The sequence below is a fragment of the Aegilops tauschii genome, chromosome 7, assembly GCF_002575655.3.
Source record: "Aegilops tauschii subsp. strangulata cultivar AL8/78 chromosome 7, Aet v6.0, whole genome shotgun sequence".
NCBI classification, from domain to species: domain Eukaryota; kingdom Viridiplantae; phylum Streptophyta; class Magnoliopsida; order Poales; family Poaceae; genus Aegilops; species Aegilops tauschii.
The window spans coordinates 227,553,855-227,625,943 of NC_053041.3; positions in this window are offsets into that span (position 1 = coordinate 227,553,855).

Here is a 72,089-nt window from a genome sequence, read left to right on the forward strand (position 1 = left end):
GACTAAATGGAAAAATTCCTATCCTAAGCATCAAATGGCATCTCTTTCTCTATAGGAATTGAGATGCATGTCATCTCACTTCCTAAAATTTTCATATTCCTATCCTATGAACGAAAGGAGGCCTCTGTTGGAGTAACTACTGTAGCTAGCAGTACTGCTGGTACAGTAGTTTTCTTCAAGAAGCGGAATTCAACGAAGTCATGATGGTTCCTTCGTCCGAGCAACTTCAAAGTGGGAAGTGGGCCTGTGATTTGACGGCTCATTAGTCATTGTTACTGCGGCGCGACGACCTGGGTGACTCTCCCTTGGAGTTCTGCGTGCATGGCAAGTGGACCAGGATGGTCGACGTCCCACATGTTGGCGAACGGAAGTATTCTTTCCGATATCGAGGAGCAAGGAAACCGCGTGGTATAGTATCACTGCTGATTGGTTCGCAAAAAAATAGTATCACTGCCGATTTATAATTATTTTTTATTTCTGATGAATGCTAGCGTTTCAACTCTTACGACGAAGGGTGCCAAAGACGGCACGTGCTGGATGTCCCACACGTCAGCGAAAGGAGCGGGACATGAACAGCGTGGTAGAGCCCAGCGTAAAAAAACAGCGTGGTAGAGCGTCTCCACTTCTTCCACTTCTGGGTCGGAGACCACACGTAGTAGTACTTAGTGGTATGAACGATACAAAGTGCGACCTGGAGAGAAAGACACGTCTAGTTGGAAGGTCTCGGGGCATATACGTAAACAAATATAAAAGTTAATATGTGCCTCCAACTAATATAGTAGTAGTAGAGTACTTAGGCACGTACTCCATAACATCACCGTGCATTGCACGTACAACATTTAGTGGTAGTACGTAGTAAGAGACAAATGCCGCCCAAGAGTTCCCTTCTCGGCCTACTTTTGGGTGTTTGGTAGAGTGTATGGAGGGTGCATGAGTCCACACTAGTTTAGCACAAATACACTAGAAGCATGCATGAAGAGAGCATGCATGAAGAGGGGTGTTGAGTTGAGCATGCATGAAGAGGGAACAACTATGCTGAGACGAGAACGCAACCAAACACACCCTATATGCCACGCATGTTCATACCATTTGTGCCTTTCTACTTCACTTACTGCGCTACATTACTCAGGTTCGTACGTCCACTCCTGGGTACATGTCCGTCTCGTAGTTCCAGTCCCACGTGTTCTTCATATAGATGGAACGATCCTTGCATAACACGTGCACCTTGATGCTAGATGTCTCGCGTGTTGGCAAAAGGATGAACAAAGCTCACGTAAAAAAATAGAGTGGAAGAACATAGATTCCGGACGACCGAGAAGGAGCAAGGAACCTCGTGGTGGAGCGTCTGCACTCATAATATTTAATATTATTCAGCAATATAAAATTAACCAATCATCTCCACAGTGGACTGGAAGAGTACGAAACACGGCAGCCCAGTGTAGTTACATCATACTAGTACATGGCTAACCCATGCTATCACCATATTTCTTGGCTTCCGTGCGACACCTATCTCTAGTAATCCAGCAGGCTGTATCGCTTCTCCCTCCTTGTCTCTATCAAAGTGCGGCAGGCTGGCGTTTCTGCCATCTATTGAGGTCGGTTAACTATCACATTAGCGACATGCCAAGAGCATTCTAAAAAAAATTCCTTTCACGTTCAGTTTTCAAAAAGAAAAAAATCCTTTCACGTACGAATTTGCCTGTATGCTTTGAGCAACTTGCATGTCCTATACTGCTCCTGTTTGATACTCTAACTTAGCTAGAGGTTAGACTAACTCATGACTAACCCTGAACTAACTGTAGCCAAAGAGGTGTTTGGGTGGCAGGGTTAGATTGACAATAAATGCACTTCATGGAGAGAGAAAAGTGATTTTTCAGTGGTACCAATGAGAACTATCTCCAGTTAGCACCTCTTGGGTGGGATAGTTTTTTTTGGTGGGTTCGGTGCAACTTGCTCCAATTTAAACCCTCATGCTTGGATACTTTAGGGCTATTTGAGCCCCAACTAGCTCAAACTAACTCTAACCCATGGATCCAAACAGGGCCTATGGCCAGTCTCGACGCGGAGCAGTCGTGTGCACCGGGAAGCGGCGCTCACTCGGCCGTCGTGCCACTTCAAAGCCGGCGCTAGTGAGAGGTCGCCTCCGCTCTGGTCGGGCATTAATGCGGCACTGACGCTCCAGGGCGACGTTGACCGTTTCACGCGGGAAGCGCGCGCTGGCAAGGGAGTATAGGTTTTGAACCGTTTCAGGTGTAGTACTGGTAGTTTGCAAAACTACTCAATTATTGCACTCAGTTTCCTAAGAAATTGTGGTAAAAAACGTTACTCCACAGCCCGCTTCCCTTCTCCTTCCTCTTCCACCGCCCGTGCACATCCGCGGGAAGCGACCGGTCAACCCTTATATAGGAGTGCTAGCACAAAAAGATGCATGCATGACCACTAAAATTTCCATATTAAAGCGCCGCTCCGGCGGGAGTATGGCGTATGTTGTTACCTTCGGCCGGCCCATGGCTACCGGGCGATGGCGACCAGAGAAGAGGCGGCGGGAGGGGAATGAATGCAGCTACTGTTTGGGTCCGCCTTCCGGCTTAAATAAATGCGCAGCATCACGTGTACCCGCGGGTGCACAAATTGTAACATACATGTCTGCTTAAGTGGGCATCACGTAACTGGTGTGTGTGAGAGAGAGATTCTGAGAGACAGAGTGCGTGTGTGCGACTCTACTCTTCGGACATGTACTCAACCTTTTGCATCGGGATATAAGTATAATGGTATTTACTTTAGCTAGTGATTTACGTGGCCATGTTAACGTGGTTGTGTCAAAAAAAATGTCACTTCCTGCTCGTGATTTGCGTTATATAATTACAAGCAAGATTCTCGTGCATTGCACGGAACATCAATATGCATTTTTTTACAGAACACCTATTGTGATTGACCCATGCAGGAGTAATCCCATGTGTAAAAACTAATGATATCTCGAGAATTTTATCGGAAAACTGGTATCTCGAGAATGTCGTCGAAAAAATGAAAGATGAGAGACAAGGCGAGTAGGAGTGGAGCGTGGTGGTGATTGGTGGTCGGAATGGGCGGAGGCATGGGGATGGACGGCGCCAGCAGGCGGCAGCGGCCACCATGCATGCTAGATTGTTCCAGAGACTTATTCCTTTTTTAATTGCTAAGCAATGAGGTTGCGGGAGATAATGATGTGGAGAGAGGTGCGGGTATCTTTTGTAAAATTATCATAGTTTGCTTTCTATCCTCAGATAGATCATACGGTCTGTATTACAAGATGGCCGGCACACCATCACCGCCAACTCATTTTTTTATAAGGGTACAGATGATAAGTTTGCTGACTACTAAAGTAAAGTGGAATTTGTCCATGTTATGCGAGTAAATAAAGGTGATTGTTTATCATACGGGTAAGGTTGGATGAAGGGTGGTAGGAACAAATGCTCCGCCTAGAGCATGTGTGTGTGAGATGGAGTCTTAGTGTGTGTGTGGGGTGTGTGTGAGAGAGAGAGAGAGGAGAGAGAGAGATGGAGTCTTAGTTTGTGTGTGTGTGTGAGAGAGAGATGGAGTCTTAGTGTGTGTGGGGGGGTGTGCGTGCGTGCGTGTGTGTGTTTGCTTGTGTGTGTGAGAGAGAAAGATGGAGTCTTAGTGTGCGTGTGTGTGGGGGGTGCATGCGTGTGTGTGTGTGTGTGTGTGTGTCGCGGGGTCCTCTGTGGAGGATGTAATTTAAGTGTGCATGGCTTCATCATAGAGAGGTGATGTGTATGGCAGAGGCCACCAACGATGGGGTGCGAGAGAGAAAATGCCCGTAGAGAGGGAAGAGAAGGTGTGTGCGCATGAGAGGAGTCGACATCGAGAGAACGTGTTTGTTCGAGAGACACCGAGGAAGACTACTATATATCGATGGTGCATGTAGGTGGGAATTAAACAAAGGGATGGTCTTATTGGTTTCGGGGATATAGGGGAAGAGTGAGAGCCGGGGGTAGCTAGAAGGAGATTGTTAAGTGTGAGTGTGTGTTTTACCCATCCAGGCGGAAGTTATGTGCACAAAAGAGGAGAACGATTCGATGTGGCATTAGGATTGAGGGTAATTGAACGTATGGAGACATAGAGACCTTGAACGTGCATGTGTGAGAGGTATACATGTATACGTGGGATGTGTGTGTGCGCGTGCGCATGATCGAGATAAAAGAAAGAAGACATAGGTCATAAGATCAACGACATGGGAGAGACGGATCGGTATGACAATATGCATGCATGTGAGAATGCAGGGAAGAAGGCCCGACAATTGAGCATGTGTTTTTGCCTTTAAGAGATAGTGGCGTGGGCTGGAGCATGCATCTATGGCGAGCAGAGGGAGTGAGGCGCAATGATTGTGCAAAAGAGACCAACCTATAAATGCATATGTATGGAGATACATATATAGTATGGGTGATAGGAAGCAAGACTCCGTGCGGGAAAGAAATGTTGACGGAGAAACTACAGATAGATACAGAGATGGAGATGCTAGCTAGAGGGACATCCGCTAGTTTGGGTGTTGGAGATGACCGTCGGGTGGTTCAAAGGGTGAAGTTATATATGTGTGTGAGAGGGAACTTGACTGCATGTAGAGAGAAACATATGTAGTGTGCGTGATAGGAATCAAGAGTGAGGGAGAGAAAGAAGGTTGATGGAGAAACAGATAAATAGAAAGATAAAGATGCTAGCTAGTGTGCGTTAGAGATAGGAGTCGAGTGGATCAGAAGGCTGGGTTATGTGTGTGGGTGTGAGAGATAGAGAGAGGGTGCATGTGAGTCACATACAAACATATATCAGAGAGAAATGAGATCCAGAGAGATGGAGTTTTATGTCTGCGAGAGAGAAAGATATTTCACAACGAGAGTGATAGCTAGAGAGACATACGAGGGAACGCAAGATATCTCTAGGGAGAGAGGGTGTGTGTGAGTGACATACAAGAGAACAATGGAGAAATATGAGACCCTGGGAGACAGAGTTTGTGTTTGTGTGTGAGAAAGAGATATTGAAGAGGAAGAGTCGTAGGTTCTCATATCTAAGGAGCGAAAGACATCTCTGTATGAGGGGTGTGCGAGTGGCACACATGGGAATAGTAGAGAGAAATGAGACCCCGGGAGACAAAGTTTTGTGTTTGTGTGAGATAAAGAGATTCCACATGGAGAATCATAGTTAGAGACACATAGCAGGGAGCGAGATATACTTAGAGAGAGATAGAGTGATGAAGGTCGAGGGAGAGAGTACCGTCAGTGTGTTATGAAGATAAAAGATCATTGCCGACATACAGGTAGCACGAGAGATACCTGAGAGACGATGAACGCGTATAGGTCCAGAGAGATAGTCCTATATAAGCATGAGTGATAGCTATATGAGACGAATATCTGGATTAAAGGGGATTCAAATATTTAAACTGGAGATCACGACATCGATAATATCATAACGCAAATTGGTGTATCAAACATGCATATTCATTTGAATTTGGGTACACGTGTAATGTTATATAGTTTATCAATATTGGTGATCCATAGGTTCTTCAATTACAAACAATGCATGGTTTATATGCAATTAATGTCTAAACGGGATTACACTATATGTTGCGTGTGTGAAACACATTATACATGTTTGAGAAGTAAAAAAACCCGCATGAAACACACATTAATTGGAGACAGTTAGCGAGGAATGCATACATTGGATTTCAACATAAAGTGGTTTCAAATATTTGAAAATCCAAATTGATGGATACAACCTTATGAATCTGAGATCATGCCATTTGTAAACCATATTTATGTATAAATGGTGTTGTGCTTTTGAAAGTATATATAAAAAAATGATGTATATAGAATGTAATTCCAATTGAAAATGGATCCCGCCCGGAAAAAAATAGAATACAAACGGGATTCGAATTGAGTTGGCACGGTAAACGTGCACTCTGCAAAATTTCAACGAAGCGGGGAAAGTCGCAGTAACCGCCCGAAACCAAAATCTGCGAGATGGAAATCACTACTGCCTATCCCTGCCACGCAAAGCCTATCTGCTGGATTTCTATAGGTTTCGATTGGGGTAGGTTTGTAATTTCACCCAAACGTGACATAACCGCCTCTCACCCGGATTCATACACGGTGGGCGCCAAAACACAGTGTGTCCTTGGCCGAAATCGACTCCCTCCCCGATTCATATTCATACACGGTGGGCGCCAAAAACAAACTCTCGTCGGCAAATATTCGGTGTATGCGAGATTACCGTCCTATCCCCAACCGACTAATTGTGACGCCCGGATAATTAAGCTACAGTAATCCCACGTTAACGATGCCACGTCACCCCGTTTACTGTTGATAAACTCTCGATAGTTCAGAACCGAAACAAATTCAAAATTTAAATAAAAGCAAATAATAAAAGTTTACAAATATTAAAACTAAAATGTTCGGAGTGAGCCAAATAGTCCATATTAAATATTGGTGAAGAAACCACACTTTTGTAAAGTATTTAACTGCACTATAGTACGTAAAAACAGCAGCAAAACAATTATTTAAATGCTTTTAAATACTAAACAAATGTTAATCTAGTTTATATAACCACCAAACTTTTTGGAGTAGGTGGCCTATGTTATTATGCTAATTTAGGAGTAGGGGTTGTATTTTTGTAAACTGCTTTGCTAACTAAAATAAATAAAACCGAAAAAATAGAAAACAAAACAAAAGTGTAAAAGCACAGGCCACTGTGCACTCGGCCAAGTGCACAGTGCCTGGCCCGAGCCTCGGCCCACTCCAGCTGGTCCGGCCCAACCCCTCCCCGGGTCGTCCCCCCCCCTTGTTCCCCCGACCGGAGTCGCAACAGGGGCGAGCCCCGCCGGACCGCCTCGACGACGACTACCCGGAGAGGATAAGGCCGACCCCTCCCCTCGACGCCTCGGCCTCCTCCCCACCTACCTCCACCAACTCCCCTCTCCATCTCGGCCGCTCTCTCTCTCTCTCTGCCCCCCTCGCCCGAGCGAGATCACCGCCGAAGCCTCGCCGTAGGCGTGGCCCCGACCACCGTTTGTCGAGCCGCCGAGTCCCCGAGCTCCCTCTACGTCGTCCTCGTCGACCCCGCGCTTCAGGACGAGCTGGGGTGCCCTGCAGCGGCCGGGTCAAGCTTTTCCCCAACGTCGGTCGCCGCCGCCCGCCGCGATTCATCCCGCCTCCCCTCTGCGCTCCCGTTCACTCGAGGGCCTCCGTGTGCCCCGCCGTAAGCCTCCGCCCCCTCCTCCTTCCTCTGGTTCCTCCTCATACACCGTAGATGGCTCGCGGTGCCGCCGTCGCCATTGCCGCATGCGGCCTCGTCCACGAGCTCGATGCGCTCACCCCATCCATCTCCGAGCCAAGCCGTGGCCTCCGTCGAGTTGCCGGAGGTCCGTAGAGCCCGCTAGCATCGTTTGTTAGCTAGAAGCAGCCGTAGGGTGGTTTTCGGAGATGCCCGTAGTCCGGCGCCGCCCGCGGTCGTCGTTGAGCTCCACTCCGGCCACCCCCGCTCCTGCGATCACTCTAGATCGACGCGGGACGATCTACTCGTTCGAACGCCACCGAAAACGCGCGGAATGGTGCACTGTGCTGGAAATCCGAGCAACTCCGGCGAACTTCCGCCGCTGGAATGGTCGCCGGCGTGATTCCGGCAACGTCACCGACGTGGCACCCGCGTGGCACCGCCTGGGCCACTGACTGGTGGACCCAGGTCCCCCCTTGACTTGTTGACCGCGGTCAACGTGCTGACTGGGCGGCCCCCAGCCACTGACAGGTGGGCCCCGTCTGTTAATTAGGCTAATTAAACATTTTTATAAATAAAATTAACTTGTTAGATTAAACACTCACTGACATATGGGGCCCACCCCTCTAATTAGACTGTTAGTTTAGTTTAAATTACTGTTAGACTAACAGAGGCTGACATGTGGGTCCCACTGGACCCACCTGTCTGGTTTGACTGGTCAGCCGACTTGTTGACCTGCTGACGTCAGCAGTACCTCATGCTGACGTCATAATTCATTTTTGCTAAATTCAAATAATTCCAGAAATTCAAATAATCTTTGAAAATTCATATCTTTTAAACCGTAACTCGGATGAAAATGTTTTCTACATGAAAGTTGCTCAGAACAACGAGACGAATCCGGGTACGCAGTCCGTTCGTCCACCCCACCTCCCTAACCTATCGAACTCGCAACTTTCCCCCTCCGGTCCGTCTGTCCGAAACGCGAAACAGCGGGAATACTTTCCCAGATGTCCCCCCCTTCACCGGTACCACCTACTGTCGCGTTAGGACACACCTAGCACTGCTCATTGTCATGTCACGCATCGTCATGTTTATGTTTGCATTGTATTTACTGTTTCTGCCCCCTCTTCTCTCCGGTAGACTACGAGACCGACGCTGCCGCTACCCAGTACGACTACGGTGTTGACGACCCCTCCTTCTCGGCTGACCTTCCAGGCAAGCCCCCCCTTGACCACCAGATATCGCCTATTCTTCTCTATACTGCTTGCATTAGAGTAGTGTAGCATGTTACTGCTTTCGGTTAATCCTATACTGATGCATAGCCTGTCATTGTTGCTACAGTTGTTACCCTTACCTGCTATCCTACTGCTTAGTATAGGATGCTAGTGTTCCATCAGTGGCCCTACACTCTTGTCCGTCTGCCATGCTATACTACTGGGCCGTGATCACCTTGGGAGGTGATCACGGGTATATACTATATACACTATATACATGACACATGTGGTGACTAAAGTCGGGTCGGCTCGAGGAGTACCCGCAAGTGATTCTGATGAGGGGGCTGAAAGGACAGGTGGCTCCATCCCGGTAGAGGTGGGCCTGGGTTCCTGACGGCCCCCGACTGTTACTTTATGGCGAAGCGACAGGGCAGGTTGAGACCACCTAGGAGAGAGGTGGGCCTGGCCCTGGTCGGCGTTCGCAGATACTTAACACGCTTAACGAGATCTGGGTATTTGATCTGAGTCTGGCCATTTGGTCTATACGCACTAACCATCTACGCGGGAGTAGTTATGGGTATCCCGACGTCGTGGTATCAGCCGAAGCTCTTTTGACGTCAGCGACTGAGTGGTGCGTGCCGCATTGGACCGTAAGCTCGCGCTTGTATTAAGGGGGCTAGGTCTGCTTCCGGCCGCGTACGCAACGTGCAGGTGTGCATAGGGCGATGGGCCCAGACCCCTGCGCGCATAGGTTTAGACCGGCGTGCTGACCTCTTTGTTGAGCCTAGGTGGGGCTGCGACGTGTTGATCTTACGAGGCCGGGCATGACCCAGAAAAGTGTGTCCGGCCAAATGGGATCGAGCGTGTTGGGTTATGTGGTGCACCCCTGCAGGGAAGTTTATCTATTCGAATAGCCGTGTCCCTCGGTAAAAGGACGACCCGGAGTTGTACCTTGACCTTATGACAACTAGAACTGGATACTTGATAAAACACACCCTTCCAAGTGCCAGATATAACCCGGTGATCGCTCTCTAACAGGGCGACGAGGAGGGGATCGCCGGGTAGGATTATGCGATGCTACTTGGAGGACTTCAATCTACTCTCTTCTACATGCTGCAAGATGGAGATGGCCAGAAGCGTAGTCTTCGACAGCACTAGCTATCCCCCTCTTATTCTGTCATTCTGCAGTTCAGTCCACTGATATGGCCCTTTACACATATACCCATGCATATGTAGTGTAGCTCCTTGCTTGCGAGTACTTTGGATGAGTACTCACGGTTGCTTTTCTCCCTCTTTTCCCCTTTCTATACCTGATTGTCGCAACCAGATGCTGGAGTCCAGGAGCTAGAGATCCCGAGGATGATGCTACATGGAGTTCGGCTTCGAGGAGTAGTTAGGAGGTCCCAGGCAGGAGGCCTTGCCTTTTCGATCGTCGCTACTTTTGTGCTAGCCTTCTTAAGGCAAACTTGTTTAACTTATGTCTGTACTCAGATATTGCTGCTTCCGCTGACTCGTCTATGGTCGAGCACTTGTATTCGAGCCCTCGAGGCCCCTGGCTTGTATTATAATGCTTGTATGACTTATTTATGTTTTAGAGTTGTGTTGTGATATCTTCCCGTGAGTCCCTGATCTTGATCGTACACATTTGCGTGCATGATTAGTGTACGGTCAAATCGGGGGCGTCACAAGTTGGTATCAGAGCCGACTGCCTGTAGGAATCCCCCTTTCCACACTCCTTGGCCGAAGTCGAGTCTAGACATTACAAAACTTTTACTAACATGGCTGTGTGTCTTACGGGCCCACGTCGCCATTGGGTGGTATTAGGATCTTTTACTCCTTGTCTATACTCTGGGACTCTGATCTCTCTTCTATTCGGGTTAAGTGAATTTTACTAAATCTAACATTAGGATCTCGTTATCACTTTCACCCGGAGAGCCCCTTATTACTGATGATCGTCTGCTGCACGTGAAGACCCTGAAGATACTCTCCGCTGATAACCCGAGAACTTGTGTTCATCGCTTTTGCAATTCCCTTTCATCGATAAAGTCCTATGGATAACCGCGTATACTCGCCATTCTTACAATGTTTCCCAGTTGATCTTGTTATTACAAGATACCCCGAAGTTATCTCTGTTGTTCCGAGAATCCTTGAGCTTACTGCCTTGCTGTTCTTTGTCACCTGACTACCCCTACAGATAATTTCTCGCCCTTATCGAGTATCCGCTCATCCCTAGTTGATTCAAGTATTTCACAAAAGTGTTCGAAATACCATTCGATCTACCAAAAATCCTGAGCAGCCTATTGCTCTTGAAATTCTTGCTTGCTTGCATTATGGATAATCCCATAAGTCTCGTAATCTTATAGTCATTCCTTGTCATTATCATTTTGAGTCTGTTGATTCAAAATATTGCGAATGCTCACAATCCTCAATCAGATCCTGGAATTCTTCCTTCTGGCTCAAACGTCATTTTTAACATGAGTGGATCTCGACCTATCAAATTGCCATCGATTGTACCCCTAAGCCTACTCACTTATCCATCCTTGATCAGAGCGTTGCTTCTGACCCCCTGATTTGGAAATCATAATTCTTTTGCATTCGAACTTTGAGTTAGTCATTTGTTTCTATAATCAGATCTCCTTGCCTTCTTCTTCCTCTGGTTGAGTACCGATGCTCACATCAGATCCCTTGTGGACCATCGGTTCCTTTGTTGGATTTTATCCGACAGTGTCCTTCATATTGAATAACCTTGTGAGTTCTTTCCCTGATACATAATGCCTTTAGTAAATTGTATCCTCTCGTTTTGACACCCATGCTCTACTTTCGAGCTTGTATTATTTACTCCGAAGTTTGTGGTATAAGTTCCTAAGATGCCCTGATGGGTTGAACCTATACCTTCCCCCAAAAAAACCATATGAACCCGACGGTTTTCACAAGCCATACCCTTCTGGTATTTTACCAGATAATTTTCTACTAAATAACTTCATCGAACGCGAGAAGTAAATGAAAGGTTATGCATTGGAGAAGTGGGAGTCGACCTTGAACTTTGCGTTCATGCCCATGGACACGATGTAGATCTTATCATTAAAGCTTTTCTTAAATTAATTATTCCATTGGTATAAGTTCATCTTATATCTGGGATCTGGCCTTTTTCAATCGTGGTTCCGACCATGTTCTCCTTTAAATACCATTTCTCGTGCAAGTTTAAGCACTTGTCTTCTGCAGAGCAATACCCTAGTCCAACCTCTACTTTGATCTGTCGTCGAGCATTACCCCCCTGGTATCTCGAGATTATCACGGAACTGCATAACTTATTATGAGTTCTCCATCAAGTGCTACATTCTCATTGATTCCAATTTTCCACGGGCTCTGAGTTATTAATCACGCAAAGACACCGAAACTGAACCGAGTCCACACTACGGTTCAACAACTCTTAGTAATCTACCTTAAGTACGAGTTTGTACCCGATCACGCCATTCCTAGCCTGTTTGGCTATATCATTACCTTGATGATTTTAACTGTGTTACCTGGACCTTCCCAGCGCACAAATTTCGACAGTGAGCTAATCTTGCGTCGATCTCCCTCGTCATATCACTTCTCCTTGAATAGCAAACTTGAATTCGAGATTGTGCCCTACCCGTGGTTCCAATAACCTTTCGCTTTCATCATTCCTTTGACTTGATGTCATCGTCGATCAATTACATCTTCTTGAAAACCTCTCGACAAATTTGTCGTGATCATTGTCAACAATTTGATTTCTTCCAAGTTGTGTGTCGAAATTCAGGATGAGAAATACCATCCTTGCCCCTTGATGAATTGTGTTATCATCGACAACATTCTTGCCTCCCCTCAACGCAAACTTGTTCATATTTTCTGTTGTATCTTGATTTCCCTGCTATCCAACCTATGTTATGTTCTACCGTGGAGTATTACCATCTTCGATGTCAAGAATGTCGTGAGCATTACTCCACCTCTTAAGAATTCTTGGTACAGTGATACCTCTCACCATCACCATTCTTTCTTGGTCCCCGTGTTGTTTCTAAACGAAATACCGACAAATGGTCTGTGACGTGTAAATTCTAAACTTCTAGCAACCCTATTGCTTTGAAGTTATTGGTCTATAGTTTGATTCTACGTCTATGGCTTAATGAATCATCATTCGAACATTGATCGTGCTACCTAGCCCACATTTCGGGTGCACATTTCAACCAATGTTTAACTGTGTATGTTTTCCTCGAGCATACATCATTAAGTCATTCGATCTAGCTATTGTTATCTCCTTGTTCACATAGTTGTGGAAATCCATCTTTTGGAACTCTCAATGGAATGTCGCTGAGTCCATCAGCCACCTCCTATCCCTCTCTTTGGTTTATTGAAGAACTCTGGTTTCGGAACTTGCTTTCATAGTTCATTTCCCGAGAATCTTATAATGTCATCCCATCAATTTGTGTTGCACTTTTCTTCTCAGACATCCTGAGTCTGAGGTATCCTGACACCAATTAGATCTGAATCTCGGTCAGATATGATGGTTGGAACATAATTCCAAGAGTTATAACATTGGCCTATTTATGACCCGGTAAGGTGATGATACCCAGCACACCTGGCGGGAGGACCTATTGTTATAAGTTTTCCCTTTTAGCAAGGTTAGCTATTCTTCCATGAGAAAGTGGTAAGACTTATTCTATAAGTTGTTTCCGATGGATCCTCTGTATCCAAAGTCTGACCTTTGCTTGAAGACCATGCCAATGTTGTCTCGAAGCATGTCTGTGGTACTCCGATTTTCAATAAGAGCATTTGAAGAACAATGCAAAATTTTCTTTGTCCATTATCCAAACACCGTTGTATGGGTGATGTCATGAAATTTCTCTCACCTTACCTAAAGAGTTTTCTACATTATATCCTGTCCTGGATATCATGCTCTGCTTGTCCTTGGGGAGGATACACCCTTGAAATATGTGTTTAAACACATTTTCCTTTCCATTCTTCTGTTTAATCTGATAATCATATTTTCCTTTCCATTGTTTGGTTTAACCTTTCTGGTGATCTATATGATCTAAGCAGTAGTATTCTCCTGCTTATGTAAACACCCCGGTGTACAATTCTGTCAGTAAGACCCTGTTACTATTATCGATGATATTCCGGTAACCACCGATGGGCGAGAACTTTGCCTATTGGTCCGCCTCGTTTCGACGAGCAGGAAAATGGTTCTCTTCGTCCCTCGCCCTTGGTACCGATGTGGTTGCCGACATAAAAGACATGTTATCCTCTGACATGCCTTGCTTACATGATCATGCAAGACGTCTCCGCCCTTCCTACTTTTAACCCACATGGTGGGCCCATAACCCACAGTTCCACAGGATTGAAACCTGACTCTCCTGTACACCCTTTTGTCAAAGTTATTCCTCGTGCTTGACTTTGTATGTAATTCACGGGCCACCTGCCTATTGATCTATTCTGGTATAAGACGCAATACTTATTCCCGATTGCTTTGAGCCCCTTTCACGCCCTGTTTCAGGCATCGAACGATTGCCTGGCCGCTTGAAACTCATTATTGTACCTTCTTACTTTGCTCTCGATGTTTTCCTAAGTTTCGACTCAAGGGATACCTTGGTCCAAAACCCCAGAGCTAATTGCCGAATATCAGCCCTTGCAGACACCTGTCCTTGTAGTTTCCCTCCTATCCTTTCGTAAGTACGATGGAGTCCCCGAGGAAAGGATGCCAGCTTCATCATGTTGACCTGAAGCAGGAAAATGAATACATCAACGTAATGGATCAACCGCTTCGAGAAGAGCAATCAATATCGAGGACGCTTGTTAGAATTTCGCGACCAAATCCCTTTCCCGTCACTTCCCCTCTTAAATCTCGGGACGAGATTTCTTGTAGTGGAGGAGAATTGTGACGCCCGGATAATTAAGCTACAGTAATCCCACGTTAACGATGCCACGTCACCCCGTTTACTATTGATAAACTCTCGATAGTTCAGAACCGAAACAAATTCAAAATTTAAATAAAAGCAAATAATAAAAGTTTACAAATATTAAAACTAAAATGTTCGGAGTGAGCCAAATAGTCCATATTAAATATTGGTGAAGAAACCACACTTTTGTAAAGTATTTAACTGCACTATAGTAAGTAAAAACAGCAGCAAAACAATTATTTAAATGCTTCTAAATACTAAACAAATGTTAATCTAGTTTATATAATCACCAAACTTTTTGGAGTAGGTGGCCTATGTTATTATGCTAATTTAGGAGTAGGGGTTGTATTTTTGTAAACTGTTTTGCTAACTAAAATAAATAAAACAGAAAACAAAAATAGAAAACAAAACAAAAGTGTAAAAGCACAGGCCACTGTGCACTCGACCAAGTGCACAGTGCCTGGCCCGAGCCTCGGCCCACTCCAGCTGGTCCGGCCCAACCCCTCCCCGGGTCGTCTTCCCACCCTGTTCCCCCAACCGGGGTCGCAACAGGGGCGAGCCCCGCCGGACCGCCTCGACGACGACTACCCGGAGAGGATAAGGCCGACCCCTCCCCTCGACGCCTCGGCCTCCTCCCCACCTACCTCCACCAACTCCCCTCTCCATCTCGGCCGCTCTCTCTCTCTTCACCCCCTCGCCCGAGCGAGATCGCCGCCGAAGCCTAGCCGTAGGCGTGGCCCCGACCACCGTTCGTCGAGCCGCCGAGTCCCCGAGCTCCCTCTACGTCGTCCTCGTTGACCCCGCGCTTCAGGACGAGCTGGGGTGCCCTGCAGCGGCCGGGTCAAGCTTTTCCCCAACCTCGGTCGCCGCCGCCCGCCGCGATTCATCCCGCCTCCCCTCTGCGCTCCCGTTCACTCGAGGGCCTCCGTGTGCCGCGCCGTAAGCCACCGCCCCCTCCTCCTTGCTCTGGTTCCTCCTCATACACCGTAGATGGCGCGCGGTGCCGCCGTCGCCATTGCCGCATGCGGCCTCGTCCGCGAGCTCGTTGCGCTCACCCCGTCCATCTCCGAGCCAAGCCGTGGCCTCCGTCGAGTTGCCGGAGGTCCGTAGAGCCCGCTAGCATCGTTTGTTAGCTAGAACGCAGCCGTAGCGTGGTTTTCGGAGATGCCCGTAGTCCGGCGCCGCCCGCGGTCGTCGTTGAGCTCCACTCCGGCCACCCCCGCTCCTGCGATCACTCTAGATCGACGCGGGACGATCTACTCGTTCGAACGCCACCGAAAACGCGCGGAATGGTGCACTGTGCTGGAAATCCGAGCAACTCCGGCGAACTTCCGCCGCTAGAATGGTCGCCGGCGTGATTCCGGCGACGTCACCGACGTAGCACCCGCGTGGCACCGCCTGGGCCACTGACTGGTGGACCCAGGTCCCCCCTTGACTTGTTGACCGCGGTCAACGTGCTGACTGGGCGGCCCCCAGCCACTGACAGGTGGGCCCCGTCTGTTAATTAGGCTAATTAAACATTTTTATAAATAAAATTAACTTGTTAGATTAAACACTCACTGACATATGGGGCCCACCCCTCTAATTAGACTGTTAGTTTAGTTTAAATTACTGTTAGACTAACAGAGGCTGACATGTGGGTCCCACCTGTCTGGTTTGACTGGTCAGCCGACCTGTTGACCTGCTGACGTCAGCGGTACCTCATGCTGACGTCATAATTCATTTTTGCTAAATTCAAATAATTTCAGAAATTCAAATAATCTTTGAAAATTCATATCTTTTAAACCGTAACTCGGATGAAAATGTTTTCTACATGAAAGTTGCTCAGAATGACGAGACGAATCCGGATACGCAGTCCGTTCGTCCACCCCACCTCCCTAACCTATCGAACTCGCAACTTTCCCCCTCCGGTCCGTCTGTCCGAAACGCGAAACAGCGGGAATACTTTCCCGGATGTCCCCCCCCTTCACCGGTACCACCTACTGTCGCGTTAGGACACACCTAGCACTGCTCGTCATGCTTAGGTTTGCATTGTTTTTACTGTTTCTTCCCCCTCTTCTCTCCGGTAGACTACGAGACCGACGCTGCCGCTACCCAGTACGACTACGGTGTTGACGACCCCTCCTCGGCTGACCTTCCAGGCAAGCCCCCCCCCCTTGACCACCAGATATCGCCTATTCTTCTCTATACTGCTTGCATTAGAGTAGTGTAGCATGTTACTGCTTTCGATTAATCCTATACTGATGCATAGCCTGTCATTGTTGCTACAGTTTTTACCCTTACCTGCTATCCTACTGCTTAGTATAGGATGCTAGTGTTCCATCAGTGGCCCTACACTCTTGTCCGTCTGCCATGCTATACTACTGGGCCGTGATCACCTTGGGAGGTGATCACGGGTATATACTATATACATTATATACATGACACATGTGGTGACTAAAGTCGGGTCGGCTCGAGGAGTACCCGCAAGTGATTCTGATGAGGGGGCTGAAAGGACAGGTGGCTCCATCCCGGTAGAGGTGGGCCTGGGTTCCTGACGGCCCCCGACTGTTACTTTATGGCGAAGCGACAGGGCAGGTTGAGACCACCTAGGAGAGAGGTGGGCCTGGCCCTGGTCGGCGTTCGCAGATACTTAACACGCTTAACGAGATCTGGGTATTTGATCTGAGTCTGGCCATTTGGTCTATACGCACTAACCATCTACGCGGGAGTAGTTATGGGTATCCCGACGTAGTGGTATCAGCCGAAGCTCTTTTGACGTCAGCGACTGAGTGGCGCGCGCCGCATTGGACCGTAAGCTCGCGCTTGTATTAAGGGGGCTAGGTCTGCTTCCGGCCGCGTACGCAACGTGCAGGTGTGCATAGGGCGATGGGCCCAGACCCCTGCGCGCATAGGTTTAGACCGGCGTGCTGACCTCTTTGTTGAGCCTAGGTGGGGCTGCGACGTGTTGATCTTACGAGGCCGGGCATGACCCAGAAAAGTGTGTCCGGCCAAATGGGATCGAGCGTGTTGGGTTATGTGGTGCACCCCTGCAGGGAAGTTTATCTATTCGAATAGCCGTGTCCCTCGGTAAAAGGACGACCCGGAGTTGTACCTTGACCTTATGACAACTAGAATTGGATACTTGATAAAACACACCCTTCCAAGTGCCAGATATAACCCGGTGATCGCTCTCTAACAGGGCGACGAGGAGGGGATCGCCGGGTAGGATTATGCTATGCGATGCTACTTGGAGGACTTCAATCTACTCTCTTCTACATGCTGCAAGATGGAGATGGCCAGAAGCGTAGTCTTCGACAGCACTAGCTATCCCCCTCTTATTCTGGCATTCTGCAGTTCAGTCCACTGATATGGCCCTTTACACATATACCCATGCATATGTAGTGTAGCTCCTTGCTTGCGAGTACTTTGGATGAGTACTCACGGTTGCTTTTCTCCCTCTTTTCCCCTTTCTATACCTGATTGTCGCAACCAGATGCTGGAGTCCAGGAGCTAGAGATCCCGAGGATGATGCTACATGGAGTTCGGCTTCGAGGAGTAGTTAGGAGGTCCCAGGCAGGAGGCCTTGCCTTTTCGATCGTCGCTACTTTTGTGCTAGCGTTCTTAAGGCAAACTTGTTTAACTTATGTCTGTACTCAGATATTGCTGCTTCCGCTGACTCGTCTATGGTCGAGCACTTGTATTCGAGCCCTCGAGGCCCCTGGCTTGTATTATAATGCTTGTATGACTTATTTATGTTTTAGAGTTGTTTTGTGATATCTTCCCGTGAGTCCCTGATCTTGATCGTACACATTTGCGTGCATGATTAGTGTACGGTCAAATCGGGGGCGTCACACTAATGTTGCTGTGATGTAGTAGAAATTTGAAACGGGGGCTAAGTTTGTAAATTTCCTCGCATTTGAGACAAGCGCGCCCTGAATACATGGTTCCCCCCTTCCTCCCTACCTTCCTTTTCCCCATTCTTACTCCGTGGGCGCCAAAACACCCTCTCCACCCCACCCACCTCCGTCCGCCGCCGTCCGCCACCCCATCCACCGCCGTGCTCCTCCACCATGCCGGAGCTGATACCCCGACGCTGCCGTCCATTACAAGAGATCGACCTCTCTCATCCACGGCTTCGGACCGGGATCCTTGCATCCCGTCCTCTCGCTTCATCCCCGCCGTCGTCCACCTTGCCGGCGCCGCGCCTACGACCGTCTCATCCACCGCGCCCCGCCGCCACCGTCTACCCTCCTAGATCTGCTTCCATGCCGCCGACAGCCATCGCTACCGCAGCACCGTCAAATTCTCAGCAGATGCGTACACGGCGCCGCACCAGAGGCGGTACTCTTTCGTATCTGCTCAACTTATTTATCGCAGCAAGAAAATAGATCGCCACTGCTTTACTCTGATTTCTTGTCTTGGTTGCGAAGTTGCCTTTGTCCGGTTTGCACCTTCAGATCCGCCATGGCACGCTCAACACTATACTCCCAATGCTTATGGTTTTCCCTTTTTATATTCCACACTAGTTAAATCACAGTAGACTAAATTTCAAAATTGGGTCAGTCGATTTTTTAGAGCTCGCTGGAGTTCGCCGGTGCGATTGAAGGGGCTCGGGTGGTTGTGGGGCCTCGCCGAACGAAGAAAACTCGACACGGGTGGGGGTTGGGGCGGGGGTGGGGGTGGGGGTGGCGGAGGAACACAGGCAGTGGGGGCCGGTGGTCCGGCCGACGGCCCGTGCGGTGTTCTGTATGGGAAGAATCAGAGACGAGGAAGAAGAGGGGTTAGGAGACGTAGGATCTTCATCCAACCGCCTGAAATGGTCAAGAGACAGCTGGGAGTTGCATTCTTAATGCGCTCTGGTTCATCATGTGTGGGCACTGCGCAACCAACATTTTATTATCCAAAATATGCTTGCTCTTCTTTACCATGTTCCTCTTCCGTTCTTCTTTAATATGTACTCTCTCCGTTCCTAAATACAAGTCTTTGTATAGATTCCACCATGGACTACATATGGAGAAAAATGAGTGAATCTACACTCTAAAATGTATCTGGATACATCTGTATGTGATCCATAGTGGAAATCTCTACCAAGACTTATATTTTGGAACAGAGGGAGTATGATAGTAGTACAGTATGTTCCTTGTACTGAAGATGAGCAGGGACATTTGCAGTGTAGAGGTGTATACGGTCGGTTGTGATGGACACTTTGAGCCTCTTTGATTCGTAGGATCTTGTAAACATAGGAATAGGATTTGTAGTGGCCTGCCCACTTGAATCCTATAAGAATAGCAAGGAAATGCGGGGAGCTGTGTCGCCTTTGAGAGTTACACTGATATTAACAGTACCGCACCTTCACTTGAAGAGAGCTGGTATCCGAAGCCTTTCTAGCCATACCGGCAATACTAGCACATATATTCCAACAAGTTCCACTTTGCTGATTTTACTCTGATGCTTAAGGTTTTCCCGTTATATCTACACTATGATCTGTGTAGCTGCTTTATGTCGCACTAGCAGTAGTCCACTCTTGAAGCTAAACACTGCAATGACTTACAAAATTGGCACCAAGGCATTGAGTGCCATTCTGGATGCAATGAAACTCATACGCTCCCCACCTGTTGATTCTTGTTCAGAATATGATCCTAATGACTATTCTAACCTCGAGGAGTCAAAGGCAGATGGCATGTCCTGTTCACCCATCAAGGTGCCTGTTCTAATTTGGCAATGTTTTATTGATTGCGGGTATCTTGCATATGTTGTCTTGCATTTCTTCTACTTTGTTGCACCGCCATCTGCTTAGTTTACTCATCATATATGTCGAGATGCCATGCCCATCCATTATCAATACATATTCCATCTATCATCATACCATGTTTTTCCACTCAAATGTTGTTCTTGTGCATCAGACATCAAAAAGGAAGAGGGTGGTTGTCGAACCTGAAGGAGCACCAGCAAAGTCCTTGAAAAACGTGGTGGTGCCGGAGAAATCAGACAGCACCCCACTTATATTGGCTGCACAACCAGTGACACAAAACGTAGGACCGACTCCAGCAGACTGTACCCATACTTCACTGGCCACACCACTAGCCCCACCACACAGGACCTGCACTCCAGCAAAAGGTATACCAATTTCGTTTGCCATAGCACCAGCTGTACCGCAGAAAAATCCCACTCCAGAAAAAAGTACAACAAGTCCACCGGCCGAAGACCTATCCCAACTGCGGAGACGGCCAATTCCTGCAGATTGGAACCCCATTCCATTTATTCCCAGTTTAAAAGACAATGCTTTCAATGTTGTTAGGGACTACGTGCATATATTCCCATCATGGGAAGATTATTGTGAAGCCAAACACCATTTTCACATCTTCCTGTCCAACTTACGTGTAAGTGCTATTATTCATGGTTATTATTTTCCTGTTTTCTGCTGATTGAACACATCAATGATTTACATTACATTGTTGTAACTAGGCAAGGGTCAATCTGGATAGTCATGACGAGCAAAGCTTGCTTGTGCTTTTCAAGGAAGCCTTGCAGCAGTATCGGTGTTACCTGAGGAAATCACACTTTGATGGCAAGTCTATAAACGAATTTCCGGTGAAGTCTCCTGTGCTAAATTTAGAAGACATTGAATGGAAAAACCTTGTTATGCACTGGTCTCATTCCCAGGATGAGGTATTGTCTATGAAATCACATGACAATTTGAACTTCTACTTTTCCGCATGTGCCTTACGGATCTTTTTTGCAGGAAATATGCTCGAAGAAGAATTCCGGTTTGACAAGAACCACGGGATATCGCAAATATGCTGCCCGCTGCTTTGCTCTTGTTAGTACCTGTTGTCCTGTATCACTGTACTTGCATACATACCCGGTTCATTATGTGACAGCAGTATGCATGATAGCTTGCTTATCAATTGTTCGCTCCAAATTATCTGATCTGTATGAATGGTTACATTAGTGTAGAATATATCCAATGCCAATGTTTTTTTAGCTCTGCATTGTTCTTGTAAGTACATGATGTCCTTTATCAGTGTACTTATAATGACAGGTAGTTGTTCATGTACCATCACTCTGCAGCTTATTTTCCTTTGCCCTCCATTTTCTACACATCAGATCTATATTTACTCTTACCATAAGGTTGGTACTGAAGAAGTTTAGCCGTGCATTGCTCTTGGCTGTACCTTTTGCCTGTATCGCTGCACTTACATTTATAGCTACTTGGTTCTGTAGCATCACTCTTCATCTTATCTTAAATATTCTCCATTTTTTCGTATATTATCACATCTATATTTACTCTTAACAAAATGTAGAATAAAGGCAATGCTTTTGAAGAAGATTCTGTGGTAAACTTCTTGAATTGCCCCCCCCATCAGCACAGACAAGGCCTTTATAGAGCTTGTCTTCACCAATAATGTAAGTTTGTCCATCTCAAGCCTTCAAACTTTGTTGTATATATTTGGTTAGGCATGACTGCAACAGCTGTTTATTTTTGGTGTTTGCATCAAATTGCTTGTTTAAAGTTTATTATGTAGTTCATAAACAAAAGTTTGTCCTTTCTCAATTTAAGTTTTCAGTTGTACAACCAAGTTCCTTCTTCATACCATGTAATTAAACTATACAGAGCAAGTGATCTTCTTTTGCACTGCATGTATGCTTCTGTTCTTCATCCGTAATCCAGTGGTGTGGTGAACCTACCCACTACAGCACAATGTCATATTCTGCAATGTCTTAACTATGAACAATGTCATATCATTCTACTATTATTTAAACCGTCTCTTTATTTGCCAATCTGAAATGGTATAATTGACAGCACACTAACCATTGATACTTATGAGTTCTTGATCTGTAATCCAGTGGTGTCATGAAGCTGCCAACTCCTTCACAATGTCATTTCCTGCCATGTCTTGACCTGAGCAATACCATATTGTGTTAATGCAATTTTAAACTGTGTCACTTTATTCGTCAGTAAGAAATGTGATGAATTGTCAGCACTGATACTTTTATGTGCAAAACCTGTCATCTGTCTGCTTGTTTATCTTTCAGAGTGAGGAAGATATAAGTGTTGAACAAGCGCAGTCTCATCATCTTGCTCAGCTGCTTGCGATGCAGCTCCCCAGCAGGGCTAACCTTTCTTGAACTCTATTGAAGTGCTGTCGGTTTTGTATATTATTTTGTCGGCGTGTTTATTTGCACTGGTGGCGATCTTTGATGCCCAGTGTGTGTAATCTGCTGTCTGCTTGTGCTTTATTATCATAGTGGCGAACTTTGATGCCCAGTGGATGTAATATGCCGTAATTTCTTTATTGTATAGTCTAGGTTTTTTCTTATTCACGATGCTGCAGTTATTTTACTGTATATATATCCTGTCTTCGCACTAAACCGGCCAAACCGTAAAATTACGGTACATAATCGGGCCGTCATGCAATCACGATGTAGGTTGGGCTTGAAACGTGCCGAATAGCTCACGGGCCTGCAGCAGCCCGAAATGAACCCCGTCCCATGATTGTGCGAATCAAATCATGGGCTTTTAACAGGCCAAAATTGTCTCGGTCCTTGTTTGGCCCAATCAGATATCGGCTGCAAGTAGGCCGGACGCAAACCGGGCCGTAGTTAGGCCCAACTATATGACGGGCTTTTAACAGGCCGGAATTAATATAGGGCCGAAATGTTAAACGGGCCTTTAACAGGCCAAAACTAATATCGGGCCGAATTACTAAGTGGGCCTTTAGCAAGTGGGCCCAAAAGCATAGTGTCTAGTTGACGGGCCGAATCTGATATGGGCCATAATTGAGCCCAAAGCCTCTTAAAGGGCCGGACCTGATCTGGGCCGTAATTTGGCCCAGAACATGGTAGGCTTTTAACGGGCCGGATCTCATATGGGCCACTATTAGGCCTGGAGCGTGGCAAGCCATTAATGGACCGGATCAAATATGGGCCGGCATTTGGCCCAAAACATGGCAGCTAGTTAATGGGCCGGCCTACTAGGGTCCTCAAAATCTTGTGGGCCTACAGCTGGGCCGGCCCATTAATGTCGGCGAAATCTCGTCGGCCTTTAGCTGGGCCAGCCCATTATGATCCACAAGAATCTTATGGGCCTTTACCTGGGCTGGCCCATTATGGCACACAAAAATCTTGTGGGCCTTTACCTGGGCCGGCCCATTATGGCCCGCAAAATCTTGTGGGCCTTTAGCTGGGCCAGCCCATTATGGTCCACAAAATCTCATGGGCCTTTAGCTGGGCCGGCCCATTATGGTCCGCCAAATCTTGTGGGCCTTCAGTTGGGCCGACCCATTTAAACTTGATGGGCCGGTCCACGTGTCAACATATCATAGGAGCGTCTCGCCCATTGGATGAGTGACACCTGTGCCAACGCGGACCTGACACGTGTCTCCTCCAGCCAATGATGATTTTACACATGGAAAATCCCCATTGGTCGGGGCTGTTAACGGGTTATCGGATCCAAAACTCGACCCGATAGCTTAACGGCGTTCCGTTACGGTGGATGCCATGTGTCGGTCACCCTTGACGAAAGCACTTCTGTGACGCGTGATTTATCGTCATGGAAGTGGACACTTCCGTGATGATAATTTTGGTAATGTCATGGAACACTTCTACTACAGCACAGGTATGACTATCTTGATTCTGTCATAAATTTGTCATGGATGTACATGCATGACAAAAAACGAGACCTACTGTGACAAACACGTATCATCACGGAAGTGTTTTTTTTGTAGTTCTTGGGGGCTACATATATGGAGTATTCAGTTTATATGATTGAGATGAACAAACTGGATTTCTTCAAGGTTGAAAACACTTATTGGAGCAAGTCTTAAGTTATCACTATGTTCTCCTCTTAAGACTTGGGCTACAGGTATTATGCATATAAAGGAGGAACGTCTTCAGTTTATCAGTTTTGAGCAAATCAGGAAGATCAATTACATGACCCGGTGTCGACAACAATTATGACCCGCTGCCATCAATATTTATAAACCGGCAATTTTGGTAATATTAAACCGGCAAGTTCTACATCTTCAAACCGGTTGAATATCATATGAGTATTTCAAGACCAATATTTCTTAAACCGGCGCTTTGGAAGCCGACTCAAGTGGATTATTCTTCACAATATTTCTCTGTGAGAAACCAGTGTCAGCAAATTGAGTATGAAGCTGGCTTGTTGACTCGGATTTTCTAGGAGGAGGAAATGACAAGGACTTAAGGATGGTCAAGTGCCGGTTTATAAGAATATTTAAACCGGAGCACAACCCGCCAAATTTGTTCTTGTGTTTATGTTGCAGATCAGTTTAACATGGATAAATCCAAATCAAACTGGGGGCTAATGTCGGGGATATACCCCGCGGCGTAACCCGGCCGGAAGTATAACCTGGCCGGACTGGACGACTCACTGGTAACCCGCCCGGAGCTTGGCGATTCACGGGTAACCCACCCGATCTTGGCGGTTCATTAGTAACCCGGCGGGCGGGTCAAATGGATGACGAGGCCCAAGGCCCAGAAGGCTGGTTCATGTTTAATGGTGTGGGCCGGTTTATGAGGAAAGCACAAGGAATATTCCCTTACAAAGGAAGCAAGACTAGGACTCCACTTGTAATAGAATAATCCTAATCCAACTAGGATTAGTCATGTAAACCGCCCCTTCAACATATATAAGGAGGGGCAGGGCTCCCCAAAAAGGGAGAGGGCAACAATCAATAATCTCTAGGGCTAGACACAATTAGAGGAGAGCCGGTTTATGGCGACTCCCTCATGAGCGTAATGAGATCTAGCCTCAAACAGCATGTAGGGTTATTACCGGATGATGTTTCCCGGGGCCCGAAGCTGTCTAAATCCTCGTCTCGTGTTGCCTCTCTCGATTCCGCTCAACCCCTCTCAAGCTACCACATAGATGCGTTGGCCTCGCGACTAAGTCCTCACCCTAAGGACATCTGCCGTGACAAAACCACGACAATAGCCTAATAAATGAAGTGTTGCATGTTACCACACATATGTTACTCCCCGCTATAGAGGTAGTAACATAGACTAGTAACATGTGCATGTTACTAGTCTATGTTACTACCCATTGTGGCTAGTCTAATATATGGCGATACCACCTCATCAAGTCATGCATCTCTTATTCCATGGGGAAGAGGGGGCCTATTAAATTCATGCATGTTAGTCATGAGTTTTTTTTACATTAGGTTTTGTATGGTCAAGGACGATTATATGTGTTGGACGCTTGGAGCGAAAATATATTTCATGATTCACAATTTTTGTTAAAAAGTTGCATCTTGTCAAGTTTAATTAAAATAGTTTGTATTTATACATCATTTCATCACATATTGCATAGGTTTTACTGTAAAAACTAATAGAGTGGCACACATATCTTTTTATATATATATTATATACGATAGAAGAATATCTTACTTACACATTTAATATTGTGTGTTGGAATAATATTTTATGCAGGATAATAATTATAATTATAATTATTTTCTATTACCCTCAAATTCTATAAATAATATGAATATTAAAAATAAGATTGCAAGGGATAGAACAAATTTATTGATATTAGTATTATCAGGTCGTATATCTACTTTTGACCGGTTTGGACCCTCTCAAACTTACTAAATGACCTCTTTAATAAAACGCCTATCTTTTACTTCCAACATGATCTGCAAAAGGAGTCCATGATTGAATATGAATAGATCAAAAGTTTTCACGCAAAAAAAGGAGTCCGTGATCCTGCCAGCATCAAATTTCCTTCAACTAACTGTCCAATAACATGTATATTATGATTTTCAATGCTTATATACCAAGTATGTTATCATTCTATAGAAGATGTGGCATACCATCACAAAAATCATTTGCATCCATGGTGTTGGACATTTGGTAACACACAAACATATTTTTTTCATTTTTTAGATGCACTAAGAAGATTGCATGGTTATATGCATGACGGACTGTGAAAGTGGTGAAATGTACACAATACAAAACAGGTCACTGAAATTGATACTTTAAAATGTTAAATTGGATAAAAGTAAGATGCATCATGATGTACAATGTATGTAGAGCTTCGGAGGTGGTAGTAGTAGTAGTGATCATGCATGGTGTCTTTTTGAAGTTTCGTATCATACCGAGTGAAGATCAGCTGAAAGAGCATGGTGCCCCCATGTGTGATTTTGGTAATGGATGACAATCGCTATGGACTAATGATTGCCTTGAGCTATATTTGAAGGGTTTTTCCTTATATAGGCATTTCTTGAAGTCCATTTGTTGGTTTCAAGGAGATTTTGTGATGACTAAGGTGCTACTCAAGGAAGTATCCAAAGATTGGTCATAGATAAGGCATGATACAAGGTTGATCAAGACTAAGTCAAAGAGTGAATCAAGCTGATCAACACACGAAGCATACAAGATGTATCGAGAGGGATCAAGTGATCCCATGGTATGGTAAGCATTGCCCATTTACGCTTTGTGTACTAACCCATGGTCTACGTGAGAGTTCTTTGTGGGGTTAGGTATGTTTCCATGGGAATGCATCAAAAGGAAGATATCATATAACCCATGGAGGATGACATCAAGTGGTGATCTTCCTCAAGATTGCGTTGTGCAAGTTCAAGTGGATCATCATGAAGCGATCACGTGCTTGAAGGTTGTTGTCCATTGTGGTGACAATGGACTTGTGAAGATGTGGCAAAGAGTGGCTCACCCATAGTGGAGTATGGGGGAGCAATTTACTAGTCTTCATCGGGCTAGCACAATCAAGAAAGGTGGTCCAACTTGAGGAGGACAAGATCGTCTTCATCTAGCTCAAGTGGACTATGCCTAAGGCAAAGGTTTGTCCTTGATAAGTTTTCTTTCAACGGTCTCATGGTGTTAGTTGGGAGACCGGGTTATAGGATCGATTGCCGTAGTATCAAGGGGGTTCTCGAGTGAGTAGCTTGATCGTATCATTCGTACAGAGCTCAAATCATTGCATCCCTGGCATCATCTTTCTTGGTTATTGTTTGACTTTTCTCAATGTGAGGTTTTAGAGCTAGTGGTCATCTTCATGACAAGCTCGAGTGATGCGGAGCATCCCTCGACCATCACCATGGACGTCACACCACCACCGCAAGCATGGAGAGGACCTATGACGAGAGCTTACGCACGCGCCATCAAAAACAAGGTTGACACGTCTCCAACGTATCTATAATTTTTGATTGTTCCATGCTATTATATTACCCGTTTTGAATGTTTATGGGTGAAAGAACATGCGGTGCCCCCATGTTTGGTTTTGGTAATTGATGACAATCTCTATGGACTAATGGTTGCCTTGAGTTATATTTGAAGGTTTTGTCCATAGGCTTTTCTTGGAGTACATGTATTGGTTTCAAGGAGAGTTTGTGTCGACCAAGGTGCTATTCGAGGAATTATCCAAAGATTGGTCATGTGAGTGTTGAGCTTATTGCAAGCATGTCTTGAAGAAGAAGATTGTGTGATCATTCATGTTTATCTTCAAGACATCATCCAAATGAAGAGAGTTGGAAAGATTCAAGGTTGATCAAGACTAATTCAAGAGTGAATCAACTTGATCAACTCACAAAGCGTAGAAGATGTACCGAGAGGGATCAAGTGATCCCATGGTATGGTAAGGTTTGTCCATTGCACTTTGTGTACTAACCCATGGTCTATGTTAGAGTTTTATGTGGGGTTAGGTACGTGTCCATGGGCTTCCTTCAAGAGGAAGATATCATACAACCCATGGAAAGGATGACATCAAGTGATGGTCGTCATCAAGATTGCCATGTGCAAGTTCAAGTGGAGCATCATGAAGAGATCAAGTGCTTGAAGCTTGCCATACATTGTGGTGTCAATGGACTTGTGAAGATGTACTGAAGAGTGGCTCACCCATAGTGGACTATGGGGGAGCAAGCATCTAGTCTTCATCAACCCAACGCAATCAAGAAAGGTGGTCCAACTTGAGGGAGTCAAGATCGTCATCATCTAGCTCAAGTGGACCACGTGCAAGGCAAAGGTTTGCCCTTGATAGGTTTTCTATTTTACCGGTCTCATGGTGGTAGTTGGGAGACCGGGTTATAGGATGGTTTGCGTACTATCAAGGGGGGCTCTCAAGTTGGTAGCTTGATCGTATCGTTAGTAGAGAGCTCAATCCATTGCATCCTTGCATCATGTTTCTTGGTTCTTGTTTGGTTCTCTTTGTGAGTCTTAGAGCTTATGGTCATCTTGATGACAAGCTTGAGTTCATCGAAAACGGAGTTCGCATGCGTCTTCTATGATGTTTTCGGTGTTGGAGGTTTTACCGGTCTTATCCGAGGAAGGGTTCTCACCATTTTCTTATGGGCCTTTTCTCATTTGCTTATTATTGATATTTCTATCAAGATTGTGTTAGCCCATGTCGTTAGCTTTCCAACAAACTTGGTTTCGTTGAATTCGGAGTCCGTTTGCAGAAGTTGTGGCAGTTTTGCTATTCTGAAAAGGCTGCAGCGGTACTACCGCGGACAGGAGCGGATGTAATTTTTTACTACCACTCCAGAGTGGTACTACCGCTGTAGCCGCGGTACTACCGCTCCAGACCAAAAAACTCATCACAGCTCAGCGGAAGTAGGCACGGATGTATTTTTTTAGTACCGCTCGCAAGCAGTAGTACCGCTACACCTAGCGGTAGTACCGTGAGGACAAGCGGTAGTACCGCTCCGACGGTTCTTCTGGCCTTTTGCCTCCTCGTCGTTTTTTTCAAAGGGCTACTGCCGCCCTAGCGGTAGTACCGCTCCTTGGAGCGGTAGTACCGCTCGGTGCGGGGTGTGAGCATAACGGTTGGATTTTCCCCCACCTATAAAAGGGGGGATTCTTCCCCAATGGACCTTATCCTTTGAGCTCGTGTTCTTCCCCCATTGTTGGCCTTCTTTGAGCTTCCTAACTCTCAATCCCTCCATGGATTCTTGCTAGTTTTTGAGGGAAAAGAGAGAGGAGATCTAGATCCACATTTCCACCAATCTGTAACACCCCGGATGTAACTTTCCATATTTGTAACTCCAACTCTTGCCATTTTCGGCCATGTGTTATGATATTCCCTTCATGGTCGGGTTTTGTCTTTCGTTTTGCATTTTGTTCATGTCATGCATTTCATATCATGTCATCATGTGCATTGCATTTGCATACGTGTTCGTCCCACGCATCCGAGCATTTTCCCCGTTGTCCGTTTTGCATTCTGGCGCTCCCATCTCCTCCGGTGCACCCCTCTTGTTTTCTTTCGTGTGCGGGTGTCAAACATTCTCGGAATGGACCGAGGCTTGTCAAGTGGCCTTGGTATACCACCGGTAGACCACCGGTCAAGTTTCGTTCCATTTGGAGGTCGTTTGGTACTCCAACGGTTAACCGGGTAACCGCAGATGCCTTCTGTGTGTTGCAGCAAAAAAAACCCCTCAAAACCAACCCAAAACTCCTCTAAGTCACTTCCATGCTCTAGGTCGTTCGATCATGATCGTGTGGGCGAAAACCGCACCTCATTTGGACTCTCCTAGCTCCCTCTACCTATAAATATGCATCTCTCCCGAAAAACGCTCGCAGTCCAAACCCTAACCCGCTCCCCTCGCGCCGCGCCGGACGTGTCCGTCCGCGCTGGACGCTTCGCGCCGCCGCCCCGGACAAGTGGCCGCCCGCCACGTGGCGCTCCCCGCCGCCGCGCTGCCGCGGCCCGGGCAGCCCGCCGCAGGCCCGCGAGCCCGCCCGCGCCCGACGCCTCCTCCCCGCCGCGCGCCCCGCCTCGCCGCCGTCGTCACCACCCGCCGTGCTCACCGCCACCTTCACCGCCCGCCGTGCTCGCCGCCGCCGCGTGCTTCTCCTCCGCCGTCGCCCGCGAGCCCCGCTGTCCTCCTCGTCGCGCCCCGCCGCCTCCTCTCCTTCCTCCGTCGTCGGCCGCCATCTCCGGCCACCGGCCCGTCGAGCTCGAGACCCCATCGGGCCAGATCTCCATCCAGTAACCTGTGCGCTGACTTTCTTCCTCCCCATTTTTTCGCCGTCCTGTGATAATTACGATACATGCCCTTGTTCATAGCATCATAACTCTCTGCATTTAGCTCCGTTTCGCGCGTGTAATATATCAAAATGTTCGCCTCGTGATGCTCTACATTTTGTTCAATTGCACCATGTTCATTAGAGGTCATCTTATTGCCCAAATCTCTGGCGCAAGAGTGCTAGTTGCTGTTATCTGCTGGTTCTTAGCAGAACTTGTAGATTTGTCATTTTTGTATCTTTTAATCTGTGCATCTTATGGGCATGAGCTCTACATGTGTTTTGTTGTATGCCATGCCATATTTCCAGTGGTGTATGCCATGTATTTTTTTGATCTCTGTGGGGATTAGCACAAGCATGCAAACTAGGCCCCGTAATGTTTCTGATTTCAGGGACTTGGTGATTTCTCCAAGTCCTTGTCTGCTGTTATTTTGTTGTCATGTAAACTTGATGCTACAGAGAGATCCATGCATATTTTGGAGATGTTCAGTAAGAATGTTTTGTAGATATTGTTGTAATTGATCCATTCCTGCCGTTGTCTGCAATTATGGAGTGACATAGCATGACTCAATCTTGCTCTACTTTTGCTATAAAATATTTCTAGCAGATTCTTAACATGATATTCATTTTTGCCAAGCTTGTTGTAGTTGATCCATTCATGCTATGTATTTTCTCTTGCCATGGATAGCTTCATAAACATGCCATCTTGCTGTAGGTATGCTTGTTTTGTCATGAGTTGCCTTGTGGTGAGTGCATCAAGCTCACCACGATGCCTTCATATTATTGTTTCTGCCATGCTCTGTTTTCTGCCGAGTCTGAAACCTGTTAACGAAACTTGCTATGTTTGCATGGTTATCATCATATCTTCTGGTCATTTTTGGCTTATGGTCAGTAAGGGACGTTTGTCATATGATTTTAGTAGAACATTTCCATGCCTTGTTTTGCCATGTTAAGTTCCTGTAGCATGTTGATTTCGTGCTCTAAACATTGCTACCTGATGCTGTTTTCTGCCATGTCCAGTAATTTCACCAAGTCTGTGAACCTGTTATCTTTTGCACTTTTGCCATGCTTGTTTGAGCTTGTTATGTTGTGATCTAGCCGTAGCTCAGTGTTCATCTTTTGTCAAGCATCTCCTGTAGATTACTTTCATATGCTTTGTTGCTATGTTGGAGTGCTGTAGCTTTGTTACTTGTTGCATTTTAAGTGCTATCATGCTGTTAATCGCAGATTCGTGTCATTCTTATTTTGCTTGCCATTTGCAAACCGTGCATCCGTTTCCGGTGATCTTTATATCGATTTCGACCGAAATCATCTCATCTTTCCAGTGGCATGCTTGGTTTGCCAAGTTACTGCCTTGTTCATCATTTTCCTTCCGGAGCACGCATATGCATCGCATATCATATCTCGCATATCATACATGTTTTGCATCATGTTGCTTGTGCATTCCCCGTGATTGATTGTGGTTCCATTGCTTGTGTTCTTGTCTTGGGTAGAGCCGGGAGACGAGTTCGTGAACGAGGAACCTGTTGAGTACGCTTACGAGGATCAAGCTTTCGACAACTCTGAGAACCTTGCAGGCAAGATGACCACCCCTCGAAATCACTTCTATCTTTGCTTTGCTAGTTGTTCGTTATATTGCCATGCTGCGCTACCTACCACTTGCTTTATCATGCCTCCCATATTGCCATGTCAGCCTCTAACCATCCTTTCCTAGCAAACCGTTGTTTGGCTAAGTTACCGCTTTTGTTCAGCCCTTCTTATAGCGTTGCTAGTTGCAGGTGAAGTTGAAGTTGGTTCCATGTTGGAACATGGATATGTTGGGATATCACAATATCTCTTATTATATTAATGCATCTATATATTTTGGTAAAGGGTGGAAGGCTCGGCCTTATGCCTGGTGTTTTGTTCCATTCTTGCCGCCCTAGTTTCTGTCATACCGGTATTATGTTCCTTGAGTTTGCGTTCCTTACGCGGTTGGGTGATTTATGGGACCCCCTTGACAGTTCGCCTTGAATAAAACTCCTCCAGCAAGGCCCAACTTTGGTTTTACCATTTGCCACCTAAGCCTTTTTCCCCGGGTTTTCGCGAGCCCGAGGGTCATCTTTATTTAAACCCCCGGGCCAGTGCTCCTCTGAGTATTGGTCCAACCTGTCAGTCGCCGGTGGCCACCAGGGGCAACTCTGGTCTGGCCTACCGGAAGCTTGGACAATCCGGTGTGCCCTGAGAACGAGATATGTGCAGCTCCTATCGGGATTTGTCGGCACATTCGGGAGGCTTTGCTGGTCTTGTTTTACCATTGTCGAAATGTCTTGTAAACCGGGATTCCGAGACTGATCGGGTCTTTCCGGGAGAAGATTTATCCTTCGTTGACCATGAGAGCTTATGATGGGCTAAGTTGGGACACCCCTGCAGGGTATTATCTTTTGAAAGTCGTGCCCGCGGTTATGAGGCAGATGGGAATTTGTTATTGTCCGGTTGTAGAGAACTTGTCACTTGACCCAGTTAAAATACATCAACCGTGTGTGTAGCCGTGATGGTCTCTTCTCGGCGGAGTCCGGGAAGTGAACACAGTTTGAGTTATGAATGACGTAAGCAGGAGTTCAGGATCACTTCTTGGTCATTACTAGATGACGAACGTTCCGTTGCTTCTCTTCTCGCTCTCTTTTGCGTATGTTAGCCACCATATATGCTTATTGCCTGCTGCAGCTCCACCTCATTACACCATCATTTCCTATGAGCTTAAATAGTCTTGATCTCGCGGGTGTGAGATTGCTGAGTCCTCGTGACTCACAGATTCTACCAAAACAGTTGCAGGTGCCGACAATGCCAGTGCAGATGATGGGATCGATCTCAAGTGGGAGTTCGATGAGGAACGTGGTCGTTACTATGTGTCTTTTCCTGATGATCAGTAGTGGAGCCCAGTTGGGACGATCGGGGATCTAGCATTTGGGGTTGTCTTATTTTCATCTGGATTTTGACCGTAGTCGGTCTATATGTGTGTATTTTGGATGATGTATGAATTATATTTATGTATTGTGTGAAGTGGCGATTGTAAGCCAACTCTTTATCCCATTCTTGTTCATTACATGGGATTGTGTGAAGATGACCCTTCTTGTGACAAAACCACAATGCGGTTATGCCTCTAAGTCGTGCCTCGACACGTGGGAGATATAGCCGCATCGTGGGCGTTACACAATCACTTTCTCCTCTATGTGAGGGGAACCCCTTGGATCTAGATCTTGGAGTTCTTGGTGTTCTCCTTCTTGTTCTTCCTCTCATTTTCCTCCCTAGCATTAGTTGCTTCAGTGGGATTTGAGAGAGAAGGACTTGGGCACTCCGTGTGCCCTTGCCATTGCATTTGGTGCATCGGTTTGAGTTCTCCACGTGATACGTGGAAGTTACAAGTTGAGAAGCTTATTACTCTTGGGTGCTTGGTACCCTTGAGCTTGTTCCTCTTGGGTGCTTGGCCCTATAGACGGTTGGTGGTGTTCGGAGCTCAATCATTGTGGTGTAAAGCTCCGGGCAAGCGTCGGGGTCTCCAATTAGGTTGTGGAGATCGCCCCGAGCAATTTGACGGGTACCGGTGACCGCCCCCAAGGGTTGCCAAAGTGTACGGGTTCGGTGACCGCCCCCAAGGGTTGCCATTTGTACGGGTTCGGTGACCGCCCTCAAGGGTCCCTTAGTGAAATCACGGCATCTTGCATTGTGCGAGGGCGTGAGGAGATTATGGTGGCCCTAGTGGCTTCTTGGGGAGCATTGTGCCTCCACACCGCTCAAACGGAGATTAGCATCCGCAAGAGTGTGAACTTCGGGATACATCATCGTCTCCGCGTGCCTCGGTTATCTCTTACCCAAGCCCTTTTACTTATGCACTTTACTTTGTGATAGCCATAGTGTTTCATGTTATATATCTTGCTATCACATAGTTATTTATCTTGCTTAGCATAAGTTGTTGGTGCACATAGGTGAGCCTAGTTGTTTTAGGTTTTGTGCTTGTCAAATTCACATGCTTGTATTGATAGTCCTTGCATATCATGTAGAAATTGCTTGACTAAATCTCATGATGATATGCTTGCTATATCTTGTTGCCATGATAAAAACACATATATTTCCTCAAATTGTTGTGCTAACAATGTAGAGGAAACCCAACACTCCATGGAACAAGATGTGGTCTTGAATGGTGCTTCAAGGGATCCTACATCATCATCTATTGCATTTTGCCTTATGGGCAAGGCTTCAAAGGTATCTCCCACTTTGAATCCCAATATATCTTGTGATGATATTGATGATGGCAAGAGTGATGATGATGTTGATTATGATGAAGAGAATGATGATGTTGCCCCCTTAAAAATTAAGGGGGAAATGATTTTTAAAGCTCTTCTTAAGAATAAAATTGCTCGTTCCAATTTCATGGAAATCATGTCTATTGCTATTGAGGGCAAGAAATATATTGATGAGTTGGAATCTCGTCTTGAGGAGCATGAGGTCACCATTGATAAAATGGAAGGTCATGAGCGTGATTACGCTAATGAGATTGCGGACCTCTCTCAAACTCTTGAACTTGAACAAACCACCAAGGAATCTCTTGAGGAGACTTTTGCTCTAGAATTATCTAGAGTGAAGGAATCTCATGATAGAGTTCTTGAGGTGGCAAATGTTTTTGAAACTAAAAATGCTAAGCTTGAAGTTGCTCATGCTAGACTCCTTGAGGATTTTGAGCACCTCGAAAATGGCTCAAGGGTCATCAAGGGTGAGCTCATCAAACTCACCGAGTCTCATGCACAACTTAAAGCCTCATATTCAAAAGAGCTTGTAAAGTTGCCTTCTCCTCTTGCTATTATTGATGATGCTTGTGCTACTAACTCTATTACATGTGAAGCATCATTTTTGAAGGAAAATGTTGAGATACGGGCTCAACTTGAGTTGCTATCTAGCAATTATGGGAAATTGGAAGAAAGCCATGAAAAGCTCTCAAGCTCTCATGATGATCTTCTAGTATCCCATAATGTGCTAAAGATAGCTCATGAGGCCATGCTTGCTAAGGAAACATATAGTGGGCCTCATGTGGATACTAGCACTACTTCTAGTCAAAATGCTATATTGCCTTGTGCCAGTCCTCGCAATTCATCCATGCATAACATTGGTACATCTTGTGATGAATTGCTTTCCTTGCCTTGTTGCTCTAACGATGAAGCTTGTACTTCCTCTAGTGCTTGTGTTGAGACTAACCATGTAGAGGAAATCAAAGAGCTCAAGGCCCAAGTCACTTCTTTGAAGAAAGATTTGGAAAAGTGCCATGAAGGGAAGGCCACACTCAACAATATCTTGAGTGTACAAAAAAAACCCAATGACAAAGGTGGACTTGGATTCAACTCCAATAAGAAGAAGAAGTCCAAGAGAAACAACAAGAAGGGCCAAAAACAAGTCAAGAATTCGGCCAAGATCATTTGCTTCAAGTGCAAAATTGAAGGGCATCATGTTAGATCTTGCCCTTTGAAGAAGAAGGCCATTAGTGACAAGCAACAAGCGAAGCGGCCACAAGTTCACTCTCATTCTCAACCTCAATTTGAAGAAAGGCCTCTTCCCGAGAAACCTCAAGCTAATGCTTCTCAAGTTGAGAAATCAAGTGAGAAGATAGTGAAGAGTAGACGTTGCTACCTATGTCGTGAGAAAGGTCACCTTGCTTCCTCATGCACTAGTGGTAACTTATCCAACCCAATTATTATTGATGATATCTATTCTCTTGGGAAGGATAAGGTTGGTAATGTGTTTGCTAAACTTGTTGGTACTCAAAGTGTTGTGAAGAAAAGAACCATTTGGGTAGCCAAGCCCATTGTGACTAACGTCTTAGGACCCAACTTGGTTGGGGACCAACTAGCTCAAACTTGATCAATAGGTGTTGATGGAGGACATTGGAGACTTGGCTACATTATGAAGAATTAAGGGGAGGGGACTTCATCACTCTTATTGTCTCAAGCCAAGTCAATTGAATCATCAAGCTTATATCTTATATCCAATGTGCCTCCTTGCGGTAACTTGTACTTAAATTGCTTACATTGAAAGTTACTTGCCCCCTTTCATGTTTTGGTTTTGTTCCTTGCATGTGTTTGTATATGATGTGTCTCCAAATTGCCTTTGTGTATGTTGGTTTGCACATCATGTACATGTGTGTCGTTCGTTGAGCCTTACTGCATCTTGGTTGTATCTTAGTTGGCTCTTGTGAGAGATTAATGGAATATCTCATTATGGGGGAGTGATGTGCTTTGTGCACTTCGCAATCCTATAAAGGTGGGTACATGGGAATACCACTTAGTATTGATATTACAAGATTATCTAGTCGCTATGTGGTATGTCTTCTCATGAGAAATTCAAATTCTAAATAGTCCATTAATTATCTCTTGTTGGATCCTTTTAATTGCCTCTTGTCTATCTTTAATTGGTATCACATTATGGGGGAGTAATATGTATGTGCATATTACAAGCCTAGAAAATGTGTACATTTGAGATATTGTCACCTAGAATTGATATTGTAAATTATCTTGTTCCTAGGTGGCATGTTAGCTCTACAAGTTGCAATTTGCTTATGTGTGGTGTGAAGATGATGTTTGATATCCTTGCTATCTACCAACTGGAATTATTTCCAAATACTTCTTGTCTTTTGACAATTGGTACTCACTTATGTGTGGTAGAAATTATTGATCATCTTTACATTGGCCTTTGCTTTTATTTGCCTTATATCTTGCCTAGGAATGTATCAACTCCCTTTGTCTTCCATACCACTTGTGGATCTTGTTTATTTCTTGATCTTGTCTAGTGTTTTCTAGATATAGTGAAAGTGGGGATCCCACCTTGTGCATTTTGCATTCAAATACAACTTCTCTATAATGCACTAGTCTTGGGGGAGCTATCCTATTTTCTATAAAACACTCATCTTGCGATCCTTATCAAGTGTGTGTTGGTGGAAGGCAAGCCGTTTTCGTTTTGGTACTTTGTGCCATCATGAAACTTTGTAGAGAGCTTGGTTTGTTTGGAACCATCCTCTCTTTTGGGAGTTTGATATCTTTATTTTGAGTGTATCAATGGATATCTCATTCCTTGATGTATCTTTTATGGATATCCTCCAAGTGATGTTTTATTCATTTGGTATCTTTTCTTCACTTGGTTTTTCTTTGTCATTTGGTATCGGTTCTTGAAGGTATTGAGCATGCATATTTACTTCATGTAGTCTATGTGGCATGCCTTCTTTATTTGACCCAATATACAAGGAAACTCCACCAAGTCTCAAATTGGATGAGATGTGCATGAAATTCATTTCCTTCTCTATATGCACATATTTATGTGGAGTTTGTCCTATGTATATTGGTGTTTCTAACTCTTTGGTCCCAATGAGTTTGGGTACCATTTAGTTTGTGGTGTTGTTCTAGGAACAACTAGAGATGCATTGGATGCTCGGCTCATTCAAAAGGAAGGTGGTGTCACCATGTGCTTATTGGAGTCAAGCTAGGACGCTCAATGAACTACTATCGTTTACATTCAATTGGTATCTACTACATCCTTCCAATGCTATCTCGGTAACAAGTATCTACTCATGCATACATTTCCTTCATACTACCTTGTGTAGGTTCCATCATGGCATGAATTTCTTGATTAGTTCTTGTGTTACTTGTTTCCTTTCTCAAAGCATCTCAACGATGATCTCATGTTGCTAGTTGTGATGTCTTTGATGGGTGTGTGGTAGGAATTCATTTATATACTATAAGACCATATCTAGCCATGTGCTATGCTTCCAAGCAAATATCTTATTGGTATACGTATGACTTCCTCTTCGATATCTTGTTCCTTCGTGTTGTAACTATTTCGGGTGTACATCCTTATTTGTAGATATATATCATCATGATCTCGTCTACCTAGAACCTTATACACTTGAGAGAAATTACATCTCAAGATGATATCCTTTCTTTCACGTCCAGCTTGTCTTTCTTGTTATTTCTTTGGTGGCTCCGTGAAAGCTTTTGCCTTGAGTGCGTGTCTTATCTCGTTGCATCTTGTTGCACTCTTGTGTGGTGAAGATTATTTTCCTCATGCTTATCTCTACGAGGCTTTTGCCATCTTAATTGGTATCCCTCATCTTGATGAGGCTTTCATCTTTTATCTTCACCATGGGTGGTCGCAAGCTTTGTTGCTAGTTCTCTTTTTAGTGAGCTTGTAAACCCATTTGCTAGCTGGGTGTGTGTGGGGAGGACATGTCATGCACCGTGTATCTCACTTATCCAAGACTATGTTGATGCTTATGCTCATCCTTACATTTTCTTCTCAAGTGCATTACCTTGACTCACACACATCATTTTGGTTGAGCCCATTCTTAAATTGCCTCTTTTACTTGTTGCTCAACCATGTGTTTGTTCCAAGTACTAGGCTTAGTTTCCTATATGCTCACTTGCACTTGTTGTAAGTTTCTATTGATTTTGGGGGAGCTATGATCCTATTTTGTACACTTTGTATCCAAATACAAAAATTCTTGATGTGCACAAATCATGGGGAGCTTCTCTAGTTTCTTTAGAACACTCCTTTGCTCATATCATAATATCTTTATTCTTGTGGCACGTATAATCATTGGTCTAGTTGGTTCAATTGGTATCTTTTGATAGCTTGCTTCAAGTGGTATCTTTTGATTGCTTGATTGCTTGGTTCTCTCTTTGTTATGTCTTTGTGGCATATCTTCCTTTAGCAATCTTGGTGCCTCAATATAGTTGGTCTTCCTCCAAGTATTACCTTTGAATATGTGTATGGCATTCCACTCTCTTGTTGAGAAATACACAACTTTTGGAGGAACACCTTTTATATTGGTCTTCTTTGCTTTTCGCCCATTTTGGCAATCGATGCCAATGGGGGAGAAGTTTCAGAGAGTTTTGTGGAGAAGTCTTCAGAGTTTTCTCCTTGCTTTGGTTTTGTTCCTAAGCATTTGCATCTCATACGCATGCATAATTGGTTGTTGCATCGCATGGTGATGCATAATTCCTTGTATAAACTCTCTTGAAAGTGATTGTCATCAATTACCAAAATGGGGGAGATTGAAAGAACATGCGGTGCCCCATGTTTGGTTTTGGTAATTGATGACAATCTCTATGGACTAATGGTTGCCTTGAGTTATATTTGAAGGTTTTTTCCATAGGCTTTTCTTGGAGTACATGTGTTGGTTTCAAGGAGAGTTTGTGTCGACCAAAGTGCTATTCGAGGAATTATCCAAAGATTGGTCATGTGAGTGTTGAGCTTATTGCAAGCATGTCTTGAAGAAGAAGATTGTGTGATCATTCATGTTTATCTTCAAGACATCATCCAAATGAAGAGAGTTGGAAAGATTCAAGGTTGATCAAGACTAATTCAAGAGTGAATCAACTTGATCAACTCACAAAGCGTAGAAGATGTACCGAGAGGGATCAAGTGATCCCATGGTATGGTAAGGTTTGTCCATTGCACTTTGTGTACTAACCCATGGTCTATGTTAGAGTTTTATGTGGGGTTAGGTACGTGTCCATGGGCTTCCTTCAAGAGGAAGATATCATACAACCCATGGAAAGGATGACATCAAGTGATGGTCGTCATCAAGATTGCCATGTGCAAGTTCAAGTGGAGCATCATGAAGAGATCAAGTGCTTGAAGCTTGCCATACATTGTGGTGTCAATGGACTTGTGAAGATGTGCTGAAGAGTGGCTCACCCATAGTGGACTATGGGGGAGCAAGCATCTAGTCTTCATCGACCCAACGCAATCAAGAAAGGTGGTCCAACTTGAGGGAGTCAAGATCGTCATCATCTAGCTCAAGTGGACCACGTGCAAGGCAAAGGTTTGCCCTTGATAGGTTTTCTATTTTACCGGTCTCATGGTGGTAGTTGGGAGACCGGGTTATAGGATGGTTTGCCGTACTATCAAGGGGGGCTCTCAAGTTGGTAGCTTGATCGTATCGTTAGTAGAGAGCTCAAACCATTGCATCCTTGCATCGTGTTTCTTGGTTCTTGTTTGGTTCTCTTTGTGAGTCTTAGAGCTTATGGTCATCTTGATGACAAGCTTGAGTTCATCGAAAACGGAGTTCGCATGCGTCTTCTATGATGTTTTTGGTGTTGGAGGTTTTACCGGTCTTATCCGAGGAAGGGTTCTCACCATTTTCTTATGGGCCTTTTCTCATTTGCTTCTTATTGATATTTCTATCAAGATTGTGTTAGCCCATGTCATTAGCTTTCCAACAAACTTGGTTTCGTTGAATTCGGAGTCCGTTTGCAGAAGTTGTGGCAGTTTTGGTATTCTGAAAAGGCTGCAGCGGTACTACCGCGGACAGGAGCGGATGTAATTTTTTACTACCGCTCCAAAGCGGTACTACCACGGCTACTACAACGGTAGTACCGCTCCGGACCAAAAAACTCGTCACAGCTCAGCGGAAGTAGGCACGGATGTATTTTTTTAGTACCGCTCGCAAGCAGTAGTACCGCTACCCCTAGTGGTAGTACCGCTACACCTAGCGGTAGTACCGTGAGGACAAGCGGTAGTACCGCTTCGACAGTTCTTCTAGCCTTTTGCCTCCTCGTCGTTGTTTTTCAAAGGGCTACTGCCGCTCTAGCGGTAGTACCGCTCCTTGGAGCGGTAGTACCGCTCGGTGCGGGGTGTGAGCATAACGGTTGGATTTTCCCCCACCTATAAAAGGGGGGCTCCTTCCCCAATGAACCTTATCCTTTGAGCTCGTGTTCTTCCCCCATTGTTGGCCTTCTTCGAGCTTGCTAACTCTCAATCCCTCCATGGATTCTTGCTAGTTTTTGAGGGAAAAGAGAGAGGAGATCTAGATCCACATTTCCACCAATCACTTTCTCCTCTATGTGAGGGGAACCCCTTGGATCTAGATCTTGGAGTTCTTGGTGTTCTCCTTCTTGTTCTTCCTCTCATTTTCCTCCCTAGCATTAGTTGCTTCAGTGGAATTTGAGAGAGAAGGACTTGGGCACTCCGTGTGCCCTTGCCATTGCATTTGGTGCATCGGTTTGAGTTCTCCACGTGATACGTGGAAGTTACAAGTTGAGAAGCTTATTACTCTTGGGTGCTTGGTACCCTTGAGCTTGTTCCTCTTGGGTGCTTGGCCCTATAGACGGTTGGTGGTGTTCGGAGCTCAATCATTGTGGTGTAAAGCTCCGGGCAAGCGTCGGGGTCTCCAATTAGGTTGTGGAGATCGCCCCGAGCAATTTGACGGGTACCGGTGACCGCCCCCAAGGGTTGCCAAAGTGTACGGGTTCGGTGACCGCCCCCAAGGGTTGCCATTTGTACGGGTTCGGTGACCGCCCTCAAGGGTCCCTTAGTGGAATCACGGCATCTTGTATTGTGCGAGGGCGTGAGGAGATTATGGTGGCCCTAGTGGCTTCTTGGGGAGCATTGTGCCTCCACACCGCTCAAACGGAGATTAGCATCCGCAAGGGTGTGAACTTCGGGATACATCATCGTCTCCGCGTGCCTCGGTTATCTCTTACCCAAGCCCTTTTACTTATGCACTTTACTTTGTGATAGCCATAGTGTTTCATGTTATATATCTTGCTATCACATAGTTATTTATCTTGCTTAGCATAAGTTGTTGGTGCACATAGGTGAGCCTAGTTGTTTTAGGTTTTGTGCTTGTCAAATTAACCGTTAGGTTTATTCCGCATTTGTTAAAGCCTAAACCGTAATTATTTTAAAGCGCCTATTCACCCCTCCCTAGGCGACATCCACGATCTTTCAATTGGTATCAGAGCCTCATCTCTCTTTATAGGGCTTAATCGCCAAGAGAGTAAGGATGTCTACTAGGGGTTTAGGATTCTCAAAGAAGACTTGGAGTGTTTTGAAGAAAAGGAATATCAAATGGAGTCCAAACGGAATGAAACCTTTGGGAGAGTTATTTTTGGAACGGAAGCAATCCAGGAGACTTGGAGTAGACGTCAGGGAAGCTTCGAGGAAGCCACAAGGCAGGGAGGCGCGCCCTACCCCCTGGGCGCGCCCCCACCCTCGTGGGCCCCTCGTGGCTCCCCTGACCGACTTCTTTCGCCTATATATATCCATATACCCTAAAAACATCAGGGGCACAATAGATCGGGAGTTCCTCGGCCGCAAGCCTCTGTAGCCACCGAAAACCAATCTAGACCCGTTCCGGCACCCTGCCGGAGGGGGAATCCCTCTCCGGTGGCCATCTTCATCATCCCGACGCTCTCCATGACGAGGAGGGAGTAGTTCACCCTCGGGGCTGAGGGTATGTACCAGTAGCTATGTGTTTGATCTCTTTCTCTCATGTTCTTGAGGTGGTACGATCTTGATGTATCGCGGGCTTTGCTATTATAGTTGGATCTTATGATGTTTCTCCCCCTCTACTCTCTTGTAATGGATTGAGTTTTCCCTTTGAAGTTATCTTATCGGATTGAGTCTTTAAGGATTTGAGAACACTTGATGTATGTCTTGCATGTGCTTATCTGTGGTGACAATGGGATATTCACATGATCTACGTGATGTATGTTTTGGTGTTCAACTTGCGGGTTCCGTAACATTGTGAACTTATGCATAGGGGTTGGCACACGTTTTCGTCTTGACTCTCCAGTAGAAACTTTGGGCCACTCTTTGAGGTTCTATGTGTTGGTTGAATAGATGAATCTGAGATTGTGTGATGCATATCGTATAATCATACCCACGGATACTTGAGGTGACATTGGAGTATCTAGGTGACATTAGGGTTTTGGTTGATTTGTGTCTTAAGGTGTGTTATTGTAGTACGAACTCTATGATAGATCGAACGGAAAGAATAACTTCTTGTTATTTTACTACGGACTCTTGAATAGATCGATCAGAAAGGATAACTTTGAGGTGGTTTCGTACCCTACCATAATCTCTTCGTTTGTTCTCCGCTGTTAGTGACTTTGGAGTGACTCTTTGTTGCATGTTGAGGGATAGTTATATGATCCAATTATGTTATTATTGTTGAGAGAACTTGAACTAGTGAAAGTATGAACCCTAGGCCTTGTTTCCTAGCATTGCAATACCGTTTACGCTCACTTTTATCACTTGCTACCTTGCTGTTTTTATATTTTCAGATTACAAAAACCTATATCTACTATCCATATTGCACTTGTATCACCATCTCTTCGCCGAACTAGTGCACCTATACAATTTACCATTGTATTGGGTGTGTTGGGGACACAAGAGACTCTTTGTTATTTGGTTGCAGGGTTGTTTGAGAGAGACCATCTTCAACCTACGCCTCCCACAGATTGATAAACCTTAGGTCATCCACTTGAGGGAAATTTGCTACTCTCCTACAAACCACTGCACTTGGAGGCCCAACAACGTCTACAAGAAGAAGGTTGCGTAGTAGACATCAAGCAGTTTCTGGCGCCGTCGCTGGGGAGGTGAGTGCTTGAAGGTATATCTTTAGATCTTGCAATCAAATCTTTTTGTTTCTTGTTTTATCACTAGTTTAGTTTATAAAAGAAAACTACAAAAAAATGGAATTGAGGGTACCTCATATGCTTCATCTTTTTAATATCTTTCATGAAAATAAAGATTCCAATAATTGTGCTCAATTGCTAGAGGAAGAATCCATTAGAATGTTTGGCACTAATTCTTTGAATGATGAGCGTGATTGCAATGTTGTTAGTATGAACTCTTTGAATATCCATAATACTAATGATGATTGCACTAGTCATGATGAAGATGTCTCTTATAAGCATGTCAATTTTTGTGGAGTGCATAGAGTTTGCAAGTACACACCAAATAGGGAAGATGGATTTTGCAAGAGGCATAAGTATTTAAAAACTAAATGGTTGCAAGAGAGGCTAGATGCCTGTGCTGAAAATTTAAAATTTCTTTGTCATCCTTGTGAACTTTGCAATGAACGTGATCATTTAAATACCCAATGCAAATTGTTTCATGATCGTATCGTGTCCAAAATTTGTGATGACTTGATTTCCCTTGCACATCATAATGAACTTAGTTTGCTTTTGGGTTATGAAGAAATGAAACCTATAACTAAGGATATGCCAGAATTTGTCCTTGATAAAGTTCTTGATTTTGATCTAGAAGAAATTTTTATGTGTTCTGCGGTGAATTGCATTGAAAATCCTGATATTGCCAATTACGTAAAGAAAACAAAACAAATGGAAGATGAAGAGAATACTAATGAAAGGGAAGAGATTTCCCAATATCCTCCTATTATTTCTTATGATGAATCAGGTAACGAGGAGGAGCTTTCTATTCAACCAATCTTATTAATAAGGAGCTCAAAAGAGAGGGTTAAACCCACACATGATGTGAAGAAGAAAAAGAAAAGACGGAGAAGCAAAGGTAGAGAGGTATCCCTCCCAAATGATGTTGCTCCTATTACTCATTGTGATGATGATAATTGCTATACTATTGGTGCTATCCATACTATTAATGATGAGAGTTATTATGCTTATGATATAAAAAGGCCCAAGCTTGGGGATGCCATGTTTGATGAGAATGACATGTTTGAGAATATATTTGCTGCAATTAATGTTTGTCCCAAGCTTGGGGATTCAATGTCTAATGAAGATGATATTTTTAGCCTCCCAAGTTTTGATATGCAAATTTGTTATGATGATAGCATGCCTCCTACTTATGATGATTATATTGATGAAAGTGGGTTTGGAAGAGTGTCAACTTTAGGAAGTAATGATCCCACTATTTTGGAGGATGTTGAATCTTATTATGATAATTATGAAAGTGGATTTGGAGAGGTCATGACTTTATTTAGTAATGATTCCACTATCTTGGAAGAGGTTTCAATTGATTATGATGAGAACAAAGTTGCTACTTATGATGATTATTGTGATGACACTTATGCTATAAAAAGTAGTGATGATTATATTTATAAAACTTGTCATGATTATGATTACCCTTTTTCTGAACATTACTATTTTAATATGGAAACAATTTATAGTACTCGAGTTTCTTATGATACTCCCACTATTCCGAATGAGAAGAATTTTTCTTATGTGGAGAGTAGTAAATTCTCTATGCTTGTAGATCATGAAAAGAATGCTTTAGGTGCTGGTTATATTGTTGAATTCATTCATGATGCTACTGAAAATTATTATGAGGGAGGAATATATGCTTGTAGGAATTGCAATAATATCAAGTTTCCTCTCTATGTGCTTAAAGTTTTGAAGTTATGCTTGTTTTGCCTTCCTATGCTAGTTGATTATTGTTCCCATAAGTGGTTTGCTCACAAAATCCTTATGCATAGAAAGTGGGTTAGACTTAAATGTGCTAGTAATATTCTTCATGATGCTCTCTTTATGTTTCAATTCTTATCTTTTATGTGAGCAGCATTGAAATCATCATGCCTAGCTAGGGGCGTTAAACGTTAGTGCTTGTTGGGAGGCAACCCAATTTTATTTTTGTTCTTTGCTTTTTGCTCCTTTTTAGTAATAAATAATCTATCTAGCTTCTGTTTAGATGTGGTTTTGTGTTTTAATTAGCGTTTGTGCCAAGTAGAACCTTTGGGAAGACTTGGGGAAAGTCTTTGCGATCTTGCTGTAAAAAACAGAAACTTTAGCGCTCACGAGATTAGCTACAACTTTTTACTGGAGAGTGCTATTTAGTTGATTCTTTTTGCAGATGATTAATAGATAAATTCCTCACGTCCATAAATTTATTTTAGAATTTTTGGAGTTCCATAAATTTGCGTTAGTTACAGATTACTACAGACTGTTCTGTTTTTGACAGATTCTGTTTTTCGCGTGTGGTTTGCTTATTTTGATGAATCTATGGCTAGTAATGGAGCTTATGAACCATAGAAAAGTTGGAATACAGTAGGTTTAACACCAATATAAATAAAGAATGTGTTCATTACAGTACCATGAAGTGGTGTTTTTTTCGCTAACGGAGCTCACGCGATTTTCTGTTAAGTTTTGTGTTGTGAAGTTTTCAAGTTTTGGGTAAAGATTTGATGGATTATGGAACAAGGAGTGGCAAGAGCCTAAGCTTGGGGATGCCCAAGGCACCCCAAGATAAAATCCAAGGACACCAAAAATCCTAAGCTTGGGGATGCCCCGGAAGGCATCCCCTCTTTTGTCCTCGTCCATCGGTAACTTTACTTGGAGCTATATTTTTATTCACCACATGATATGTGTTTTGCTTGGAGCGTCTTGTATGATTTGAGTCTTTTGTTTTTAGTTCACCACAATCATCCTTGCTGTACACACCTTTTGAGAGAGACACACATTATTCGGAATTTATTAGAATACTCAATGTGCTTCACTTATATCTTTTGAGCTAAACAATTTTGCTCCAGTGCTTCACTTATATCTTTTAGAGCACGGTGGTGGTTATATTTTATAGAAATTATTGATCTCTCATGCTTCACTTAATTATATTATTTTGAGAGTCCTTTAGAACAGCATGGTAATTTTCTTTGGTTATAAAATTAGTCCTAATATGATAGGCATCCAAGATAAAAACTATAAAGTGCATTGAATACTAAGAGAAGTTTGATACTTGATAATTGTTTTGAAGTATGAAGATGGTGATATTAGAGTCATGCTAGTTGAATAGTTGTGAATTTGAGAAATACTTGTTCTAAAGTTTGTGATTCCCGTAGCATGCACGTATGGTGAACCGTTATGTGATGAAGTCGGAGCATGATTTATTTGTTGATTGTCTTCCTTATGAGTGGCGGTCGGGGACGAGCGATGGTCTTTTCCTACCAATCTATCCCCCTAGGAGCATGCGCGTAGTACTTTGTTTTGATAACTAATAGATTTTTGCAATAAGTATGTGAGTTCTTTATGACTAATGTTGAGTCCATGGATTATACGCACTCTCATCCTTCCACCATTGCTAGCCTCTCTAATGTCGCGCACCTTTCGCCGGTATCATACACCCACCATATACCTTCCTGAAAACAGCCACCATGCCTACCTACATAGCCATTCCGAGATATATTGCCATGCAACTTACCACCGCTCCGTTTATTATGACACGCCCCATCACTGTCCTATTGCTTTGCATGATCATGTAGTTGACATTGTATTTGTGGCAAAGCCACCTTTATAATTCTTTCATACATGTCACTCTTGATTCATTGCATATTCCGGTACACCGCTGGAGGCATTCACATAGAGTCATATTTTGTTCTAAGTATTGACTTGTAAGTAAATAAAAGTGTGATGATCATCATTATTAGAGCATTGTCCCAAGTGAGGAAAGGATGATGGAGACAACGATTCCCCCACAAGTCGGGATGAGACTCCGGACGAACAAAAAAAAGAAAACGAAAAAAAGAGGCCATAAAAAAAAGAGAAAAGGCCCAAATAAAAAAATAAAAAATGAGAGAAAAAGAGAAAAAGAGAGAAGGGGCAATGCTACTATCCTTTTACCACACTTGTGCTTCAAAGTAGCACCATTCTACCTCTTGAGCACTGCGTTGGTTTTCCCTTGAAGAGGAAAGGCTGATGCAGTAAAGTAGTGTGAGTATTTCCCTCAGTTTTTGAGAACCAAGGTATCAATCCAGTAGGAGAGCACGCGCGAGTCCCACGCACCTACACAAACAATTAAGAACCTCGCAACCAACGCGATAAAGGGGTTGTCAATCCCTTCACGGTCACTTACGAGAGTGAGATCTGGTAGATATGATAAGATAATATTTTTGGTATTTTTATGATAAAGACTAAAAGTAAAGAAAGCAAAATAAACGGCTTCAGAAATAGCTTGTTGTCGGGAGATTAATATGATGGAAGATAGACCCGGGGGCCATAGGTTTCACTAGTGGCTTCTCTCAAGATAGCATAAGTATTACGGTGGGTAAACGAATTACTGTCGAGCAATTGATAGAATTGAGCATAGTTATGAGAATATCTAGGTATGATCATGTATATAGGCATCACGTCCGTGACAAGTAGACCGAAACGATTCTGCATCTACTACCTTTACTCTACACATCGACTGCTATCCAGCATGCATCTAGAGTATTAAGTTCATAAGAACAGAGTAATGCTTTAAGTAAGATGACATGATGTAGAGGGATAAACTCATGCAATATGATATAAACCCCATCTTTTTATCCTCGATGGCAACAATACAATATGTGTCGTTTCCCTTTCTGTCACTGGGATCGAGCACCGCAAGATTGAACCCAAAGCTAAGCACTTCTCCCATTGCAAGAAAGATCGATCTAGTAGGCCAAACCAAACTGATAATTCGAAGAGACTTGCAAAGATAACCAATCATACATAAAAGAATTCAGAGGAGATTCAAATATTGTTCATAGATAATCTTGATCATAAACCCACAATTCACCGGATCTCGACGAACACACCGCAAAAAGAAGATTACATCGAATAGATCTCCAAGAAGATCGAGGAGAACTTTGTATTGAGATCCAAAGAGGGAGAAGAAGCCATCTAGCTAATAACTATGGACCCGAAGGTCTAAGGTAAACTACTCACACATCATCGGAGAGGCTATGGTGTTGATGTAGAAGCCCTCCGTGATCAATGCCCCCTCCGGCGGAGCGCCGGAAAAGGCCCCAAGATGGGATCTTAGGGGTACAGAAGGTTGCGGCGGTGGAAATAGGGTTTTGTCTCCGTCTATGATGGTTTGGGGGTACGTAGGTATATATAGGAGGAAGAAGTACGTCGGTGGAGCAATGAGGGGCCCACGAGGGTGGAGGGCGCACCCAGGGGGTAGGTGCGCCCCCCTGCCTCGTGCCTTCCTCGTTGATTGCTTTACGTAGACTCCAAGTCCTCTGGATCACGTTTGTTCCGAAAATCACGTTCCCGAAGGTTTCATTCCGTTTGGACTCCGTTTGATATTCTTTACCTTCGAAACACTGAAATAGGCAAAAAAACAGCAATTTGGGCTGGGCCTCCGGTTAATAGGCTAGTCCCAAAAATAATATAAAAGTGTATAATATAGCTCATTAAACATCCAAACTAGAATATAATATAGCATGGAACAATCAAAAATTATAGATACGTTGCAGACGTATCACACCATGATCTTCATGATAGAGAGTCTCTTATGTTGTCACTTTCATATACTAGTGGGAATTTTACATTATATAACTTGGCTTGTATATTCTAATGATGGGCTTCCTCAAAATTCCCTAGGTCTTCGTGAGCAAGCAAGTTGGATGCACACCCACTTAGTTTCTTCCATTGAGCTTTCATACACTTATAGCTCTAGTGCATCCGTTGCATGACAATCCCTACTCACTCACATTGATATCTATTGATGGGCATCTCCATAGCCCGTTGATACGCCTAGTTGATGTGAGACTATCTTCTCCTTTTTGTCTTCTCCACAACCACCATTCTATTCCACATATAGTGCTATATCCATGGCTCACGCTCATGTATTGCGTGAAGATTGAAAAAAGTTTGAGAACATCAAAAGTATGAAACAATTGCTTGGCTTGTCATCGGGGTTGTGCATGATTTAAATATTTTGTGTGATGAAGATAGAGCATAGCCAGACTATATGATTTTCTAGGGATAGCTTGCTTTGGCCATGTTATTTTGAGAAGACATGATTGCTTTGTTAGTATGCTTGAAGTATTATTGTTTTCATGTCAATATTAAACTTTTGTCTTGAATCTTATGGATCTGAATATTCTTGCCACGATAAAGAAGATTACATTGAGAATTATGTTAGGTAGCATTCCACATAAAAAATTCTGTTTTTATCATTTACCTACTCGAGGACGAGCACGAATTAAGCTTGGGGATGCTTGATACGTCTCCAACGTATCTATATTTTTTATTGTTCCATGCTATTATATTACCCGTTTTGGATGTTTATGGGCTTTATTATACACTTTTATATTATTTTTGGGACTAACCTATTAACCGGAGGCCCAGCCCAAAATGTTGTTTTCTTGCCTATTTCAGTGTTTCGAAGAAAAGGAATATCAAATGGAGTCCAAACGGAATGAAACCTTCGAGAGAGTTATTTTTGGAACGGAAGCAATCCAGGAGACTTGGAGTAGACGTCAAGGAAGCTTCGAGGAAGCCACGAGGCAGGGAGGCGCGCCCTACCCCCCTGGGCGTGCCCCCCACCCTCGTGGGCCCCTCGTGGCTCCCCTGACCGACTTCTTTCGCCTATATATATCCATATACCCTAAAAACATCAGGGGGCACAATAGATCGGGAGTTCCGCCGCCGCAAGCCTCTGTAGTCACCGAAAACCAATCTAGACCCGTTCCGGCACCGTGCCGGAGGGGGAATCCCTCTCTGGTGGCCATCTTCATCATCCCGGCGCTCTCCATGACGAGGAGGGAGTAGTTCACCCTCGGGGATGAGGGTATGTACCAGTAGCTATGTGTTTGATCTCTCTCTCTCGTGTGTTCTTGAGGTGGTACGATCTTGATGTATCGCGAGCTTTGCTATTATGGTTGGATCTTATGATGTTTCTCCCCCTCTACTCTCTTGTAATGGATTGAGTTTTCCCTTTGAAGTTATCTTATCGGATTGAGTCTTTAAGGATTTGAGAACACTTGATGTATGTCTTGCAGGTGCTTATCTGTGGTGACAATGGGATATTCACATGATCTACTTGATGTATGTTTTGGTGATCAACTTGCGGGTTCCATAACATTGTGAACTTATGCATAGGGGTTGGCACACGTTTTCATTTTGTGTGTTATTCTAGTACAAACTGTATGATAGATCGAACGAAAAGAATAACTTCTTGTTATTTTACTACGGACTCTTGAATAGATCGATCAGAAAGGATAACTTTGAGGTGGTTTCGTACCCTACCATAATCTCTTCGTTTGTTCTCCGCTGTTAGTGACTTTGGAGTGACTCTTTGTTGCATGTTGAGGGATAGTTATATGATCCAATTATGTTATTATTGTTGAGAGAACTTGCACTAGTGAAAGTATGAACCCTAGGCCTTGTTTCCTAGCATTGCAATACCGTTTACGCTCACTTTTATCACTTGCTACCTTGCTGTTTTTATATTTTCAGATTACAAAAACCTATATCTACTATCCATATTGCACTTGTATCACCATCTCTTCGCCGAACTAGTGCACCTATACAATTTACCATTGTATTGGGTGTGTTGGGGACACAAGAGACTCTTTGTTATTTGGTTGCAGGGTTGTTTGAGAGAGACCATCTTCAACCTACGCCTCCCACGGATTGATAAACCTTAGGTCATCCACTTGAGGGAAATTTGCTACTGTCCTACAAACCTCTGCACATGGAGGCCCAACAACGTCTACAAGAAGAAGGTTGCGTAGTAGACATCAGAGGTAACTTCTTTCCTATTCGAGTCTCATTTGGATTTGTGTGAGAATTGAATTCTACCTTCAACGGAAACATTGTTCATTCTTAGGTACCAAGAAGATGATCGTGAGAAGGAGGGAACGGAGACTAGAGCGACCACGAAGCAAGGGAAAGGAGAGGTCGAGAAGAACGAAGGAGACGTGAAGAAGAAGGACGTGGAGGTCCTGGACACCCCGGGTGCCTGGCCATCTTCGGCCTCGGGTGCCCGGCCACCGGCTCGGAATCGCCCCTGGCCACCCCGGGTGCCCGGCCCCTTCACCTGGCCGCGGGCCGGCTCACTGACCGCCCCGGGTGCCCGGTCCCCTCAGCCCCGGCCTCCTGTACACCCCGGTTGCCCGGGCCTCCCCCCCGGGTGCCCGGCCCACCTTCCCCAGGCGCGCCCTGGGTGCCCGGACCCCGTGACTCCGGGTGCCCGGCCCTCTCCGCCGTAGCTATGCGTTTTTAGGGATATTTTGGTCCTTTGTACCCCTCTTTCCCCAAGTTTCATCCCTAGACTATATATACTCTTGTCCTAGCTCATTTGGAAGGATAGCAAAGTATTTAGAACATCAAAGAGAGCTTTGCTCCTTGTATCCCCTCCTCTTGGAGAAGATCAAGATCAAGACCTCACCTAGTGGGAAGAATTACCTAGTGCTATTTTCCTTGAATTGTTCATGTAATCTTGTGGATCTCATGTATGCTACTCTATTGGATGTGATATTTGGGTTTGTTTGAGTGATTTGTTCCTTGTGTTCTCGAGTGTTCTTCCTCTTTTCCCCCTCCAAGTGTGAAAAGATCCCCTCTAGGGTTTCACCCTACAACATCTTGGTATCATGAGCCATGGTTTCTCACGAAATTGGAGCCCCCCTTCTTGTTCTCTAGCCTAATTTTGTTGTGTTCTTCCCCAATTTCGAAAATCCCCCATCCAAAATATCCCCAATTATTTTTGTGATTTGTTGGTTTGATGATGTTTTGTTGGATTTGATCCATGGATTTGCTTGGTTCAAGTGGATCTAGCCTTCCCCCCATCCATCTCCACCTTTCCCTCCACGAAATCCACCAATTTCTTCCTTTTCTCCATGAATTTCCGCCCAAATCCGTGACCCCCGGTGTTGGGGATATTACTACAGGGCGTAAACCGGCCAGGAGAGGCCGGGTTAACCCCATAATAGTTCACTGTATCTAAAGCCCATGAAGACAAAGACGGTGACGATTTATGAAGGCCCAGGGCCCAAAGCCGGTTTAAGGCCTGTAGACATAAACCGGCATTGATATGTAAACTTGTGTTGTAAGATAGAAAGAGCAGAGACCGAGCCGGACACATTTATGAGCTGGCCTCGGGATTCTGTAAACCGACCGGCGTCAACCCATGTATATAAGGGGACGACCCGGCGGCGGTTTAGGACAACAGACGACAACTCGAGACTCAGGCAAAGCGTATTCGCTCCCTGGTCATCGAAACCCTATCAATTCCACAACAACTGGATTAGGCTTTTATCTTCACCGCAAGGGGCCGAACCAGTATAAACTCTCTGCATCCCTTGTCCGCTTTAACCCCTTTAAGCTAACCTGCGATAGCTCCACGACTAAGTCCTTTCCTTAGGACATCTGCCGTGACAAAACCACGACAGTTGGCGCCCACCGTGGGGCTATCGCACGATGGTTTCGAGTTCTTAGAGGGCAGCTTCGAAGGACTCAAGGGCTATGATGTGGGCCGGATGACCAAGAGTCGTCGTGGCAAGCTCTACATCGACGATGCAGGCTGGGGCCCCGAGGCCGGCTCAATCGAGTACGAGTACCGGGTCCCCTTCGGCGGCATACACGTTTTCATTGGCAAGATCGGCAAACTGGGCCCTAAGCCAGACATCTGCACCGACCTCGTCGAAACGGCTCAGCATGCGAGATCTGCCCAGGTTAAGCCGGTCATGAAGCGTGCCTTCATGGGAGTCATCCACGGAGTGGAATCCGAGGATAGATCGGAACCTGGTGGTGAAACCGTCGTTTATTCCGGCGACGAGTCATCGACCGGGGAGACCGAGTCATTGTACCAGTTGCAAGATGGCCGGATTGGGGGCTGTTCCGATGGCGACAGTATTCCGGACCCCTTTGATCCGCCGAATCGGGTTGCGATTTTCATGGCCGGTACACAGCCAGCGCTCCACTCTTCGACCGCAGCGGCGGTGATTTCCGGATTAGTAGCAGCGACAGCGGCCGGGGCAGGACGCCCTGTGCGACCGCCGGCTCAGGTTTTATCTGATTTGTTCAACGCTTTGGCAACACTGATGGCGGAGGTTAATCCGGCAAATCCGGACGAGCATACTGCGGAGACTGCAAAAGTGAAGGATCAGATAACGCAGGCCAAGGCCGATTTGGCAGTGGAGGATGCCAGAATGACTGCAGAACGGGCCGCATTAGATGCATAGGCCTATCGGCTTATGTTGGATCAGAGTGCGTCAAACGACGTTATGAGAAGAAGGTACCGATCTCACCTGCCGCCGGTTTATGAGGCCAGGAACCTCTTTAATACCCCAGGAGCAGGGACCAGCAATCCGCCGGTGGCAAACCGGGCAGAGGCACCTGAAACGGGAGCGCCAGTGCAACCGCGACCAACAGATAACCGTGATCCACCCCGTCAGAACAACATTCTGTCGCAGCATGTCCCAACACCACCGGGTCACTATTCTAACCCGATGGATAACATTGTCACTGCCGCTTCATGACTGGCGGCCCCCCCGATCGAAGGCGAGTCCCCAGTAGCGGTCGAGACGCGACGGGCTAGGGAGCTCCTTCAAACAGCTTTAACTCAGCAGCAGGCTTATTCATATAGTCGCGAAAGGATCCACTCTACTCCCCGCCCAAGCCGGAGCTACAACAGGCGTATTGATGAACCGGCCGTGTCAAGCAGTGCGCGAAACCGTGATCCGCCCCGTGGCCATAACCCGGCGGGTGGTGGCGGTGATGCTCAGGATGTGGTGGATCGCGCTAGAGCTCGTCGAGAGGCCGAGTTAGCAGCACAGCATGAGGCCCGCCAACTTACTCCGGTTCGTCCAGCCACGTCGGTGGAACCAGGGGTTACTTCCAGCTCTTTGGGAGTGCCGTGTCTCGTCCCAGCGCTGCGCAACATGCGCCTGCCCAAGGATTTCAAAGGCCCACGTAAAGTGCCGAATTACACCGCCGATTTATCCCCCGAGTCATGGATTGAAAGCTATGAGATGGCAATGGAGATGCTGGATGTGGACGATGCGGCGTGCGCTAAATACTTTACCATGACGTTGGAAGGAACGGCTCGCACTTGGTTGAAAAACTTGCCAGCTAACTCCATTGGGTCATGGGCCGAGCTGAGGGCCCGGTTCATCCAGAATTTCAAGGATACATGCAAGCAGCCCATGTCAATTGTGGACTTAGCTGCCTGTGTCCAGGAGGAAGGAGAATCGACAACCCATTGGGTGCGCCGGGTTTCGGAGATTTTGCATTCATCGGACCGCATCAACGCTGAGTACAACAGTTTTGACACTGGAAGGCAATTGCCGGTTTGCACCTCTGAAGTTGAAGTTGGGACGGCTCAAACGTCACTACAATGATATGGGGACTCTCATGGCCACTCTGGTTAAGTATGCCGACTCTGATAGTACCAAGGATCCCGAGTCTGACGATGATAAGACAGGGAAGGGAAAGAAAAGCAGCAACACCAAGGGGAGCAGCATAACCCGGCGGGTCATGGAAACAGCGGTAAGCGTAAAGCAGATAACAGTTTAGACTTTGTGGCTAATACAAACGCGCAGGACAAGGGCCAGCGGCGTAAAGGTAAACCGCCCCGGCATAGTGGAGGACCAAGCCCTAATCCGGAGCGCCTGTCTTATCTGTTAAACCAGCCTTGCCCAAAACACGGGTCGCAGGAGAAACCAGCCACGCACCTCTGGAAGGATTGTTATATCATGCAGGAGTTCAAAAATTCTGATTTTTTCGGTATGATCATGGACCGGGTGGCGGTTCAGGGCCCGGATCTCATGGCTCGGGTTACGATGGAGGCAGTTCCGGTTTAGGTTTTCACGGTAATCAGAGTGGGCATGGCAATCAAGGCAATCAGGGCAACCAAGGTGGTTATAATCATCAGGGAAATCAGCAGCAACAGCAGTCGGGTTACCAGAGCAACCCAAAGCAGTTGAATAGCGGGCAGTATCATGTCTTCACCACTAGCCTGGACAAGCGCGATCAGAAGCTTCATAAAAGGGCAGTGAATTCCGTTGAACCGGCGGTGCCCCGTTATCTACGCTGGTCTGAACAGCCTATTGTGTGGAGTCGAGAGGATCATCCACCCCGGGTTGATAATCCGGGTCATCTGGCGTTGGTGGTGGCACCTCAGGTGGGAGGTTATAAGTTCACCAAAGTACTCATGGATGGGGGGAGTAGTATCAACATCCTATACTATGAAACTTTCCATCGCATGGGGTTAACAGATAAAAATCTTAAACCGTCCAACACAGTCTTCCATGGGGTGGTGCCTGGTAAATCGGCATATCCAGTTGGTAAGATAGCTCTGGAGGTTACTTTTGGTGATGAACATGATTCAAGATCAGAGACGTTGACCTTCGAGGTGGTGAAAATCCAGAGCCCATATCATGCCCTATTTGGACAGCCGGCTTATGCTAAGTTTATGGCAAGACCCTGTTATGTCTATCTGCAGCTCAAGATGCCGGGTCATAAGGGGACTATCACAGTGCACGGGAGCCGCAAGATCGCTTTGGAATGTGAAGAAGGTGATGCGGCATATGCTGAGTCGGTTTGTGCAACAGAAGAGTTGAAGTTCTACAAGGACAATGTTGATCCAGCGGATATGACTTCTTTGAAAAAGCCAACTACAGAGCATGAACCGGCCTTGAAGTTTAAATCGGCTGATGAGACTAAGCTTGTTGATTTCGTTCCTGGTGATTCATCCAAGCAGTTTAGCATCAGCGCTAACTTGGATCCGAAATAGGAAAGCGCGCTCGTCGAGTTCATCCGTGAGAACCGGGACATCTTTGTGTGGAAGCCTTCTGACATGCCAGGTGTACCGAGGGAACTCGCTGAGCACACACTTAATGTTGATCCCAAGTTTAAACCGGTCAAGCAATTTCTTCGCCGGTTCAATGAAGAAAGACGCAAAGCTATTGGTGAGGAGGTAGCCAGGCTCTTGGCTGCTGGGTTTATCATCGAAGTGTTTCATCCTGAGTGGTTGGCTAATCCGGTGCTAGTACTTAAGAAGAATGGCACTTGGCGTATGTGTGTGGACTATACAGATCTCAACAAGGCTTGCCCAGCAGATCATTTTGCCCTCCCGCGTATTGATCAAATCATTGATGCTACGGCGGGTTGCGAGCGTTTAAGCTTTCTAGATGCATATTCTGGTTATCATCAGATCAAAATGGCAGTTAAGGACCAGGATAAGACAGCCTTCATAACTCCTTTTGGAGCCTTCTGCTATGTGTCTATGCCCTTTGGGATCAAGAGTGCCCAGGCGACTTATCAGCGATGTGTGTAGAATTGTCTTCATGATCAGATCAGCCGCAATGTTCATGCTTATGTGGATGATATTGTGGTAAAATCTAGACAGAAGGAGACGTTGATAGATGACTTGAAGGAGACCTTTGATAACCTGGGGGTTTATAAAATGATGCTTAATCCGGCCAAGTGTGTTTTTGGTGTACCGGCGGGCAAGCTCTTGGGTTTTCTGGTATCTAACAGAGGCATCGAAGCTAATCCGGAGAAAATCAAGGTTATAACTTCTTTGGCTAAACCGAAGTGTATTAATGATGTTCAACGCATGGCAGGCCGGATTGCCGCGTTGAGCCGGTTTATCAGTCGCCTTGGGGAGAAGGCCATCCCTTTATATCAGATGCTGAAGAAAACGGATAACTTCGTCTGGAGTGACGCCGCCAATGAAACATTTGAGGACTTAAAGCGGCAGTTGGCTAATCCACCGGTTCTTGCTACTCCTGTTGATAAAGAGCCATTATTGCTATATGTGGCAGCTAACGCCCGGGCTGTTAGCGTGGCTATTATGGTGGAGCGCAAGGAGGCTAGAAAGGAATACCCGGTTCAGCGGCCGGTTTATTATATCAGTGAGGTACTTATTGAATCCAAGCAAAGGTACCCGCATTGGCAGAAGCTGGTGTATGGAATTTTCATGGCAAGCCGGAAGCTTAAGCAATATTTCCAAGGTCATCCCATCACGGTGGTCAGCTCTGCTCCTTTGGGGGATATAATCCAGAACAGGGAAGCAACTGGCCGGATTGCTAAGTGGGCTATTGAGCTTGGGCCTCACGGGTTAAAATACATACCCCGGACGGCAATCAAATCTCAGGCACTTGTGGATTTTATCAATGATTGGACAGAACTACAGGCGCCGGAAGAGAAGCGGGATCATACTTATTGGACTATTCATTTTGATGGGTCCAGGCAATTGGAGGGCTCGGGGGCTGGAGTCGTTTTAACTTCCCCACGAGGTGATAAGTTTTGTTATGTTCTCCGTTTAATGTTCCCTTGCACTAACAATGCAGCTGAATATGAGGCTTTACTCCATGGTCTTCGGATGGCTAAAGAGATGAATCTCAGCCGAGTTAAGTGCTTTGGTGATTCGGACCTTGTGGCTCAACAAGTGTTCGGCACTTGGGACTCCAAGGACCCACTCATGGCGGCATATCGTCGTGAGGTGGATATTGTTGCAGGTCACTTCAAAGGTTATCAGGTGGATCATGTGGACCGGCGGAAGAATGAAGTGGCGGACGCTTTAAGCCGCTTGGGTTCCCAATGTAAACCGGTTCCACCTAATGTCTTTCTGGATGTGCTGCATAATCCGTCCGTCAAGCTCCCTGGTGAAGAGGATTTGGATGTTCCTGATCCGGAGGCTCAGTTGGTGGCAGCTCTTCATGTTATTCCGGATTGGACGGTTCCATATTTGGCGTATATGAACCGGGGCGAGTTACCAGAAGACGAAACTTCGGCCAGGCAGATAATCCGGCGGTCCAAGTCCATGACTATTATCAATGGAGAGTTACATCATTGCAGTGTGACAGGGGCGTTTCAACGCTGTGTATCCCCTGAAGAAGGCCGTGAAATTTTGCGTGAGATCCACGAAGGAGATTGTGGTCACCACGCCGGTTCAAAATCGCTGGTAGCCAAGGCGTTTTGTCATGGTTTCTATTGGTTGACGGCTCATGCTGATGCCGAGGACTTGGTCAAAAGGTGTGATGGATAACAAAAGTTCTCACGACGGGCTCATGTACCGGCTCAAGAGTTGAGGATGATTCCAATCAGTTGGTCGTTTGCGACTTGGGGGCTCGATATGGTTGGACCCTTTAAGAGATCCAAGGATAAGAATACCCACCTTCTGGTGGCGGTTGATAAGTTCACTAAGTGGGTGGAGGCAGAGCCAGTCAGTAAGTGTGATGCAGCTACGGCGGTTCAATTCATCAAAAAGGTGATCTTCCGGTTTGGCTTTCCACACAGCATTATAACAGATAATGGTACCAATCTGTCAAAGGGTGCCATGAAGGAGTTCTATCAACGTGAGCACATCCGGCTTGACGTATCATCAGTGGCTCACCCCCAGTCCAATGGTCAAGCGAAGAGGGCCAACCAAGAGATCTTGAGAGGCATCAAACCCCGGCTTAATGGTTCCTTTGCAACGGACGCCGGGTTGTTGGGTTGAGGAGTTACCTTCTGTGTTATGGAGCATCAATACCACACCCAACAGATCGACGGGGTACACACCTTTTTTCATGGTTTATGGAGCGGAGGCGGTTCTTCCTAGTGACATCCGTCATGACTCGCCCCGTGTGGCGGCATATGTCGAAGCTGACAATGAGAAGGCGCAGCAGGAAGCTCTCGACTTGTTAGATGAGGAGCGTGACATGGCAGCAGCCCGTTCGGCGATTTATCAGCAAGATCTGCGTCGTTATCACAGCCGCCGGGTTAGAACCAGAACCTTTCAAGAAGGCGATTTGGTGCTCCGACTCATCCAGGATCAGACGGATATGCACAAGTTATCCCCCCTTGGGAAGGACCCTTTGTGGTCAGCAAGAATCTGCACAACGGGTCATACTACCTAATCGATGTTCGAGAGCGCAAAGACTCACATAAATCGGAGGAGGAGACCCACCGGCCATGGAATATCGCTCGTCTTCGGCCCTACTATACTTGAGCCATAGGCTCTGCTTACGTACATAGTTATGACAATGTATATATTATGATCAATATAATAAACCGGAGCCTCAGCTAAAGTGGGGTATCTGTTGTTTTTCTTATATCATGTGTGGTTACATGGGGGCTTCTGTTCATAAAGCGGCGTCCGGTTTACCCCTTGATTCAGCTTATTAAAGCTTTATATAAAAATCACTTGGGGGCTTGGTTGCATTTGAACCATAGCTACACCTCTTGATCGGCGCAATGCCACAATATCACTTGGGGGCTTGGTGGTATTCGAACTATGGTCACACCTCTTGATCGGCTCAAAGCCAAATTACTCCGGTGCCAAAGAGAGTGTTGCAAAGAACCAACTCAAACATAGGCACCCACTGAGCACAGCTCACAATGTTACTTGGGGATTCTTTGTTGTCGCAATGAACAAAGAATCTACACTTGTAATAGGCTATCAAGCCACGGCTTGGAAGCCTAGTGTATACACCTAAAACCCCGGGTTAGCCTGCCTTCTTAAGTAAGTTACTCCACCCAGGTAAACCTGGTATGACCCGTCGAACTTTGACAAGTTACTCTGATAAGACCCTGAACTTGTCAAGTTAAAATGACGATTGGTTAAGGATTGAGGACCATCTTAAAAGGCTTTGTAAAATGGTTTAACTCAGTGGCCTGGCAGCCCATGAAAAGCCTCGAATTTGGGGCCTGGCAGCCTGTGAAAAGCCTTGACGACAAGTTTTCATTTGCTTTTTGCCAAGTTTTTCTCTCTTTTGACAAGACTTATGATGTTTTTTAAACCGGTGTTCATCAACTCGGCTAGGCTGTCAACTACAAGTTGTCAGTACATAATCATTTATAACCCGGAGTTTCTTAACCCAGACTGGTTTCGATTCAAAGTCGCCAGCATTGAATAAATCGGTGTTTATTGCAACCCGGAACGGTTTTATCGTAAACCGGCATAACAGGAGTTATTGATACTCCGGATTAGGGTTGTTACCCTCACTACAACAAGTTGGTCAGCCAACATTATGACTCAAGGTCACGGGTATCAACTATTTTCATATTTGATTATCTTTTTGCAGCCTTGGTTATAAACCCTGGCTATATATCTGGGCATCATGACCCGTCCGGCGGTAAACCGCCAGGACACTATATACTTCTTGTGTGCAGGAATGGCTTGAGTAAATCGCTACGGTTTATGAGCATCATATGTCTTAAGCATGGCGGATTAACAAGTGTCAGGCACTAATAAATATGCACGAAGGCATAACAGACCAAGTGCTTTAACTAGCCTATTACAAGGCGTTTCAGTGCCCAAAAGGATAATTGTTTCTCAAAAAGTGTTGCAACACGTGGAAGACTAAACCGGCCTCCGGATTAGGATTGGTCACCAGCTTGACCCGACGGCTGCGGATCATCTTGCACCGGTTCATCCTCTTCATCTCTACCCAGTGGCTGGAAGTCAATATTTGTCCAGTCGATCCCAGATAATGCTTGGAACACAGCTTCATCGCTTATAAGGGTGGACGGTTCAATGTCAGGGGCATAAGTGTGCTTACGGATTGGAGGGATCAGGTTTTCAGCCTCAGGAGGCGGTGCAGCAACCCGTTTGTTATTGGTGTCATAACTCGCCTGGTAAAATGAAAGATCAGCCTCTTCAGCGAGTTGACAAGCCAGTGGACGTACTTCCCGGTTTATGGCGCGGAGATCTTCATTGCCAAATTCTGATCCGTCTTCTTTTAAGCTTGGGTAGCCTTTAGCCACGTCCGCCGGATCAAGATCAGGCACCCATGCTTTTGCCCGGGTTAGTGCGGTCAGAGCGCTAGCCCTTGCAGCAGATCTCTTTAGCTCTTCTACCCGGGCAGGTAGCATAGATAGCCTGTCTAAAGTATCCTTGATTAACGTCGGGGGCGGCTTATTGTGAGAAGCGGTGCAGATAATTCGTTGCGCGCCGGTGTACAATTGCTCTATCAGCGTGTAGGCAGCCTTCAGTTTCTTCTGTACATCAGAGCTCAGATGACTAATGCGAGTCCCTGCATCATTACAAACGTCAGTAAACCGGCAACACATGGGAAGACATGTTGAAAGTATAAAGCAAGGATGTTTACCGAACACAGCAGTAGTCATGGCATGTATCTGCCGCTTTACGCCAGTCAGCGCATCTACCACTGGTTTAAGAGTTGCTTCTGCGTCCTCGGCTCTTTTTCGCAAAGCGGATTTTTCTGTCTCCCAATCCGCCCGCTCCTTGTTGAAGCTCTCTTTCAGTTTTTCCATAGCGTCTAAAGCGCTGGTCAACTCTTCCTTGGCCTTGGAGGTTTCGGCTTGCTGAGATTTGATGTTCTCTTGCAGACCGGCGGTTTGAGCTTCCTTTTTGCTCAGCTCAGACTGTAACAGACAGAAGTATAATGAGTTGGTAATACATGTTTGAAGTATCAAGCACATAACAAGTTATGCACCTGATACTTGGGGGCTAATGCATATTTTCTTGTTCTCGGAAATTTCTACAAGTCCCAAGCATAATACAAGTATTACTCTTGGCACTTGGGGGCTAATGTATGTTTGCTCAAAGTACTCATCTGGGAAGTCTTTTAAAAGTCCCGGTTCATCTTTAAAGTTAAACCGGCCCTTGGGGGCTACAGCAGTGAAAAAGATGCAGTGTTGCAAATATAAAGTTATTACTAAGTCCCGGTTTAGATTGGTATCATAAACCGTCACTTGGGGGCTACTGGAGTTGATATTTGAAAATGGACATAAGAGACATAGTTGTGTGGTTACCTCATATCGCTCCTTCATCAGATTTACTAAACCGGCTTCATAGTCACGACTGGTGTACAGACGGTTCAAGAAGCCAGAGTGAATGTCTTGGGCATTGAGATGAGCGTAGCTGGACAAATCGGTGCTCCATTTTCCTTTGCCCATAGCAGAAAGTTCATCCTTGGCGCTATGTTTAGATAAAGCGACCGGGTTGCCAGGAGCAGTGTGGCTGACACCGGTAATCATAACATCATCCTCTTTATCATCAGTAGCCTTCACGGGAGTTGGCGGTTTATCGGTAGCCTTAGCTGGACTGGCCGATCTGTCATCAGGTCGGACCGGGCTGGTCGGTTTGTCAGCATGGCCTGTGGTGTCAATTTCTACTTGTTCAGTAAACAAGTCATGGTCTTGAGGCGGCAGATCATTAAGCATGGCATCAGCATCGGTTTCTTCTGGGTCTGGAGTCTTTTCCGGTTCAAGTGCCACATTATCATCAGCCGGTTTATTTAACCGAGCCTTCTTGCTGGGTCTAGGCTTGGCGCTGAGAAAAATAAACATGAGGATCAGTATATTATGTAAAAATAACACATCAAGGATAAAAACAAGTGCATAGCTCACCCAGGAACTGTTTTGAGGGGTGAAAGCTTTGTGGCCGATGACTCGCCAGAAGATGAGTGGGAAGTGCCCTGCTTATTTGAATCAGACGGATTAAGAGGCTGTTGGAAACAACCCGCCTTGGGGCAAGAAGTGTCAAGAGTATAAGAGACCTCTGATCGGCGTTTCCGAACCGGAGTGTTCGGTAAACCAGCGGAGGTAACTACCTGGCCGCTATGCCGGGTCGTGCGGCGAGCTTCGTGTTGCTGCGTCTTCAAAAGAAAGTTGGGGTCCAAGTAAGCAAGAGGGTGAGAAAATTTTACTTTCCGGTTTGCTCGACGGATTTTCGATGTTGGCAGAGGATCTGAATCGGAGGAAAGAATGATTACCTCTACGTCATCAGCTTGACTGCCTTCAGCATCGTCCTGATAATAATCATCGTCAATGAGGTGTATGAAAAATGAACCAAGAGAGTCAAATTCTACCTCTGAGTCTGGATTAGCCACATCGTCATCAGCATTTGGCTCAGAAGATGCAGTGGTCCTTTTCTTGGCAGGTTTTTTAACAACCTTGGTCTTCGGGCGAAGTGGCTTGGCCGGTTTATCTTGTGGTTTTGCCGGTTTATCTTGTGGCTTTTTCTTCCAGAACGGATCATCGCCCTGTCAAAGATGGACACGATTTTTCATAAGATATTTTGAAAGAAGCAAGTTAAAGTAAAAAAGGGTATATGATCCTTACCTTTGGCGGTTTATTGGAAACACATAAAGGGCTTAATCCGGTCTGGCTACAGACAGCCTCCGGTTCATTCAGCATCTTCTTCACAGCCTCAGTAACTTCCGCATCTGTAAGCTGAATATCAATGTGTCATTGAGGATCCTTCAAACTCCCAGTGTATTCACACATCAAACCGGGGCGCCGGCTTAAGGGCAGAATACTCCAGCTTATCCAACAACGAGCAAAGTCAACACCTGTTAAACCGTTCGCCATGAAGGCTCTAAGCTTTGACAGTTGTGGGGCATAGTTGGACCTTTCCTTTGCAGTCAACCTCTTAGGAAAGGGATGTGTATTGCTAAGACGGTGAGGCCGGTAACCCGGCAAGGGGTTTTCGTCAGTTGGAGATGTGTCTTTGCAGTAAAACCAAGTTTGGTTCCACTCCTTGGGGTGACTGTGAAGCTTGGCGTGAGGGAAGCTGACTTCCTTTTTTGAAACGCCATTCTGCCAAGTTCAGGACTGGGTTCATCTGTGAACTCTGTGCGATGGTTTAACTGGAAGAAATCTCTAAACAACTCAACTGTGGGCTCTTCTTGAAGGTAAGCCTCATAGAACACTTGGAAATGGCAGATGTTGGACACAGAGTTTTGACCGATGTCCTGAGGGTGAAGCTGGAAACTGGCAAGTACGTCTCGGAAGAATTTTGAACCGGGAGGGCTAAAACCTCGACCCAGATGGTCAACAAAAACCACTACTTCTCCGTCCTTGGGTTCAGGAGGATTTTCTAGACCAAGGGCCCTCTAGTAGATGACCTCTTTCTTAGCTAAGGCACCAGTTGCGACACATCTGCTCAACTGTTCTTCAGTGACTCGGGAAGGAGCCCAGTTGCACTCATAGACTTGTTTGGCCATTCCAATGACAAGCTGAAACATAATTATTGCCGGTTTAAGATTCACAATTGACAATTATAAAGCGATGCGAGGATGTATGCATATTGTTAAACCGGGGTTTGTTATTGGTAAACCGGAGTCTGACAATGGAGACAGTACAATGACGAATGCATTGGCGGTTCAACAGGGGACTAATGGTATCTACTGGGTCATCATGTTTCTACGGGATTAAACCGCCTAATCTGGTATTGAAGATACAAGTCTAAAGATGCGTAAGTGAAGGAAAAACAAGTTTTACAGCTTGGCATGATAATTTCAGATCTGCCGTGCATTGGAAAATCAAAATATATTCTGACCTAATTTCAAGTGCTCGAAGAGTTCAGCAAGATCAAATGAGTTTTATATAAGGCAGATGCCCTAACAAGGAAAAAGGAGTTTAAACTACAAGGGCACTGGAAAATATCAGATCTAACTAGTCATTGGTATTACTAAAGAGGAACAAGGAAGAACAGCTCCAAGAGCTTCGAAGAACTATGAAGAACACTGAACCCTAATGGTGGATCTAGAGTGAGGAGAAGAGGAACTTACTGGTGCTGAGGAAGCAGCGGAAGATCGCCGCGATTCTCTGGTGCGGTCAGGTTGATGCAGCGGCCGTTGTTGAGGCAGAGGCGAAGGTCGACGGCGGTGGCAGAGCTTGAAGGTTGGTTGGCACGAGGAAGAAGAAGATGCGAAGAGGCATGGGGGGTAAAGTGAAAAGGACCCCTTGGCCTTATTTATAAGGTGAATGGATAAGTGGCAGGCGCGAGAATCAAGGAGCCCGAAAAATGGGATATGTGACAGCTCTATTGCCTCGATTGTTGGAGGCCCATTAATAAAGGTGGGTTATGCGCAGTTCTTAATAACAGATGACGTCATGGCGATTTATCATGGTCCTAGAAAGTGACGTCATGGCGGTTTACAAGATTTCTGTGAAGATGATGGTGCGTTGAGGATTGACATGAACCAGTTCAAATCAATCTGGGGCCTAATGTTGGGGATATTACTACAGGGCGTAAACCGGCCAGGAGAGGCCGGGTTAACCCCATAATGGTTCACTGTATCTAAAGCCCATGAAGACAAAGACGGTGACGATTTATGAAGGCCCAGGGCCCAAAGCCGGTTTAAGGCCTGTAGACATAAACCGACATTGATATGTAAACTTGTGTTGTAAGATATAAAGAGCAGAGAGCGAGCCGGACACGTTTATGAGCCGGCCTCGGGATTCTGTAAACCGATGGGCGTCAACCCATGTATATAAGGGGACGACCCGGCGGCAGTTTAGGACAACAGACAACAACTCTAGACTCAGGCAAAGCGCATTCGCTCCCTGGTCATCGAAACCCTAGCAATTCCGCAACAACTGGATTAGGCTTTTACCTTCACCGCAAGGGGCCGAACCAGTATAAACTCTCTGCGTCCCTTGTCCGCTTTAACCCCTTTAAGCTAACCCGTAGCGATGGCTCCACGACTAAGTCCTTTCCTTAGGACATCTGCCGTGACAAAACCACGACACCCGGGCACCTGGACCTCAAACCCCGGGCACCCGAACCCCCCGTGCATCCCTGCTGACCACCCCGGGTGCCTGCACCCCGAACCCCCGGGCACCTGCGCCCCGGGCTGTTTGCCCCGGACCACCCCGTGTGCCCGCACCCCTGACCACCGGGCACCCGCACCCCCCCCCCCCGAATCAGCCCAACACCATCACCATTTCGGCCATAACTTTCGCTCCCGGAGTCCGATTTTGACATTTTTTAGCTCGTTGAGTAGCTATTGACATCCCCCATCCATCTAGATAGGTTCCAACACCATTTTACTCCATCAATATTTTGGCATTTTGGCATCTTTGCCTAGGCCATCCACCATATCATCCGCAAAACCACCATAACTTTCCGCAACCTAACCCATTTTTGCTCCATATAGCATTTGTGGTTGCTTGAGTGGTGACTTCAGTATCCTAAGGTGTTTCGGCTACTTAGGGACGGTTGCTTCGTCATCAACCACCACCACCACTTCTGCATTGCTAACTCCGGAACCACCAATGCATTCCACTACCACCATTTGACATTTTTCTTGGAGATTTTGAGTTTGCGGTTTTTCCGTTTCCTAGGGTGTTTCGGCTAACTAGGAACGGTTCGACATCGACAACACCGCCGCTCACCTTCAACAAGGATTCGACACCGACCTCTTCACCATTTTGGCACCCTAACCATAAGCAAGAACGGTAACCTCTATATCATCTTGGTATCATGGTATCCCATAATTGTACATTCTTGCCATTACATTGTTAACCCCTTAGCCCATTTTGCGTCACTTGCCTATCGAGACTAGTCATTGAGTATTGCCGGCAATGTTACTTGTGCACATTAGTGATCCATGCCTTCCATTGCATACATACCATATCATATTGGTATCATCTTGGTATCATCATATCATCCCTTGTGTCACAAGATTGTTCCCGCATATACACAATTGCTATCTTGGTTTGTGCATTTTGCATAAGTGGCCAAAAAAAGAATAAGCTTTTAAGCAAAAGAAAAAGAGAGCAAAGAGCTTGTAAGCAAGTGCCATAGCATCATACCACATTGCTATAAGATTGTCATATCCGATCTTCTTGGATCATCTTGAGAGAAACACCAGGAACATCATACACATAACATACTTGGGATAGAAAGCTCATACATTTTGCATCTTATAGGTTGTGCACAAGTGTCGTATCCGCCTATTGAGCAATCGTGCTAGCGTCTCTCTTGAGTTGTGCAACACGAGCGTTTTCCGTGGATTCAACATTTTGTGCTCATTCCTTGGTTGCACGACCCCATTTATCTATCCGTGTGTGTGTTTCCGTGTGCCACCCATTGCTATTTGTCTACTTGTTTCACTTGCGAACATTTTGCATCAATTTTTTGCCACTATCCTCACCGAGCTCCACCATAAACCTTAATTGTGTAGGTGTGAGATTTGACAAGATCCGGTACCAATTGTGCTATTTCTTTGATACATTATTGAGTGATCATTGATCCATCTTCAACATTGGAAAGGTACATTTGGTCTAGTTCTTTCCTTTCTTCCACTTAGATTTGCTCGAGTCTTGTGATGGATAGGCAAGGCATTTCATCTCCGGACTTCCACAACAACGACGACGCGAACAACTACATCACCAGAACGTCCATCTTCGGACTACAACGAGCAATGCAAGGCATTGAGCGACTCATGATGACCCACAAGTATAGGGGATCTATTGTAGTCCTTTCGATAAGTAAGAGTGTCGAACCCAACGAGGAGTAGAAGGAAATGATAAGCGGTTTTCAGCAAGGTATTCTCTGCAAGCACTGACATTATCGGTAACAGATAGTTTTGTGATAAGGTAATTGGTAACGAGTAACAAGTAACAAGTGTAAATAAAGTGCAGCAAGATGGCCCGATCCTTTTTGTAGCAAAGGACAAGCCTGGACAAACTCTTATATAGATAAAAGCGCTCCCGAGGACACATGGGAATTATCGTCAAGCTAGTTTTCATCACGTTCATATGATTCGCGTTCGGTACTTTGATAATTTGATATGTGGGTGGACCGGTGCTTGGGTGCTGTCCTTACTTGGACAAACATCCCACTTATGATTAACTCCTATTGCAAGCATCCGCAACTACAAAAGAAGTATTAAGGTAATCCTAACCATAGCATGAAACATATGGATCCAAATCAGCCCCTTACGAAGCAACGCATAAACTAGGGTTTAAGCTTCTGTCACTCTAGCAACCCATCATCTACTTATTACTTCCCAATGCCTTCCTCTAGGCCCAAACAATGGTGAAGTTTCATGTAGTCGACGTTCACATAACACCACTAGAGGAGAGACAACATGCCTCTCATCAAAATATCAAACGAATACCAAATTCACATGACTACTAATAGCAGGACTTCTCCCATGTCCTCAGGAACAAACGTAACTACTCACAAAGCATATTCATGTTCATAATCAGAGGAGTATTAATATGCATATAGGATCTGAACATATGATCTTCCACCAAATAAACCAACCAGCATCAACTACAAGGAGTAATCAACACTACTAGCAACCTACAGGTACCAATCCCAGACTTGGAGACAAAGATTGGATACAAGAGATGAACTAGGGTTTTAGAGGAGATGGTGTTGGTGAAGATGTTGATGGAGATTGGCCCCCTCCCGATGAGATGAGCGTTGGTGATGATGATGGCGATGATTTCCCCCTCCCGGAGGGAAGTGTCCCCGGCAGAACAGCTCCGCCAGAGCCCTAGATTGGTTCCGCCAAGGTTCCGCCTCGTGGCGGCGGAGTCTCATCCCGAAAGCTTGCTTCTGATTTTTTTCTCGGACGAAAGGCTTCATATAGCAGAAGATGGGCACCGGAGGGCTACCAGGGGGCCCATGAGGCAGGGGGCACGCCCAGGGGGTAGGACGCGCCCCCACCCTCGTGGCTAGGGTGTGGGCCCCCTGTGGTATTTTCTTCGCTCAGTATTTTTTATTATTTCCAAAAATAACTTCCGTGGAGTTTCAGGACTTTTGGAGTTGTGCAGAATAGGTCTCTAATATTTGCTCCTTTTCCAGCCCAGAATTCCAGCTGCCGGCATTCTCCCTCTTTATGTAAACCTTGTAAAATAAGAGAGAATAGGCATAAGTATTGTGACATAATGTGTAATAATAGCCCATAATGCAATAAATATCGATGTAAAAGCATGATGCAAAATGGACGTATCAACTCACCGTCGACATTCACCAAAGCGAAGCATGGACAAGTGACTACATCGACACCAAGTTGGACGCACAATTGGATGACATCCGACACGTGTGGGCCAACTACAAGTCTTCTTCCTCTTCGTCATCTCCAAGGCGGAGACGCTCCAGTCGCAAGTCTTCGGAACGGCCACACGATGAGAGTACCACGCGGCACCGTCATCATCTTTGAGACGACCGCAAGCCCAAGGTGTATGGCGACGAAGAGCGCCATCGACTACAACAACACCGTCACCACCGAGAGGAAGCTACGGCTACTACCACCACTTCGGCATCTTCGCCAAGTGTTATCAAGGCATCTTCGCCTTTGGACGTACGACATATTCGCCTACCTACGACGAGTACGCCTACATCGGCATTCATCCACGACGACGACGACGAGATGGTTGAGCATGGGATCTTCCCTTCGACAGCGATGACGTATGATGACTTGAGTGACTTGTGCCACCATATTGAGAGTGCGAGTGACTTCACCACTAGCCCCATATATGACGAGTTGCCACAGTTCCCATGTGAGGAGAGTTACCACCACCACTTGAGTGATTTGAGGGACTCCACCATATGTGACATTGAGTGCACCTGCCTTGAGGGAGTGAGTGAGCCACCACCAAATAGAGAGAGTGAGGTAGTTGATAGGGCATGTGAGGCCATTTTGATTTCTAATGACTTAACCTCTACCTCTATTGTGTATTCTCATTTGGTGCTAGGTCCCATATATGATGACGTGCCGATCCTCGGCGACTTCGTCCTTCCTATGGACAAGACGATGGCCATGGTGGAATATGATGCACCCCCCACATGGTTCCATCAAGATGAAGATGATGACCACCATTTGGTCTTTGCCACCTCACCTACACCACTTGAGTGGAATGAACAAGGTAATATAGGTGAAGGTGATGCTCTAGTCTCACTAGTGGACATTCTCGACATTGATTGCTTGCATGATGTTGATCCACCTATTGCCATGCTTCATGCTAGTTCAACTTCCCCATGCGATGATTTACCCATTTATGATGAGTTTGATGATTGCCATGTAGAGTCTATTAGTCGTGATGCCATGTTACATAGGATTTCTTGTGATAATTCTCTCGGTCACATCATGTTTGACAATCCGCTTGACTTTTCATATGCTATGCATGAGATCAACCATATGTCACATTTGCAAACTTTTCATAGTGATTATGCATATGCCATTAAAATAAACCCAATTTGCACATATGGCATAGATGACACGCTCATGGTTATTGGCATTTGTTTTTCTTGTGATGATATTGATATGCTCCATTTGCATCATTTATCTCATATGCCATGCCATGACCACCTAGCTTCGGATATGCATTGTTTTGGATGTTGTTCATATTCTCCATATGATGTTTCCACTATTGCTCATGAGGAGACCCCCATAGTTTTCTCATACATTTTAGGAGATTTTGACTCACTCTATCCATTGCATGATCCCACTACTTGTGTGCACCATATGCTTCCCATGAATAAACATGCTAGTGATGTGCCATATACTTGCATTCTCAATTTCTGTCCCCATCGTGTCATACATAACAACTATTCTTTCATGATGGATGACATGTTCTTATACCATGCATCAATTTTTTTGAGTGATTATCTTGTGCTAACTCACACATGCACATACACATCATGATGGATGATGTGTATATTTACCACACACACAATTTCTTTGGTTTGTGTCCCTTTTGTGTAGGTACACATGAATACTTGTCAACCTCGCAATCCCACGAGTTGACAAAACGAGCTCTAGAGAGCAACGATGACTTGGGATCCCATGGATTCTCATTCCCACCACTCTCATGTGACGCCCCCGATTTGACCGTACACTAATCATGCACGCAAATATGTACGATCAAGGTCAGGGACTCACGGGAAGATATCACAACACAACTCTACAACATAAATAAGTCATACAAGCATCATAATACAAGCCAGGGGCCTCGAGGGCTCGAATACAAGTGCTCGATCACAGACGAGTCAGCGGAAGCAACAATATCTGAGTACAGACATAAGTTAAACAAGTTTGCCTCAAGAAGGCTAGCACAAACTGGGATACAGATCGAACGAGGCGCAGGCCTCCTGCCTGGGATCCTCCTAACTACTCCTGGTCGTCGTCAGCGGCCTGCACGTAGTAGTAGGCACCTCCAGCGTCGTAGGTGTCGTCGTCGACGGTGGTGTCTGGCTCCTGGGCTCCAGCATCTGGTTGTGACAACCAGATAGAAAAGAAAAGGGGGAAAGGAGGGAGAGAAGCAACCGTGAGTACTCATCCAAAGTACTCGCAAGCAAGGAGCTACACTACATATGCATGGGTATATGTGTAAAGGGGCATATCAGTGGACTGAACTGCAGAATGCCAGAATAAAAGGGAGATAGCTAGTCCTGTCGAAGACTACGCTTCTGGCCATCTCCATCTTGCAGCATGTAGAAGAGAGTAGATTGAAGTTCTCCAAGTAGTATCGCATAGCATAATCCTACC